The sequence below is a fragment of the Balaenoptera acutorostrata genome, chromosome 8 (assembly GCF_949987535.1).
Source record: "Balaenoptera acutorostrata chromosome 8, mBalAcu1.1, whole genome shotgun sequence".
Classification (NCBI taxonomy): Eukaryota; Metazoa; Chordata; class Mammalia; order Artiodactyla; family Balaenopteridae; genus Balaenoptera; species Balaenoptera acutorostrata.
In genome coordinates this window covers 103562905-103634709 of record NC_080071.1, presented here as the reverse complement: position 1 = coordinate 103634709, position 71805 = coordinate 103562905, and the positions used below count along the sequence as shown (strand labels likewise).

The 71805-nt window shown below is 48.0% G+C and overlaps 1 protein-coding gene across 1 annotated transcript; it reads left to right on the top strand.

The window, feature by feature from the left end:
• Window positions 1-23127: 23127 nt before the first annotated feature.
• On the top strand, window positions 23128-67323 carry GYPC (glycophorin C (Gerbich blood group)). Its single transcript, XM_007180938.2, has 3 exons — window positions 23128-23360; window positions 64399-64449; window positions 66561-67323. Exons 1-3 carry the CDS (start codon window positions 23312-23314, stop codon window positions 66755-66757), a joined length of 297 nt encoding a protein of 98 aa, XP_007181000.1. The 5' UTR covers window positions 23128-23311; the 3' UTR covers window positions 66758-67323.
• Window positions 67324-71805: the final 4482 nt, after the last annotated feature.

Sequence of the window (71805 nt, the reverse complement as noted above, 5' to 3'; positions counted from 1 at the left end):
AGGAAACCTCTGTATGACTTAGTTGTGTATTATGTTAATTGCAGCTGAGAGCATTTGAAGTGTATCCAGCCCTGAAAACAGAAAAATATGCGTGAAACCATGAGAAAACGATGTCCAAGTTTATTTATTTAGTTAGTTTATTTATTTGTCGAGGTTATCTTGTCTACTGTAACAATAATTCTGCCAGTGACTTCGTAAGAACAGTTTGTTGGCCCCTGGAGTCATAAGGAAAAACTTTACGAAGCGAGGAACCTGACTGAGGATCTGAGAAAGGAGGAGAATTTCACAGGATAGGGAAGGCAGAAATGAGGAAAGGCCCAAATAAGGGTCAAGATGTCAGGACTCAAAGCTCAAGTGGCCAGTTGAAATCCCTGCCCTTACCTTCTCTTCAAAGACAGCTCAAAGTGGTTTCTCAGGATAAAGGAAGTCTCCCCTCTAAATATCTGAAAGAAAAAATGCTTTTATTAAATAAAATGGTCACATAGAATGAAAACTACTCTCTTTGACTAGTATCAGTGATTATGCTATTGCTGCTAAGTAATGGGAAAACCCAATAAAATAGCTTATTGAGTAAAGAAACTTATTAGCTTATAAAACAGTAAGTCCATTGATAGGATAAGTTTCAGGATTAATTGGCCATCTCAGAGGTGTCTACAAGGTTCCAAATTTTTTCCATCTTTCTTATGTAGAAAATCCCCCAAATCAACCAAAAATTCCCAAAACTAAGGGAAGATAGTAAGTTTGCAGATACATGGTCAATATACAAAAGTCAATTTCTTTCCTATATATGGGTATCGAACAGTTGGAATTTGAAATTAAAAACACAATACCACTTATATTAGCCTCTGAAGGTAACATATTTATGTATACATGTAAAAAATGTACACAATCTTTATGAGGAAACTACAAAACTCTGAGGAAAGAAATCAAAGAAAATCTACATAAACGGAAAGATATTTTACGTCCATGGATAAGAAGACTTGATATTGTTAGAATGCTAATTCTTCCCAACTTGATCTATAAATTCAATGCGGTCCCAATAAAAATCCCAGCAAGTTATTTTGTAGATATTGACCAAATGATTCTAAAATTTATAAGGAGAGACAAAAGACCCAGAATAGCCAACACAATACTGAAGGAAAGAACAAACTGAAGAACTGACACTGCCCAACTTCAAGACTTAACAATAGCGATACAGTAAGCAAGACAGTGTGCATTGGTGAAAAATAAGGCAGGTTGATCAATGGAACAGAATAAAGAGCAGAGAAATAGAACCATGCAAATATAGTCATTGATCTTTGACAGAAGAGCAAAGACAATTAAGTGGAGAAAAGATAGTCTACTCAACAAGTGGTGCTGGAACCACTGGACATCCATATGCAAAAAAAAAAAAAAAAAAAAAAAACCCTCAAAATGGATCATAGACCTATTTAAAACATATCATGTATTTAAAACACAAAACCATAAAACTTCTAAAAAATAACATGGGAGAATTTCAGTTTCCTTGTTTTGGCAATGAGTTTTTAGATACAACAGCAAAGTTATGACTCATGAAAGAAAAAATTGCTAAGTTGGACTTTATTAAAATTAAAAACTTATGCTCTGTGAAAGACACTAGGAACAAAAAGATAAGCCACAGACTGGGAGAAAAATCTTTGCAAAACATGTCTGACAAAGGACTTGAATCCAAAATACAAAGAACTCTTAAAACTCAACAATAATAAAAGAAACAACTCAGTTAAAAACTGAGCAAACAAGCTGATGACATCTCATCAATGAAAATATAGAGGTAGCAAATATGCATATGAAAAGATGCTCCACATTATATGTCACTAGTGAATTATAAATTAAAACAACAGTGGAATATTACTACACACCTTTCAAGATTACTAAAATTAAAAAAAAATAATTGACAAGCACCAAATGCTGTTAAAAAAGTGGAGCAAAGGCATTCTCATCCACTGTTTCTGGGGATGCAAAATCATACAGGCAGTATGGAAGACAGTTTAGCAGTTTCTTACAGAACTAAATACAGTCTAACCATATCATCTAGCTCTGCTAGGTATTTGCCATTTGAGCTGAACACTCATAACCACACAAACTCTGCACACAAACGTTTATAGCAATTTTATTCTTAATTTCCGAAAACTGGAAGTAACTAAGATATTCTTCAATAGGTGAATGGATATTCTGGTACATCCACACAATAAAATATTATTCAACAACAAGAAGATATGATCTCTCAAGCCATGAAAAGACATGATGGAAGCTTAAATGCATATTGCTAAGAGAAATAAGCCAATCTGGAAAGGCTACCTGCTGTGTGATTCCAACCACATGACATTCTGTAAAAGGCAAAACTACTGAGACAAAAAAGATGAGTAGCTGTCAGGGGTTCATGGATGATGAATGGGTCGACAACAGGGGATTTTTAGAGAGGTGAAACTTTTCTGTATGATAATGTAATGATTGATAAGTCACATTATTCATTTGTCAAAACCCATAGAACTGTACAACACAAAGAGTGAACCCTTACTTAAACTATGGACTTTAGTTAATAAAAATGTATCAATATTCGTTTGATTGTAATAAATGTACCACACTAATGCAAGAGGTGAATAATAGGGGAAACTGTGTGTAGGGGGAAGTGTTTATAGAACTCTCTGTACTATCAGCTTAATTTTTCTGTAAATGTATAACTGCACTAAAAAACAGTCTATTAGTTTTTTAAAATAAGTTATCTCATGTTATAACATATATGTCCAAATAAGTTATTTTTTCCTTCAAAATAGTTACCTTTGAAGCTCAGCACTTATTCCCTTGAGCTGCTGTGTTCGTTTGAGCTGCTGTCAGACGTACAGGTGTCTTTCACTCTTCCTGGAAGAGGATCAGCCACCAGTTCTTCTGAATCAAAACCAGCATGGCTGATTAGATATATTTGCTTTTTAAAACAAAAAGGAGGCCTGATTTTCTTTTTTTTAATATTTTTTTGAAGTTTTGAATGTCCCTATTCAATGTAATGTCTTGGAGGCCATTTGGAACTTATTTTTAAATTAATTTTATTATTGAAGTATAGTTGATTTATAATGTGTTAATTTCTGCTGTACAGCAAAGTGATTCAGTTATACATATATATAAATATTCTTTTTCATATTCTTTTCCATTCTACTTTAATCCCAGGAGATTAAATATAGCTCCCTGTGCTACACAGTAGGACCTTGTTGTTTATCCATTATATATAAAGTAGTTTGCATCTGCTAACCCCAAACTCCCAATTCAACCCTCCACCACCACCCTCCTTCCTTGGCAACCATAAGTCTGCTCTCTATGTGAGTCTGTTTCTATTTCGTAGATATGTTCATTTGTGTCATATTTTTATTTTAACATCTTTATTGGAGTATATTTGCTTTACAGTGTTGTATTAGTTTCTGCTGTATAACAAAGTAAATCAGCTTTATGTATATATCTATATCTCCGTATCCTCTCCCTCTTGCCTCTCCCTCCCACCCTCCCTATCCTACCCCTCTAGGTGGTCACAAAGCACCAAGCAGATCTCCCTGTGCTATGCAGCTTCTTCCTACTAGCTATCTATTTTACATTTGGTAGTGTATATATGTCCATGTCACTCTCTCACTTCGTCCCAGTTTACCCTTCCCCCTCCCTGTGTCCTCAAGTCCATTCTCTACTTCTGCATCTTTATTACTGTCCGGCCCCTGTCCTGCTCCAAGGTTCATCAGAACCTTTTTTTTTTTTTTTTTCAGATTCCATATATATCTGTTACTGTACGATATTTGTTTTTCTCTTTCTGACTTACTTCACTCTGCATGACAGACTGTAGGTCCATACACCTCACTACCAATAGTCCAATTTCATTTCTTTTTTATGGCTGAGTAATATTCCATTGTATATATGTGCCACATCTTCTTTATCCATTCATCTGCTGATGGACCCTTAGGTTGCTTCCATGTCCTGGCTATTGTAAATAGTACTGCAATGAACATGGGGTGCATATATCATTTTGAATTATGGTTTTCTGAGGGTATATGCCCAGCAGTGAGATTGCTGGGTTATATGGTAGGTCTATTGTTAGTTTTCTAAGGAACCTTCATACTGTTCTCCATAGTGTGTGTATCAATTTACATTTCTACCAATAGTGCAAGAGGGTTCCCTTTTCTCCACACCCTCTCCAGCATTTATTGTTTGTAGATTTTTTGATGATGACCATTCTGACCGGTGTGAGGTGATACCTCATTGCAGTTTTGATTTGCATTTCTCTAATGATTAGTGATGTTGAGCATCCTTTCATGTGTTTGCTGGCAATCTGTATATCTTCTTTGGAGAAATGTCTACTTAGGTCTTCTACCCGTTTTTAGATTGGGTTGTTTGTTTTTTTAGATACTGAGCTGCATGAGCTGGTTATATATTTTGGAGATTAATCCTTTGTCAGTTGCTTCATTTGCAAATATTTTCTCCCATTCTGAGGGTTGTCTTTTCATCTTGTTTATGGTTTCCTGTGCTGTGCAAAAGCTTTTAAGTTTCATTAAGTCCCATTTGTTTATTTTTGTTTTTATTTCCATTTCTCTAGGAGGTGGGTCAAACAGGATCTTGCTGTGATTCATTTCATAGTGTGTTCTGCCTATGTTTTCCTCTAAGAGTTTTCCAGTGTCTGGACTTACATTTAGGTCTTTAATCCAATTTCAGTTTAATTTGTGTATGGTGTTAGGGAGTGTTCTAATTTCATTCTTTTACATGTAGCTGTCCAGTTTTCCCAGCACCTCTTACTGAAGAGGCTGTCTTTTCTCCATTGTATATTCTTGCCTCCTTTATCAAAGATAAGGTGACCATATGTGCGTGGCTTTATCTCTGGGCTTTCTAACCTGTTCCATTGATCTGTATTTCTGTTTTCTGCCAGTACCATACTGTCTTGATTACTGTATCTTTGTAGTATAGTCTGAAGTCAGGGAGCCTGATTCCTCCAGCTCCGTTTTTCTTTCTCAAGATTGCTTTGTCTATTTGGGGTCTTTTATGATTCCATACAAATTGTGAAATTTTTTGTTCTAGCTCTGTGAAAAATGCCCTTGGTAGTTTGATAGGGATTGCATTGAATATGTAGATTGCTTTGGGTAGTATAGTCATTTTCCCAGTGTTGATTTTTCCAACCCAAAAACATGGTATATATCTCCAACTGTTTGTATCATATTTAATTTCTTTCATCAGTGTCTTATAGTTTTCTGCATACAGGTCTTTTGTCTCCTTAGGTAGGTTTATTCCTAGGTATTTTATTCTTTTTGTTGCAGTGGTAAATGGGAATGTGTCCTTAATTTCTCTTTCAGATTTTTCTTCATTAGTGTATAGGAATGCAAGAGATTTCTGTGCATTAATTTTGTATCCTGCTACTTTACCAAATTCATTGATTAGCTCTAGTAGTTTTCTGGTAGCAGCTTTAGGATTCTCTATGTATAGTATCATGTCATCTGCAAACAGTGACAGTTTTACTTCTTCTTTTCCGATTTGGATTCCTTTTATTTCTTTTTCTTCTCAATTGCTATAGCTAAAACTTCCAAAATTATGTTGAATAATACTAGTGAGAGTGGGCAACCTTGTCGTGTTCCTGATCTTAGAGGAAATGGTTTCAGTTTTTCACCATTCAGAACGATGTTGGCTTTGGGTTTGTCATATATGGCCTTTATTATGTTGAAGTAATTTCCCTCTATGCCTACTTTCTGGAGGGTTTTCATCATAAATCAGTGATGAATTTTGCCAAAAGCTTTTTCTGCATCTATTGAGATGATCATATGGCTTTTCTCCTTCAATTTGTTAATATGGTGTATCACATTGATTGATTTGTGTTTATTGAAGAATCCTTGCATTTCTGGGATAAGTATCACTTGATCATGGTGCATGATCCTTTCAACGTGTTGTTGGATTCTGTTTGCTAGTATTTTGTTGAGGATTTTTGCATCTATGTTCATCAGTGACATTGGCCTGTAGTTTTCTTTTTTGTAGCATCTTTGTCAGGTTTTGGTATAAGGGTGATTGTGGTCTCATAGAATAAGTTGGAAGTGTTCCTCCCTCTGCTATGTTTTGGAAGAGTTTGAGAAGAATAGGTGTTACCTCTTCTCTAAATGTTTGATAGAATTCACCTGTGAAGCCATCTGGTCCTGGGCTTTTGTTTGTTGGAAGATTTTTTAATCACAGTCTCAATTTCAGTGCCTGTTTATATTTTCTGTTTCTTCCTGGTTCAGTCTTGAAAGGTTGTGCTTTTCTAAGAATTTGTCCATTTCTTCCAGGTTGTCCATTTTATTGGCATATAGTTGCTTGTAGTACTCTCTCATGATCCTTTGTATCTCTGTCAGTTGTTATTTCTCCTTTTTCATTTCTAATTCTATTGATTTGAGTCTTCTCCCTTTTTTTCTTCATGAGTCTGGCTAATGGTTTGTCAATTTTGTTTATCTTCTAAAAGAGCCAGCTTTTAGTTTTATTGATCTTTGCTATTGCTTCCTTCATTTCTTTTTCATTTATTTCTGATCTGATCTTTATGATTTCTTTCCTTCTGCTAACTTTGGGGGTTTTTTTTTTTTCTTCTTCTTTCTCTAATTGCTTTAGGTGTAAGGTTACATTGTTTATTTGAGATGTTTCTTGTTTCTCGAGGTAGAACTGTATTGCTATAAACTTCCCTCTTAGAACTGCTTTTGCTGCATCCCATAGGTTTTGGGTCATCGTGTTTTCATCGTCATTTGTTTCTAGGTATTTTTTTGATTTCCTTTTTGATTTCTTCAGTGATCTCTTGGTTATTAAGTAGTGCATTGTTTAGACTCCATGTGCTTGTATTTTTTACAAGTTTTTTTTTCTGTCATTGATATCTAGTCTCATAGCATTGTGGTCAGAAAACATACTTGATACAATATCAATTTTCTTAAATTTATCAAGGCTTGATTTGTGACCCAAGATATGAGCTATCCGTGAGAAGGTTCCATGAGCACTTGAGAAGAAAGTATAATCTGCTGCTTTTGTATGGAATGTCCTATAAATACCAATTAAGTCCATATTTTTTAATGTATCATTTAAAGCTTGTGTTTCCTTATTTACTTTCATTTTGGATGATCTGTCCATTGGTGAAAGTGGGGTGTTAAAATCCCCTACTATGATGTGTCACTGTTGATTTCCCCTTTTATGGCTGTTAACATTTGCCTTATGTATTGAGATGCTCCTATGTTGGGTGCATAAATATTTACAGTTGTTATATCTTCTTCTTGAATTGATCACTTGACCATTATGCAGTGTCCTTCTTTGTCTCTTGTAATAGTCTTTATTTTAAAGTCTATTTTGTCTGATATGAGAATTGCTACTCCAGCTTTCTTTTGATTTCCATTTGCGTGGAATATCTTTATCCATCCCCTCACTTTCAGTCTGTATGTGGCCCTAGGTCTGAAGTGGGTCTCTTGTAGATAGCATATGTACGGGTCTTGTTTTTGTATCCATTCAGCCAGTTTATGTCTTTTGGCTGGAGCATTTAATCCATTTACATTTAAGGTAGTTAATGATATGTATGTTCCTATTACCATTTTCTTAATTGTTTTGGGTTTGTTATTGTAAGCCTTTTCCTTCTCTTGTGTCTCCTGCCTAGAGAAGTTCCTTTAGCATTTCTTGTAGAGCTGGTTTGGTGGTGCTGCGTTCTCATAGCTTTTGCTTATCTGTAAAAGTTTTAATTTCTCAGTCGAATCTGAATGAGATCCTTGCTGGGTAGAGTAATCTTGATTGTAGGTTCTTCCCTTTTATCACTGTAAATATGTCCTGCCACTCCCTTCTGGCTTGCGGAGTTTCTGCTGAAAGATCAGCTGTTAACCTTATGGGGATTCCTTTGTATGTTATTTGTTGCTTTTCCCTTGCTGCTTTTAATATCTTTTCTTTGTATTTAATTTTTGATAGTTTGATTAATATGTGTCTTGGTGTATTTCTCCTGGATTTAACCTATATGGGACTCTCTGTGTTTCCTGGAATTGATTGACTATTTCCTTTCCGTTGTTAGGGAAATTTTCACCTATCATCTCTTCAAATATTTTCTCAGACCCTTTCTTTTCCTCTTCTTCTTCTGGGACCCCTATAACTCGAGTGTTGGTACATTTAATGTTGTCCCACACGTCTCTGAGACTGTCCTCAATTATTTTGATTCTTTTTTCTTTATTCTGCTCTGTGGTAGTTATTTCCACTATGTTATTTTCCAGGTCACTTATCCGTTCTTCTGCCTCAGTTATTCTGCTATTGATTCCTTCTAGAGAATTTTTAATTTCATTTATTGTGTCATTCATCTTTGTTTGTTTGCTCTTTAGTTTTTCTAGGTCCTTGTTAAACGTTTCTTGTGTTTTCTCCCTTCTATTTCCAAGATTTTGGATCATCTTTACTATCATTACTCTGAATTCTTTTTCAGGTAGACTGCCTATTTCCTCTTCATTTGTTTGGTCTGGTTGGTTTTTACTTTGCTCCTTCATCTGCTGCATATTTCTCTGTCTTCTTATTTTGTTTAACTGACTGTGTTTCGAGTCTCCTTTTCACAGGCTGCAGGTTCATAGTTCCCGTTGTTTTTGGTGTCTGCCCCCAGTGGGTGAGGTTGGTTCAGTGGCTTGTGTAGGTTTGCTGGTGGAGGGGACTGGTGTCTGTGTTCTGGTGCGTGGGGCTGGATATTGCCTTTCTGGTGGGCAGGGCCGCATCTGGTGATATGTTTTGGGGTGTCTGTGAACTTAGTATGATTTTAGGTAGCCTCTTTGCTAATGGGTGGTGTTGTGTTCCTGTCTTGCTAGTTGGTTGGCATGGGGTGTCCAGCACTGAAACTTGCTGGCTGTTGGGTGGAGCTGGGTCTTAGCATTGAGATGGAGATCTCTGGGAGAGCTCCCAGCAATTGATATTATGTGGGGCCAGGAGGACTCTGGTGGTCCAGTGTCCTGAACTCGGCTCTCACACCTCAGAGACTCAGGCCTGACACCAGGCCTCTCCAACCTGTCAGCCACATGGCTCAGAAGAAGAGGGAGAAAAACAGAAAGAAAAAAAAGAAAAATAATACATTTTAAAAGTTATTAAAATAGAAAATAATAATAATAATTAAAAAAGAAGAGAGCAACCAAACCAGTAAACAAACCAACAAATGATAACAAGTGCTAAAAACTATACTAAGACAAACATAAAAATCAGAAACAAATCAGTCGCAGACAGCAAACCCCATGCCTACAGTTGCTCCTAAAGTCCACCGCATCAATTTTGGGATGATTCATTGTCTATCCAGGTATTCCACAGATGCAGGGTACATCAAGTTGATTGTGGGGATTTAATCTGCTGCTCCTGAGGCTGCACAAAGAAATTTCCCTTTCTCTTCTTTGTTCCCATAGCTCCTGGGGTTCGGCTTTGGTTTTGGCCCCATCTCTGCTTGTAGGTTGCCCTCAAGCATCTGTTCCTACCCAGACAGTACAGGGTTAAATCATTAGCTTATTAGTGGGCTCTGGCTCATTCATTGCGGGGTCAGGGGGGGTACAGTAGTTATAATTGGAATGTGGGGCAAGCATGCGGTGGCAGAGGCCAGCGTGACATTGCAACAGCCTGAGGCACTCCGTGTGTTCTCCCAGGGAACTTGTCCCTGGATCATGGGACCCTGGCAGTGGAGGGCTGCACAGGCTCCCGCAGGGTGTGGATAGTGACCTGTGCTTGCACACAGGATTCTTGGTGGCTGCAGCAGCAGCGTTAGCATTTCATGCCTGTCTCTGTGATCTGAGCTGATAGCTGCAGCTCACGCCCATCTCTGGAGCTCATTTAGGTGGTGCTCTGAATCCCCTCTCCTCACACACCCCAAAACAATGGTCTCTTGCCTCTTAGGCAGGTCAAGACTTCTTCCCAGACTCTGTCCCAGCTAGCTGTGGTGCACTGGCCCCCTTCAGGCTGTGTTCATGCAGCCAACCCCAGTCCTCTCACTGGGATCTGAACTCCAAAGTCCAAGCCTCAGCTCCCAGCCCCACCTGCCCTGGCAGGTGAGCAGACAAGCCTCTCAGGCTGGTGAGTGCCTGTCAGCTCCGATCCTCTGTGCAGGAATCTCTCCACTTTGCCCTCTGCACCCCTGTTGCTGTGCTCTCCTCTGTGGCTCTGAAGCTTCCCCCCAACCCACCCCCTGTCTCTGCTAGTGAAAGGCTCCCTAGCATGTGGAAACTTTTCCTCCTTCACAGCTCCCTCCCAGAGGTGCAGGTCCCGTCCCTATTCTTTTGTCTCTGTTTTTTCTTTTTTCTTTTGCCCTACCCAGGTACGTGGGGATTTTCTTGCCTTTTGGGAAGTCTGAGGTTTTCTGCCAGCGTTCAGTAGGTGTTCTGTAGAAGTTGTTCCACATGTAGATGTATTTTTGACGTATTTTTGTGGAGGAAAGTGATTTCCACATCTTACTTCTCTACCATCTTGAAGGTCCTCCTGTGTCATATTTTAGATTCCACATATAAGTGATACCATAGGGTATTTGTCTTTCTCTTTCTGCCTTACTTCACTTAGTATGGTAACCTCTAAATCCATCCATGTTACTGCAAATGGCATTATTTCATTCTTTTTATGGCAGAGGAATATTCCATTATATATAGGTACCACATCTTCTTTATCCATTCATCTGTTGATGGACATTTAGATTGATTCCATGTCTTGGTGATTGTGAATAATGCTGCTATGAACACAGGGGTACATGCATCTTTTCAATGTGTGGTTTCCTTCGGATATTGCCCAGGAGTGGGATTGCTAAGTCATGTGGTAGTTCTATTTTTAGTTTTTTAAGGATCCTCCATACTGTTTCCATAGTGGCTGCACCAACTTACATCCCCACCAACAGTATAGGAGGGTTCCCTTTTCTCCACACCCTCTCCAGCATATGCTATTTGTAGACTTTTTAATGGTTTTTCTTATGTGGCATATAAATTAATCTACAGACAATTTGCAAAGTTGAGATGATGTGGAAAATCATTTCCATGAAGAGCCATATCACTGAAATAGAGTTCTAGCCTCTATACCTGGATTTTCCCCTAAATAGTAGCTTTATATTATTTTCTGCTGATATTTAAAATGTACACAGACAAAAAGAAAATCCAGTTTAATCCTACTGCCAAAAGAAAAAAAATGTCAGTTTTCAGTCTAATTGTTGCTCCTTTGAAGGTAACATGTCTTTTTCCTCTAGCTGCCTTTAGAATTCTCTGTCTTTTGTTCTTACCAGTCTTTCTGTGATAAGTTTAGACATAGGTTTATTTCTAGCACTTATTTTGCTTAAGGTTTATAGCACTTTTTGAAATTGTGACTTGATGTCTTTTGTCATTTGGGGAAAATTATCAGCCATGACTTTTCAAGCATATCTTCTTTACCATTTAATTTTCTTCTCCCTCTGGGACTTCAATTATAATTCTGTGCTCCATATTTTCACCATGCTCTACATAGCTCATATTCTTTTTCTGTATTTTGCATCTTTTTTTCTCTCCATGCTTCAGTCTCTTCATTTTCTACTGACCTGATTGCCAGCTTACTAATTCTGTTGTTTTTCCAGTTTGCTGTGAAACTCATCTGTTGAGTTCTTTAATATAGGTTGTTGTATTTTTATTTCTGTAATGTTCATATAATCTTCTTTATAGTTTCCTGATAAAAATCTCCACTTTAGCTGATTCTTTGAACATATAGTTATAGAGTTCATGTCTAATAAGCCCAATACTTGAATTTTCTGTGTTTCTGTTTCTATTGTCTGATTTCCTATCTTTAAAGTTTTAACTGGATTATAGCTAACATACAGTAAAGTGCACAAATCTTAAGAGTACATCCCTATGGGTGTTTACATGTGTATACCCTCATGTAATCCCCATTATATCAAGATATAATCATTATTAACAATATATAAAGAGTTCTAAGAAATCAATAATAGAGAGAATCACCACCAAGGAAAAATGGACAAAGGACCTAAAAGACAATTCACAAAGAGAACACAAATACGAGAATATATCTGGAGATGTGCAGGCTTGTTTTTAGTCAAGAAAATGCAAAATTAAAATAGCAATAAAATGCTATTTTTTATACATTGCATTAAGTTACAAATTAATACATCATTGATCTATGACGGCAAAAATGGGACTTTCATATCCTAAGGACTTGGGAATGAAAATTGTTAATTGGCAGGTCTCTCTCTGTGTTTCAGATTTATTTATTCTTTGATTCAGCAATTCCATGGTTAAGACTCTGTCATTCAGAAATTTTCATAAAAATACACAAAGATATATTAGCTAAGTTTCTGTTCTTAGTGCTATATGTGTATTAACTCATATAATTCTCCAAATGACATAGAAGCAATAGATATATCATATATCCCAGTATGAATGATAGTTGAAGTAGGAAATTAAAGCTTAAAAAAAAAAATGGAATATAGTGCTTGTTTTGCCTCACATGCTACATAGAAGAGGCAAAATTTTTTTTAAAAAAAAGAATGACTGAATGAAGGAGACGAGGTATAAATCAGAATGTGTTGCCCAGGTGGGTCAAGGGTCATAACATGGAACCAGGTGGCTAAAGCAACAGGGCTGTGCTAGTCACCTAAAATTTGATACCTATGGGAGAAGATTCCACTACATTCACACCAAGTATCTTCAATCACCTTCCATCTCTGTGGGATCCACAGTGCCAACTGCTGTGGGGCTTGAGGAAGAACTACAAGACTTAGTCTCAAAGAGTCTGGACATCGTGTAGAAATATTGTCCACTCTGCTCCAGCCTCCCAAAGAAAGAGCCCTGCCCAGATATCTAGACAGAATCTAGAGCACCACTTGGTAATTTCCGGTCAAGTGTTTCTCTCCACTGTTTGTCTCTGTTTTTCTTCGAGGCCCCTCTTTATCTGATTCATCTCTGTATCCTCCACACCTATCAGTGTCTGGCACACAATGGATAGTCAGTGAATGGCTGTTGAATACATGAATTGTTGGACCCGTGGATGGATAGATGAATAGGCGAGTAGATGGGTGGATGGCAGGGTCTAGTATTAACCCTTTCCTTATTATATGTATATGAGAAGGCGGCACTAGATGATGTCTAAAGTTTACTGTTCTACAAATACTTCTATATTCTCATCTTGCTTATTTCCACCCTTTAAGATTCCAGTTTTGTGGAATTTATTTCTACTCTTTAAGCTTCACCAGTACAGAGAAAACTACAACTAAAACGGTGCCATTTACTTTAGCTGCTTTTTCTCTTCTCAAAACAGACAGATCTTTTTTACCTATTATTTTGTGTTTCTGAGAAAACAAGCACTAACAGCTTCGAGGATAAATATACTTATCAAGGAACATTATTTGTCCACTGTCATATTAATTTCTATCTGTAAAGAAAATCTATTCTGTTTATTATTTTTTATTATCGCCATAGACAATGAAATCCTGATACATTTGAGACTGCCATCACTGCCAGCAAGTCTCAACAATCATACACAGCTGAATCAAGGCATCAAAACTGCATAGGAAGAGCCAGTGAGACTTCCAGAAGCATGGCTCAGACTGAAGAGGCAGCAGCTGCCTGGGGCATGCTCATCCATGGTTGGAGGGCTGGAGGACCAGAGGCCAAGTCAAACTATGTAGACACATTCCAAGCCTCTGCTGGGATTTGGCTGAGGTCATGTCCACTTACATTCCATTGGCCAAAACAAACCTCACAGCCAGCCCAATACCCATAGGGCAGGGCAGTACACTGGGTTCATGCTGGGGAAGGGAAAAGTAAATATTTGTTGGATAATAGTACAAGCTATCACAGGGGGTCATTCAAAACTTAACTCTCAAGGCTCCTGCTGCCTCCTCACAGTGCCCTGGAGCTCTGCCTCCTTTTTTATGTTTTGGTGGCTTTTACCACCCAATGAGTAAAGATAATAAGAAAAAGCATCCTTATTTATTGAGTACTTAGTATGTCCCTGCCACTTTATATATATGTATTGTTTTTAATTCTCACTACAGATATGTCAGGTAGGAGTTGTTATGCCCACATTACATATGAGAAAGCTACAGATCAAAGAGAGGAAGTATCTAATCCAATGTCATTAAGTCCATGCCAGAGACAGATGGCAAGCCCAGTTCCAGCAGCCCATCTAATTGCCCACGAGCCCTTTCCAGCTTCTTAGGATGCTCAGTTTTATTGATCATCTTATCTGATTGATTGATTGATTGATTGACTGATGCCAATGAAGACCACAATGAAACAGTCCTACATATCAAACTGGAAAACTAAATTTAAAAGATTCAAACTACCGAGTGTTAAAGATGTAGAGTGTCAAGAACTCCATACACTGCTAGTGACAATGGAAATGGGCACTTTGGAAAGCAATCTTCCCAAGTATAGATGCGATCTATAGAGATATAGATGTAGATGACATAGATACAGATATAGGCATAGACATACATGTAGATATATAAGCAAACAATATTAAAAAAAAAAATCTTGACTTGAGAGGACTAAAGAGGGAGAAATGTCCTTAAAGAAAGGCTGGATCCTAAAGGAGCAAGAACATAAAGATAACATTTAACAAAAATTTACAGAATACAGGGAAATTGGCTGGTAGGACTGTGACTTTTGGAGCACTGGTGGAAGGCTTTGGAGAATCAGGAGGAATGGGCAACAGAGTCACATTAAGCATTAAGAGCTGGATGGGATAAAGACACTGGGAAGCTTGAACTTTGGTTGATGACTCAAGTAAAGCAGGAAGGCACAATGGTATTCATCTGGATGGTCCATTTGGAGAAGGTGGGTTACCATTTCTACTTAGAGCCTCACCTGGAATTGCCTGGGGGGTGGGGATGCTCAGGACCAGTCCTTCAAGGAGATCACAGAGATTTAGACCCACCTCCATGGCACTCCCCCCTCCCCCAGTGACCCCCCGGTGACCCCTCCCCTTAAATCATGCAGAGGAGAAGCTGGGAGACTGAGCTAAGTTATGCCTCCTTGTGCATTTTATTGAAACAAGTTCAGAGACTCAGATTAATTGCTGCTAAATTTCATCTTGCTAAGTCAAACCCATTTTCTCAGCCAGCTGAAGTTTTTTTGATATTTTAGGTTTTCCCAAGTGTTCTTCAAAAATTAAAAAAAAATAAAATAATAATTCAAATACTACTACAGAGGGCTTTTGTTTGAAAAGCAGCCCTCTCCCACCACATACTCCCCCACCCACAGGCCTGCTCTCAAAAGGCTCTTTCACCATCACTAATAGGAGGTCTCCAGTGGGTTAGTTCATTTTCCTAGATAAAATACTAATTATCTCAGTTTTTAACTCGCCAACTTCAGACAACGCATATTGACTTTTCATGCCAGTTACTCTTCATTTACGCCCACCCCAGATCCATCCTCCCCTTACTCATGCCCAGAGGAAGGGCACTGCTTGTAAGGGCTTATCAGCAGAGTGTACATTTAGGTTCGGCCAAAGAAGACACCCACATGAGGCAGGTGGAGTGAGTCCCTTAACCCAGTCCACGCTCAAAATTCTCTGTGAGCCCATGCCTTTCATCACTGTCACTCCAGGGTCCTGAGAACAATGGTAGGTTAGCACTGTGGGACCACCCCCATTTCGTTTCCCTTCTTTCTCCAAAAATTGAGTAGTTGTATCATTATGTTTGGTTTTCTCTTGGTTGATTGTCTTTGCAACTTTTAAGGAAATGTGTAGGGTGCACTCCTGTGTCATCAAATGCCATCCACACCCCCATGCCCTCTGTGTCAATCAAAAATACCAGCATCATTCCCCTCTACCTCCATCACCGATTGACATGCACTTGCAAAATGTTATCAAAAAGTGCAGTCTGTGCCCTGACCCCAATTGTTTTCTATGTTTTTTTTTTTTTTTCCTATAGCCTTATTCTGAACCTGAATACCAATTAACAGTGCCTTCGTGCGGTAGCCACAGAATCATTTCCACTGCAGAGCCCTATGGTGTGGATGGTTTATGCCTCCTGTTCTTGGGGTCCAACATCTTGGTCCCAGCATTTTTCAAGAGAATGTCCCCAGCCTTGTGGCAAAATGAATGATCTTTTCTCATCTTCCATAAATGGCCCCAAATGATGACATATTTTAGTTGGCTTCATAGTTGGACCATGACTTATTTGTACAGATTTTTGTTTGTTTCCCTGGGGTTTCAGCCAACATTTGTTTTTCCTTGTGGAGAAGCTATGTGTGCATTTTCATGACATTTTCAGGTGTATCCAGCTATTCAGGCATCTTTCCTCCTACTGCGTTACCCCTCCTGAAGTTCATGAACCCCCAGAAGGAAAGGAAAGCCTGGAACCTCCCTGCCCTCCAGCCACACCCACTGTCGCCTGGATCCTAGGGCTCCTCTGTCGTGGCTTTCTCCTTTTTCTGGCAAATTTTATCTTCCAAGAGCTCTCTTCTGTTTTTAAGAACTAAATGTTTTGAGTCTGTACGTATCCAGAGATGCCTTTATTCTTCTCTCATAGTCAATTGCTCTTTCAGCCAGGAGTAAGATTAAAGGTTCAAGGGCATCTCCACCCCCTGAACTTTGAAAGCACTGCTTTGTTGTCTTTTAGCATCCTGTACTATTGATGTGAGTTCTGATGCCAGTATGATTTTACTCTTCTGTAGAAGGTGTCCCTGCTGCTAACCCCACATCCACTGGTCTCCGAAAGCTTTTAAAAATGTTCTCTTCATAACTGTTGATCTGAAATTATATAAAATAGAGATATATGAATTTTTTAAATTCAGCCCTTCCAGTCTGAAGGCCTATATTCCTTTTTTAGCTCTGGACTATTTCCTCCTTCTTTGTCTCCTTCATGTAATTTACATGTAATTTTCTCCCTTCCATCTTCCCTGTTCTCTCTTTGAGAAATTCACACTAGTGACTTTAGGACCTCATAAGCCATGGCTCATCTTTTCTCTCTTGTTTTGCCCTGAGTCTAGGAGAATTTCGTTAGCTTTAACTTTCAATTCTTTAATTGAATTTTCACTTCGGCCATTATACTATTAATTTTTGAGAATTCTTGCTTATTATTTGTTTTTCCTTTTCATAGCACACTACTCTTATTTTATGGTTTTAATATTTTCCCAAATCTCTGAACATATTAAGATTCTGCCTTGTTCCTTTGTTTCAAATTATTTTCTTATTTATTTCTGTTTCTTTAGCTGAGCTTAGTTTTTTCTTTTTTTCAACTTGGCCTTTTTCTTCCATGTTCTGGTTCTTTTATGTGACTTGGTTGTCATATACAGTTGTCTATCAACATCTAAAATTGAAAGACCAGGCTGATTATTCCAAAGGGGTGTTAAGAACTTCCTCTTCTATTGCCGAATCTATCTGCTTCCTGATCAGCTTTTCTTTGGGGAGGAAAAATCTGGCTCTGAGATCTGTGATTCTGAATTATGTGGTCTCTGTTTTAGGGTGTGTGGAAAAGGAGCTTCCTGACAGGCTATGGACCCCGAAATCCCAGAAAGAGGAGGGTTTTACTGAAAAAAACTCCTTCCCACACTAGCAGCCTTGGTTCACTTAACACGGTTTCTTAATATTCCTAAATGCATCCACATATTCTTTGTCCCTGGGCCAAAGTGCTGTGGGGGGATTGAGGTCAGGAGGGGGGAGGAGCTTCCTCTACCCCAAATAGAGGTGGACCTTCCACAAATCTCCTTGTCTCCACCCCCACTTCTAACTGCCACCCTCCAGCCTGCTGACTCTGAGCCTAAACCTCTGTGTCTCTGGAAGATTTAGACACACCCTCTCCATCCCACCCAGCCCACCATGGCCAACCCCCCAGCCTCCCCCTGAGCTTCTCTGGGCTGGAGCTTCCATCTCCCTATTTCCTCCCCTCAACATGCTTCACACCCCATCCAACTTCCCAGGATTCTTGAAATCTCATACATGCTGAAGGACCCCCTTAAAGCCTCTTCACTTTGGAAGCTAATTTCTTTTTTTTTTTTTTTGGAGTATAGTTGGTTTACAATGTTGTGTTAGTTTCTGCTGTGCAGTAAAGTGATTCAGTTATACATATACATATTCTTTTCCATATTCTTTTTACATTGTAGTTTATTACAGGATATTGCATATAGTTCCCTGTGCTACACAGTAGGGCCTTGTTGTTTATCCATGCTATATAGAATAGTTTGCAAGGAAGCTAATTTCCTTTATTATTCCTTTCACATAATTGTAACGGGCTATCAAAAGTGAGAGAGTATAAAATACGCTAAATTTGTTGTCTTGAGCCATCCACCTGAAGAAACTTATAAAGGGGAGAAATAGATAAATAGTCACCCATGTTTGCAGGGCCTTGCCATGGCCATTCCCATCTGGAGGTGGACCAATTATATCTAGCGGTGATCATGGGACATTTATGTCTATGTGTGTGTTTACTTCACATGATATTTAAAATGTTTTTCTACAGTCCTTTGTGCTTATTATCTTAACGAATGTGTGAGCTTCCAAAGGGGACCTGCACCAACTCCCTAGAAGCACACCAGATGTAACCATCACTAGCCCCATTTTGCACATGAGGAAATTTGGAGGCACAGACCCTTAGCAAAGTGGCAAGTGGTGAGCCACTAATGAGATGTCATGTCGCCACATTCCCAGTCCTGGTCCTTCCTTGCTCGTGAGATTGCTCTGGGGATTAAATGAGGTAAACTACACAGAGTTCACAGCAAACGCTTGCCAAATAGCGTCACCACTCCAGTTCCCTCTTCCCGGTCACAGAGCTCCATGCCCAGAATTCCTCCTTCCTCTTGGCCCAAGACAAGAAAAGCCACAACAAAAAGTCAAAGGAGGAAGCTGTCTCTTCCCTTATTGGGTCCACGAGCTCAACTGGGAGCAACTGGAGAAGCCATTTTTTAGTTCAGTTTCATACCAATAACTTATATCCAGAGGGAAAGGGCTGTGACCCAAACAGGGCTCCCTGGAAGTTTGTAATTCACTAAGTGCTGGAAGATTCTATTTCCCTATGTTCTGATGGGACCCACTGGAAACTTGTCCAGCAACTCTCTTCCTCTTTACTTGTGTCTTGGGGCCTCCGATATGAAGAGCCCCATCAAGCTGAGCAGGAGACCAGGGAGTCACCAGGACACAGGGTTGAGCAGGAGGGGTGCTGAGGAGGGTGACCTGGCAGCTCTTCCACCACAGCAGAGCCGTCCCTGAGTAGCTGTGTGAGCACGAGCAGTTTCTTCACCTCTCTGGTCTCCAGTTTCCTCTCCTGTAAAATGAAGAAGGTGGAAAAGGAAAAACAAACAAAAACAAAGCACCACCTGCCCTGTAAGGACACTGTGACATTAGCGATAATCACATGTGAGAGGTCCTCACGTAGCATCAGGACTGGCACTTTCTAGGTGCTCAGGAAATTGTCCCTATCTGCCCCTATGCCCGCTGGGATATGTTTCCCTGGAAATTCACACATTCCCTACAGTGTGGGAATCACCCAGGCTGACCTCCAGGCTGTGCCCTTTTCACAGACTCTTCTAAGATTCAAGCCAGCCCCTCACTCCCACATTTCTCTGTGCTTTTTCTTTCTGTCGGTTTTGTTTGTTTGTTTGTTTGCTTTTGTTCCCAGCCTGAAGCTTCCTAGCATCTCAATCCTAGCCCATAAAAGGTTGCCTTTAGATACGTCCCTGATGGATGAGATTTTGCCTAGGGTCACTTCAAACTATCCCAGACCACCTGGTATTCCTGCTGGGTTTCTATGCTGCCCCTCTTCTCTAGGTATGGTTTGGAAACTTCCAGAGACAGGCCATTATGGATGCGTAAAGATCTGCCCTTGCATGAGGTGCCCTGTAAGGTAGGGGCATGGGCTATAGCTCGGGGTCTTGCAGCCTCACCGACTTTGAACATGGGGCTCTGCCTGGCAAACTGAGAGCCAGCCTTTAGCAAGGTCTAGACCAAAGGGGGCTAGCAGCTCAGTGTTAGCGACCATCATTAGGTCTCCTCCCTCTCAGCCTTCACACTGTCTCACTGAAGGATTCTCCTCAGGAAGACCTGTGTGCTGCTGGGAAAGGGGAAAGTTTCCTGGGGGGCTGCGGATCCTGCCACCCTAGGTCTCTCTGTGCTTCTCTGCACCCCACCTTCTCCACTCCGCTCTCCACACTCATTACTCACAGTTTGTGAACGCATTACTGAACCAAATCCCTGTTTCTTCTCTCCACTCCTCTTAAAATATACAGAGCCGCAGTCTAGTTTTCTTAAAAGCTGCCAACTTGCCAATCAGATAAGTCAAACTATTTCTGTGCCAGTGAGAAAGAACCAGAAAAAGACCCAAAGGGAAAAAATACTTACTGTATTTGCAATACAGTAAGTCCCCTACATAGGAACCTTCAAGTCGCGAACTTTCAAAGATGCGAACGTGCCCAGAGAAAGGATGAAGAGAGACAAGAGGAAGAAGTAACTGAAGAATCAAAGAGATTCACGACACAGGAAATGGCAAGGGGATTTTCTTTACTTGAGGAGGCACTGTTAGTTTTTCAGGCACAGGACCCGAACCTAGAATGGTACACGAAGGTTGCAGCAGCTGTTCAAAAGGCAATCCATTGCTACCGTGTCATCTATGATGAGAAGAAAAGAGCTGCTACCCAGACATCACTGGATCATTTTTTCAAGAGGGTAGATAGAATTGAATCCAGCAAGGAACCAGAACCTGTGCCATCAACGTCAGACGTGAGTGAAATTGCAGCTTGCCCTCCGTCTCCTATTGCTGACGACCCTTCAGCTCTACCATCTCCCACCTCCTCTCCCTCCTCCAGTCAGTAACTCTTCCTGCCTGTTCACTCGATGCCAGCCCCTGTATGCCAGCTGTTGTGCTGTACTACTGTACTTTTCAAGGTACTATACTGTCTCAATCCTGGCTCCACTGCCTTGGACAAGTTCTTGTCACTGCTCCCAACCTCAGTTTTCTCACCTTAAAAGTGGGCTCTTGGCAATATCCTCTTTGAAGGTATTTATGGGAATTAAGTGAGATAAGAACTGTCTAATTTTTATAAGATATAGCTGAGTTCTTTACTCCATTAATAAACATCCTACACATGAAGAAACACTAGTAATGTGTTTCTGCGATGTAATGTCAGACTCTTGCCATATAATCTAATGTTTCATATAATTATTTTACCTTTTTAAAATAGCCCTCATTTCTTTAAAATTAGACACTTCCATGGTTAAATCTTCTAAAATATACCAAGCGTGTCCCTGCTAGCTGAACTACTCACTATTAAATACTACTTACCTTCTTTTCAGAATGGCCTGGGGTCCTTAACATAAACCAAGTGTTCCTGTGAAGGGGATGGGGACCGATATCTTTAACTTCTATGTGCTGAGTAAGACATCGTACTATCCCATTAATGGTTAATTGTCTAATGTATCACTCACAACAACTTTGCAGATTGCTTCAGTTTCATAGACGAGAAAAGTGAGACTCAGAGAAGTTAAGTAAAATGCTGATGGCTACTCAGTTGGAAGGCAGTAAAGACTCAAACCCAGATGGAGTCCCAAAGCCTTAGCTCCTTGGTACCCCACGGTGAAGTCACATCCTCCACTTAAGGATGGAGCAAAGATGTTTTAGTTGTATAACAAATGCTACTTTGTTCTTGTATCTGAACTCTTTAGTTTGTCTGGATTTCTACCTTTGTTGTTCAGTCGTTTAGTTAGTTACTTAGTTTTTGGCTTCCTGTCTATAAGGAATTCTTGTTACTTTTTGGTGCTTTTAACCTGTCCTACCCCAAGAAATTAATTAAACAAACCTCTTATGCTTATGTCTAAAGGCCAGTTAACTGTAAGTGAGCCTCTGAGAAGTTCTCCCATAAGTGAGGTGGGATGACCTAGGGACTCATTCTTCAGTTACCTGGCGGGTCTTTGGCTTCCTTTCAGCTCCCCAGCTGCATTTCAGATAATTGAAGTTGTTTTATTTATGAACTCTGAACACAGCGGATACTATTATCCAACATGGACCTATATCTATTACAAAACAAAATGTTACATGGTTACAGTAATCACTGCCAGCTTCTACTAAATGCCTCTTCTGCCCCACTGTTATTTTATAGACATTGTCTCTCTAAAACTCTGGAATGTAGGTGTTCTTGTCTCCATTTTACAGATGAGGAAACTGAGACTCAAACTTTCCACACCTGGCCAAAGACATTCTGTGAATAGTTCACTTCACGTCAACATGGACATGTTGAGCATGGAAGTCTGATTAAAGATCTATAAGCAATATCTAACTTAAGAGAATTAGGAACAGTTTCCCACTGTGTCAAACAGGCAGCTCTAATAAAGATGCCTGGAGTGGTCCAGCCTGGGAGGAACTGGGCAGAGCACCTGCATCGCACACCTCCAGGGGGCAGCCTTGAGTTGTGTTCAATCGGGAGGGTACTCCCAACAGCATACACATTGTACAGACAGCTGGAATGGTGCCCTGGGATTGCAGCAGAGGTGAGGACTGTCAGGTAAACAGCAATGAAAAGCACCGCGGGAAAGATCAGACATGAGACAGGAGAAGGACAGGGTGTTTCCTGGGACTGGGATTTAAAACAAGGATGACACGTTCTCAAGCTCCCTGCCTTTCTCTCTGCGGGGTGAGGAGAACTTAATGCTGCATATCACACACCATTCTTTTTGGTTGAGATGGGTAGACTGCATTTAACTAACCAGAGTGTCAAAATCCATGTCGAGTTTTTAATTGCCTAACAAAGTGAATTCTCCACAAACTCCACTCTGTCTGGAAGCCTCAAACAAAGGTGATCCAAATAAGTCACAGGCCTTTGTCCAGCAATCCTTTTTCCCTAAGACTCTTTCTCAGACATTAGCCCATGGATTGGGACGGTGGGCCGGAAGGGGCCAGCCAGCCAGGAACTCTTCCCAGGCCACAAAAGCCCCGCGGATCTGAGAGGCCTCATAAGGACCAGCCAAGACTGAAACGCAGGTCTGGCCGTATTTGGTCACCGTCCCGGATGGTGGCGGGGCAGGCCATCATGTCACATCTGGGAGTTTTTCAGCCCACACGTGGGGGGTAATTCTCAACCACAACCTCTGTGTGTAGTAGCTGCAGATGGAAACAGAAACTAGTTAGAAAAAATGTGATTCTTGCGCAGGGAAGTCGGAGCACAGAAGAGTTCAGAAGTGGGCGGGTGTCTGTGTTAAAAAAAAAAAAAAAAAAAAAAAAAAGGGTGGAAACCCCACCAGCCAAGTCTGCAGAAAAAACTAAATGAAGTCTGCCTATCTCGGGGCCGGAGCCCCTCCCCTCGGGCCGCCCCGAGGAGTGTGACACAGGTGCCGCTTCCTCCCGGCTGCTGAGGGCCAACCACCGTCCCCCGGGCCGCGCCCCGCACCGGTCGGCATGAGCAGCCCCCAGGTCACACCGCCGCCCCCGTCCCCGCCCCGCCAAGGTGAGTACTCGCCGGGGGACGGGTCCGCGGGGGCCGAGCCGGGTTGGGGGTGGTGGGCAAGGAGCCCCGGGGTTCCGGCCGCGCCCGGCCTCCTGGGGGACTAGGGGCCCGCCCGGCCGCGTCCCCGGGCATCGCGGGGTCCCGGGCATCACAGCGCCCCGGGCATCGCGGGGTCCCGGTCCGGAGCCCCGAGCCTGGTAAGCGGGCTCCGCGCGCCCTGGGCCTGGAGAGGCCACCACCGCCCCCGCGGCCATCCGCTGGCTTTCTGTTTCTTTGTGTGCTGTTGGGGACGCGCCTGTGGCCAGAACTTTTCCCCTAAGAGAATAAAGGGGGGAGAGGCAGATCGGTAAGCAGCGCAGAGAGAAAGCAAAAGTTGTTTGCCGGAGCTGCCCGGGCAGGACGGTGGAGGCGCGTCCGCAGAAACTCTGAGTTAACTCCGCCAACTTCCCGACTCTCTCCCGGGGCGGGAACCAGCCGCACGCCCACGCCCATGTTGCAGGGATCCGCTCGCCTTGACCGTTCGGGCGGTTGCGGTTCTTCAGAGGCTGTTTTCTCTCTTTCTAAAACCATCACATGCTTTCTTGCGGAAAGGAAATCGCCGTGAGATTCTCTGTGAATCTCAAAAGCAATGTTCCGAAACACTGCTGGGCCTCCCCCCCGCCACTGGGCTTTTGCAATAAAGAAGTAAAATTTTATTTTAAAAAAAAGAATGTTGATCCCTCCCTGGTTAGGTCTGATCGTATGAAACTGTCAGAGAGGAGACATTCTGAGTGTAGAATGTAATCACGTTACGTAATTAACACGATCATGATATGGGTTTATACGTCTTTAAAAAAAAAACAAGGTTGTGTGGCCTTAGGCGGCAAACTTGAGCCTGGGTGAGCGCGGCTGGGTCTGTATCTGCATGCCCTTCGCCTCTGCGTGTACATGGCCACGTGTGTGAGGGTGGGTGAGGGCCCTCGGCGTCATCTGGGTGTGCACAGAGCACCTTGTGGAGTCAGGGCCTTGCTGCCTGCATCGGGACCTCTTGCTACAAGGACCTGAGGCGAGCCCACCTCTCTTAGCTACAGTTTCCTCATCCGCAAAGTGGGAATAGCAGGATAGTGTGCCTCTTTGGTTGTGAGAATTAAGTGCATGTCAGCGGCTCAGCGCAGAGATGAACACGTGTTAAGTGCTTGATAAGTGTCGGGCATCCTTATTTTCATCTTACATCATACTGCGGATCCATGAGCTTGTGTGAGTTAGTGTTTACGTGTGTGTGTCTGTGAGGGTGAGTCAGACACTAGTGAGCGAGTGTGTGTGTGTGTGTCGGGACCAGGGTTAAGGGGACAAGGCACTGTAATTATTCCAGTTCAGGCACCGAGGAAGTGCAGGCCTACAGCCATTCCTGTCTGGAGAGGACAGGCTTGCTCCGGGAGCCTTGTCCTGCCCCCACCACACGCCCCCGCCCCCTCCTCCCCCTGCGGCAATTCTCCAGGATTCAAGTTTCAGACCTTGACCAATGACTGCAGACACTTCCCTTCCGGAACTGGTGGGGATGCAGCCCTTACTTGCATACCATTCCAGATTACCCTTAGGATTGACTTTCTGGCAGGATCTCTGCCGTGGGAGAACCACGGGGCCCTATTTCGCGCTGCTGACTCAGGCAGGATGTGTCTATATCCTGTCTCAGTTTACATCACTACCCCTCAGAACCAGACGTTAGAACAGAGAGGACCCTCTGCTCCCTCCCGGCCAGGCCTCCCCTAGCCTAGCCTTTGGGCTCATGGGTTCAGCCAACTCCCATAAGCCCAAAGGCCACATTATTGCGGAGGAGTCCTGTGCAGAAATCCATTGCCTTGCCCTTGGAGGGAAGGGGTCAGGCTCAGCAAGGAGATGGCCAGGTCTGGCAGCTTTATATAGAATGTGCCACCTCTGGGAAAAGCAGGGAGGGTTTTGTTCAGTGCCAGATGACATTCCATCACAGCCATTGCGCAACCCCTCCAGATATCCGTGGCTTTGGGAGTCACATGGCCTCGGCACAGCCAGCAGCTGGACCTTCCAAGGGTGCCCAGAGTTGCGCAGTTATTTCTGGGAACTTGCAGTGCCCTCTGGGAAACAGGAGTGAGGGGTAAGAGGTGTTCTGTGTTTGCAGTGGGAGCGCATCCGCCCATCCACTATGGGGAGAGAGAGAGAGGCCCTTCACTAGCACAGAGAGGCTGGCAAGTAAAATCAGTTTGCCTCTTTGGGTGGCAGATATATAGTCCATCAAATGCGCTTCGGAGACCCCAACCAAAACACCTTTCAAAGAGTGAGCAAATACAACAGGCCCAGTAAGCACAGCTACAAACCAAACAAAGTTAAACAATGCGTGAAGAGTTCATAATAGAAAAGAATAACTTTCTTCCCACCTCCAGGGCAGTAACTTTATTCATTTATGAGACTGCTTCTAGAAGTATTATATGTATATACAATTAATTTTTCGTTGGCAAAATGAAACACGTATTCGACTTCATCTTTTTTGTTCATAAGACTATATCCTACAGATTATACCTTATCACCATATATAGACTCATCCTTCTGGGGCTGCACAACATGAATATTATAAATGAATTGGTTATTTTATTTAACCAATTCCTCCACAAATGGACATTTGGGTTGTGTACAGTCTTTGATTTCTTTTTTTAACCACAGTGCTGCCATGACAACCCTTGTAAGTAGGGTTTTGCATGCATGTGTTTGTATACCTTTAGGATAAATTCCCCCAGAATTTAATTTCTGGAACCAAGAGTATGTACATTTACAATGTTAGTAGATACTGAAAAATTACCCTCCAAAAGGTCACATGAATTTCTAACACTTACCAGTAGCCAATGAAAATCGTTATTTCCCCACATCCTCATTCACACTGTGTGGTTTTTATCTTGGCCAATCTGATGAGTACACCATGTTGTCACCTTTGAGTGCGCCTCTGTAATTACACATGTTTTTGTACCTCTGTAAGACATTGTATTTGTTTTGCTGGGAAATACCTTGTGTGGCCTTTGCCCACTTCCTACCAGGTCCCTAACCAGTGAGGAAACACGCCCCAGAAGTTAAATGATGTGTCCCTTCTCTTATGGTGAGTAAGAGGGTGGACCAGAGCCCACACTGGGCTGTGCTGTGGAGTCAGACCAGATGTGATCTCATCCCCGACACTTACTGGCTTTGGGGAGGTGCACAATACCTCGGAGCCTCGGTTTTCTCATCAGTAAGTGGGAAGGATAACAGCGGCTTGGCAGGAGTCACGTGATGAACCAGAGACTAAGGACCTGGCACCGCACCCAGTGTTAGCGTTATTTGCGGCTCTTGTTAACAGAACTAATCAAAGCAATCCTGGCCTGCAGGTGCTAGTCATCTCCAGAGTCTCCCTAGCAGACGGCAGCTGGGTTTGCTTTTGATAATGTAAGAACAACGTCAGTACCTCTATGCCAAGGCCTGTGGTCCAGCCTTGCATGGGTCACTCCTCTACAGCCTGGTCTCACAGGCATATTCTCCCCTGTTTTGCAGATGAAGCCCTGGAGGCTGGAGGGTGATGACCTTCCCCAGGGCTCCCAGGTCCCGAGAGCACAGCCAGCCTGTGGACACAGGCTGTGAGACCCCAGAGCCAACAGAGGCCAACCTAAGGGGGGCGTTAGGGTGCATGTGGGCCTGCTGGCCCTGTGTGCCAGGCGGGGCCTTCTGCTGCCCACACACCGTGAGAACTGTGCCAAGGAAATCATGGCTATGGCTTTGCACAGACACTCAGAACCCGCTAACCACTCCACAGATTTTCAGCCAGGCCTGTGGTCTAACCTCGGCCCATGGCTGCCCACCATCACTCCCATCTCTGTGGTCGGGCCTGACCCACACTGGGCCAGCTGCTGCCCTCCACCCTGCCTTCCACAGCCTGCTTAGGTTGACATCCCTAGAGCCCCTCTCTGTGCCTGGATGGTCCTGTCCCTCCAGCTTCACCCTCACGCCTGCCTGCTTCAGGCCCCTGGGTGCTCTGGGTACCGCCCCCTGCACACATACACCTACTGGTCAGTTAAGGCCTCCCTGGGCCCTCCTGACACTAGAAAACCACCCACCCTGGCCCTGGGGACACTTTGCAGCCCCGACAGATTTCTGAGTCTGTCACCTTCCAGGAATTCTGACTTCCAAGAAGCTCTGTGACCCCACCTGTCCCCCCGGCACCGGGGCCTAGCTCAGAGAGGAGCTCAGCCAGCAACTTGGACACGAACAGGTGGCCGCACAGACAACCCAAAGGCCAACACTTCCAGGCCCACATCCGCTGCAGAGGCCAACACTTCCAGGCCCACGTCCGCTCCAGAGGCCAACACTTCCAGGCCCACGTCTGCTCCAGAGGCCAAAGGCCCCTTTTAAAAATCATCTGCTCAATAGCTCCTAATCCAGAACTTGGAGGGCAGCATAAAATAAATTGAAATGGGCCAAAGAGTCAAACCAATACAGATTCTCAGAACATGCTGATGGGCCCCAGCCATCACCGCCTAGCTCCCCTTCCCGCTCAGCACTGATTGGGTATTTCATCTTCTCCCTCCTTACCCCCCATCCCCTCCCCCTCCTGCCCTCCCCCATCTTTGCTTAGGGCTTCCTTCAGATCATTATGTAATCTGAACCTCTGCAGGAACACCACTTCCTGCCCTTAGTCATTATAAATTTTAATTTGGGTACCTCCTTTCAGAACGAACATTAGCGTGCAGCATCTTAGCCAACGGCAGATACTGTCAGGGGCCAGTTCTCTCTCACCCCAGCGAGAGCCTGAGCCCAAGATGCTAGGTTCCTTCACAGACCCAGCCTCACACAGCTCCCCCCGACCCTCCCTCCAGCCACCAGAGAGCCTGTGTTCTGGTTCCCTGCACTCACAGACAGGCACCCACCTGCCTGGCCCAGTGATGGGTGTCAGAGCATCATTGGCTGCCCACCTGCCTGACTCTGCAGCCCTGCCCTTCCTCCTGGCCCGACATCTTCTGCAGCTCTCATTCATGACTCTTTAGGACTGACGAATTGCTGGAGGCTCAGCGTGGACTCCTCTGAGAGTTAAAAACTCCAGGGGGACCTAGTCATTAGGGGCCCCCCGCAATACTGTGAGATCCACCTCCTGGAGTTTGAGCAGGTGCCCACGGTAAATATCGGAGTAAAGTCTTCTTGAGTTTCCGGCAGGAAGGAGGGGACCAGCGCACCTGTTCTTAACAAAGCCTGGCCTCAGGGAAGCTAGTTAACCAGAGCCGAACCCGATGGGATACTATCAGAGCATAACTGACCTGGGGGAAGGAAAATACCCAACTCCAGTTCACTGTAGCCATCTGGGCCCACCTGCAAGGAGAGAAAAACACGGAGGAACACTTGTGAAGTTCACGCTCCAGAGGGATGGGCTACAGATCTCATCCTAGGACCATAGGGTGCTTCCCCTCCCCCACACCTCGCCACCCCATTACAATAGGTCCTTTTACCCAGTATATGACATCTGGCTGCCAAGAAAAATTACAAGACATACTAGAAGGCAAAACACACAGTTTGAAGAGACAGAGTCAGAACCAGAACCAGACATGGCAGAGATGTGGGAATTATCAGACTGGGAGTTTAAAACAACTGGAATGAATAACTGTTTATGATGCTTTATTATAGCCCCTGTCTTGTGTCTGCCACATATCCCTTCTCTTTTTGCCAAAACATTGTGGTCGGCATACTGTCTGGGGCTCAGCGGACACACCTGTGACCCCTGCCAGGTCTCTGAGGGAAGGAGACTCGCATTTGGGGGCCCTTGGGAGGGACACGCTCTCGGCAAAGTTGCCCCGTCATCTCACTGCACCCACCACACCTGATGGAGGCATTTTATCTCCACTGTGATGGACGGACTGGCATGCCACTTGCAGGGAGCACAGCTGGGACCTCCTACCCTCCTTCTCCTTCATACAACGCCCACTTTTATGAGGGTTCAAGTGTGCGGCTGCCAGCTGACCCTGGGCCCCAGCACTCCCCCCTTGGACCCTGGAATGGAGAGTCATCCTATTTTACCCATAGCTATGGGCACACGTATTCTCAGCAGTGTCTTAAAGTGAAGGCAATTGTGGTTCGCCAGATCAAAACCAGGTAAACAATCCTGCCTGCCTGCCTTCTGTGTTGGATTCCGGTCTGTGACCTCTGTGTTCACCAGGCAGCAAAGTCCACTGGCTATGAAAGGCCCTTTCGCTGGAGATGCTCACCAAGCACTCTCACTGGAACCGTACACAATACACACAGCCTTTAGCAAGCGGGGGCTTCGAGCTCAGTTCCCCCTGCTGTACTTTTTGAAGACCTTTAGTACAGCTACACTTGGCCTCAATTGGCTAGTGATGAGGAGGTTAGAATACCAGCTTTAGAGCTCAGGATTTGGGTTTGAATGTGGAACAGCTCTGACCTGGCCGTGGCCTTGAACATGGCGCCCGCCCCTTGGCATCTCAGCTCACAGATAAAACTCCTAGTATAGTGCCTGGTCCGAGTTCACCACTGCCCCTGCCTGAGTGCTTGAGGGTGTCCTCAGTGAGTTCTGGCTCACTCCCCACTGCCCAGCTCCCTCCACATGCCCTGCTCCTGTCCCTGTTTGCTCATTTGCCACTGAAAATAATACCAAGGAGAGGAGGCACAGTCTGCCCTGGTCCTTGGGTTCCAGGTGGGCAAGGCCCTCAGACCCAGCAGGGAGCTGCCTTTGCAATAGCCCTGGGATGCTATTCCCTTCTGAGCTAGGACAGCTGCCTCCAAGGCATCTGCTCCTTCCTGCATTTATCAGAGTGGGCAAGGTGGTCGGAGAGCAGCGGAGAGCATGTGTCCTCTCCCACCAGCTATGTGACTTTGAGCAAACCTTTTACCCTCTGCAGTTCAGTCTCCTTACCTAGTACCCGAGGAGGACCACACTTGCTCCCCCAGCCTCACCTGAATGCCAGCCCCTTAACAATAGGGGTCTCAGCTGTCTTGGGGAAGAGTAGCCTCCTTAAAAACACTCATAGATCAGCTCGGTGCTTTGTGACCACCTAGAGGGGTGGGATAGGGAGGGTGGGAGGGAGATGCAAGAGGGAGGGGATATGGAGATATATGTATATGTATAGCTGATTCACTTTGTTATAAAGCAGAAACAAACACACAATTGTAAAGCAATTATACGGCAATAAAGATGTTAAAAAAAACACTCAATGAATGGATGGATAGATGGAGGGATGAATGGATGGAGGGACAGAGGGAGGGAGGGAGGGAGGGATGGATGGATGTATGGATGGAAGGATGGATGGATGGATGGAGGGAGGGAGGGATGGAGGGATGTGAAGGTCCAACCAGTGTAGACAAACCTGGTCTACACAGAGAGTGCTGTCGGTCCCATATTCACCTGCGTCCTCTCCCAATCCTGTGTAAGCCCTGCCCCCTCGAGGGCCCACAGCGGCCTCTGGCTCAGCCCACTGACCTTTCCCCACCTGGCGTGCCTTGTGCACCCCAACCTGTGTGCACATGGGACCCCTTCCCTCCCATCTGGCCCGCAGCCGCTCCATCTTTCAGTGTCTTCTCTCACCAGCGTTTTTCTCTTTCCCTTGGTGCTGCCATTGGATGGGTGCAGAGCTGGGCCTCCCCTCTCTCCTGGGAGGGGCCCCTTCTCTCCCTTTCCAGCCTCTTCCCCGTGCTTGAACTCCTGCGAGGAAGCTGGGCCTTCTCTCCTTTGATCGTGCCGTGGGACTGACTTGTCATTTGAATGGCCCTCTTTCAGTTTCTGCCAAAGTTCTCATTTTAATGAATTCATTTCAGCTTTGGCTGAAAATCCCAAGCTGTCATTTTTTTTTAATTTTACAGTCTCTTTTTTTTTTCTTTTCTACAAATTCTGTAAAGTATCCTGACCGACTGTCTCCCTGACTCAAAGCGTAGAAAGTCGGCTGCGCTCTGCTTAAGTTATCTCATTTCACCCTCTAGCAGCCCTACGGCAAGTATTTTTATCTCCATTTTGCATGTGATGATACAGAAACTCAAGAGGCAACGCGCGTTGCCGACAGCCGAGACCCCTCACTCGTGCACAGCAGGTGTTTCTAGGAGGGGCTTAGCCAGGGCCACCTCACACATCAGGCACAACACTTAGAGCTTTTAGAGAACCACAAAAAAGCTTTGGTTCTTTTAAAATCAAACGGGAAAAATGAACTTTTAAGACTAAACCTTGCATTTGTCTTTATATCAATGCCCCTCTAAAATACAATTGTTAATATCTGGGGGGAGAAGGGACCAGGAAGGCAGAGCACCTAGGCCCACGAAGGCCATCCTGTGGCCCTGACTCAGCCCATCCAGGCCCCGGGGCTGGGTGCCCACTGGTCCCTGCATGGCCCGGCCGCTCTCCCTGCCCAGCGCCCAGAGCCCTGACCCTCCTCTGCGTGGCTTCCATCTCGAGTCCTCACACCCCCCCACCCCCAGCAGTGCTGCCCTGCCCGACCACGGCAGGGCCCCTGAGCTGGGCAGCTGCAGTGTCTGCCCCGTGCCTGTTCTTTGCCTTTACCCGCAGGAGCTTGCGAGAATCCAAAGGAAATGCTTGAGGATACCCAGGACTCTCTCTCTCTCTCTCTCTCTCTTTTTCTCTTGGCCACGCAGCAGGCAGGATCTTAGTTCTCCAACCAGGGATCGAACCTGTGCCCCCTGCATTGGAAGTGCAGAGTCTTAACCACTGGACCACCAGAGATTCCTATCTCTATTTCTATCTCTATCTATCTCTATCTCTATCTATCTCTGTCTCTATCTCTATCTATCTCTGTCTCTATCTCTATGTCTATCTCTGTATTTCTCTTATCCTCTTGCTTTTTTAAGCAGGAAGTTAGGCTATTCTTTACTTCAAAGTTTAAAAGTAAGTTTCCTTTGCCCTGTTTCATTATGAAAGAAGCAATTCCTGTTCACTGTACAAGTATATATACAAGACCAAGAAGAGGGATATAGGAAGATTCTCGCTAGAGCAGAGGTGACTTTCAGGTACTCGTGGGATAGCCAGGTGACACCTGGAAGGCAGTTCAGAAAGAGACCCAGGCAGAGATAAAGACGGAGGACCTCAGTGTACAGAGGCCACACAGCGAGGGGCCCGGGGGGAACCACGAAGTGCCTGCTGAGGCCGCATGGATCTCTCTGGATGGTGGGTCTCAGCACAGGTGCAGAGGCGGTGTGGGGAGTGCTCTAGGCCACGCCCGGGGAGGATACACATGGTACCTTGTTCAACCGGAAGATGTTACCTGGATGTAGCTATTATTAACTCCAGAAATAGATATTATTAGCTCCATGGAAATACGAAAACTGGGGTTCAAAGAGGTTATTCCCCCCAGGGCCTCACTGGGCATTACTGGCACTGTCCAGCCTCGAGCCAGGTGTGTCCTTCTGCCTCTGGGATGTGTCAGCCCACCGGGCTGGGAGGGGTTTGCCCACGACCCCCTGCCCGTCTGCTCAGCTCCACGCGGCCCTCAGGTCACTCTCCTGCCTCAGAAGAAAAAGCCGTTCTTTATCCACCCCACCCCGGGCCACTTGTGCCGGCTCCCCTCTCCTCTGCTGGCCCCCACCTGGCGGCCCAGCAGCTGCTGATGAGATGCTCCTCGTGGCCCACAAGGGCTGGGCTGTGACCGGGCAAGTGCAGCCAGCTGAGGCCAACCCACACGCAGTTCCCACCCTTCCCCGGGGAGGCAGCAGGCAGCTGCATCTCAGGGTCGCTGCCAGGGCACCAGGAGAGAATAACGCCTCCACCAATTCCTGGCCAATTTCTGGGCTGCCTCCACCCCAGACCCACCCCTGGGCCGGCAGCGCTGTCTTTTGTTGAAGTATCACCAGTCACGGGACCGTTCCTGCACTGTGTGTTCTCCTCTGCTAGGCACTTTCAAATCTAGTTCCTTTCTTCATTCAAGAGTCACTACTGGCTCTTTATCCATTCTGTATATACAAGCTTTCATCGGCTCACCCCAACCCCCAGTCCATCCCTCCCTCAACCCCCTCCCCCTTGGCAACCCCCAGTCTGTTCTCCTACTGTATACCACAGAGAACTATATTCAATATCCTATGGTAAACCATAATGGAAAAGAATATTAGAAAAGGAATATATATATATATATATATATATATATATATATATATATATATAACTAATTCACTTTGCTCTACAGCAGTAATTAACACAACATTGTAAATCAACTATACTTCAATAAAAAATAAAATGAAAAAAAAGAGGCACTACTCGCCTTCTCTGATAGGTGAATAAAGAGAAGCTCAGAGAAGTTAGGAGAGTTTACACAGCCAGCTGTAGTACATGGAGTGCGGGTCTCTGCTTCCCTTGGGGGTGCACTGTTTCTGCCATGGAAACTCACTCATCAGGTTCTTAAGTGGGGACAGGATGGGGTGATGTGGAGGAGCTAGTGCTGGGACTTCAGAGTCACCAAAAAGAATGAAAGCCACCCATCCCTGAATCTCCAAAATCAGTGGCTTCCCGCCTGGGGTCCCCACCCCGAAAAACACACACATTAAAAAACGATGTCACAGCTACAAATCTCCACTGCAATTCTTTTCAGGAGAAATGACATTTCTACAACATGAATTCTTAGATGAAGTCTGGAAATATGAAAGCAATAAAAACCCATCTGTTACGGTGGAGTGGAGGAGAAGAGGCCTGGTGACCTCACTCCAGGGCCCCCTTGTGATGGTCACTCTCGAGTCATCGCTGGACACTGAGGGCTTCACGTAACCCAGTCTGCAGCCTCCTATCCGGTGCCTCCCAGGACAGTCACCTGATGTCCAGTCACTATTCGTCATCAGTGATGACGCTTTGGGGCTTGCATCTCAGAGGATCCTTCCGTATTAGACATTTCCATCACATGAAGCCGTAAAATGCCTTCACTGGTTCAATTATTTGCCTACAGCCAGACTGCAGTGTACACCTAGCTGTCAATCACTTTACCAATTAATTCCCTGAGAAAGGTTCTTATCAAACTTCAAGAGTCCATGAAGAAAATCTGAAAAGTTAGAAACTAGATGGATAATTCCATTAGGGAAACAATTTATCCACAGATGTTTACTAACCACCATGTACATCCGTGATTCATCAACAGAAACTCATAGGCTTATGATGTGTCTGTCCTGTCATCTGCCCTAGGGATGCAGGAGGAGACAAAGAAAGTCTAAAAGACAAGATCCCTGCCCTCAAAGCATCGTTGGGCTTCTTGGGGCAGCAAGACACACATCATGACAGGAATAAAAAGCATCCCATCCTCCTAGTGAGAAATTTCTTATCACAGGAATTCAGGTTTCAGATCGAATTGCCTGTGTCTTCTTGATATTTAAAGAAGATATCTAGATATTTAAAGAATAACTTAAAGTAAGGTAACTTCTCAAATATAAATTGCTATCTAAAATTAGCTAATATTGACAGCTGATATTAAATTATGGTTAATTTCTCCTTAACCAGATATAGGTTTATCTTATTGAATTAAGACTTTGTGCTTGAAGAAGTTGTCAGTGACCTGTCAACCGAAAAAAATGCACAACCGGGACTTCCCTGGCAGCACAGTGGTTAAGAATCCGCCTGCTAATGCAGGGGACATGGGTTCAAGCCCTGGTCCAGGAAGATCCCACATGCCGTGGAGCAACTAAGCCCGTGCACCACAACTACTGAGCCTGTGCTCTAGAGCCTGCGAGCCACAGCTACTGAGCCCACAAGCCACAACTACTGAAGCCCACAGGCCTAGAGCCTGTGCTCTGCAACAAGAGAGGCCACCATGATGAGAAGCCCATGCACCACAACAAAGAGTAACCCCTGCTCGCCATAACTAGAGAAAGCCCATGCGTAGCAACGAAGACCCAATGCAGCCAAAAAAATTAATAAAATAAAATTTAAAAAATTATTTAAAAAATAAAATTAAAAAAAATGCACAACCTAAAAGTTGAGAGTTATGTTTTATTCAGTGGACAAATCTGAGGACTTAAGCCCAGGACACAGCATTCCAGATAATTCTGAGAAACTTTTCCAAAGAGGCAAGGTGGGGAGCCAAGATATATAGGAGTTTTCGCAACAAAAGACCAGGTAGTCAAAACATCCAAAGATTACTCTTAATCAAAGAAAACCAGACATCTCATGTTAATGAATTTAGTGCTTTTCTATGTATGGGAAGATGCAAGAGTCTGGGCTCATTGAAATCATTCCTTTGATATGTACCTCAGCTATCTGGGGCCAGTGTCCTGTGCTTTCTCATCCTGAATCTCCTCAGGGTGCTTCACTGAGGGGGGACTGCAGCGGCTGACTGCTGGATGGGGGGCTTCCTGTTCCATCCTGAGTTCTCTCAGGGCTCACCATCTGGGAGGTTGTAATGCGATGGCTTGATGGCTGCAGCATCCTCTGTTTACTGATACGACAGGCAATATTTAGTTCACAGACCGATGCTGATTGTGGAGAACGTTCTAACTCTGGGGAATGACTTAAGTCAAGACAAGTTGCAAGGATGTAAAAATACAAAAAGTACTGCAAGTATACGGGGTACCTGCTGTGAGCTTGGATGGGCTGGTGTGTCTTACACACTGAGCAAATGTTGGTTCGAAGTGTTCGTCCCTTGTCACCCTCATCCCTCGCTGTGAGTTGGGTCTGTGGAGGGCACCTCCATCTTCCAGATGCGGGACAGGCTGTGAGTGGCAGGGCTGTTATGTGAACCCAGATGCTCCAGCCCTGAGGCTGTCTTTTAAGCCCTGCCCACCGCCACCATTTGTATGTGTTGGAAATGCGGAGTTTCAAAGGGGAACAAAATTCTCTTTCACAGGAGTGAAAGAAAGTTGGTTCCAACGCAATTTTAAACGACATTTATTCATATCAGGCTTTGGTCACCACCCCTGGGTCATTTCCTATTTAAGAATCTTGGAGTTTCTGAAAAGATCTTCTGGAACATGCTATTTTTAAAGAACTCAATTGAGTGAAATGATGTTTGTTCACTCACTGAAAAAGCAAACAATGCTAGAGAAAGTCAGAATACATCTTTGAGGACAATGCAGTCAAAGGCAGATGAAATCCATGGTTTTCCGTCCAAGTTCAGACACCCTGGAAGGCTGTGTTTCCCACACAGGGGCACTTCCGGGCTGTTTATTTCCTGAGGCTCTGGCCTGTGGCCAAATCTTCACCATCCTCTGTGCTTTTGGTAAAAGCCACGGGGTCACACTGCCCTGAAGGCACAATTATCTGAGTTCCTGCCCTCCTTGCCCTGGGGCTCTGGGAACAGAGGCCTGACTGTCTGCACAGATAAAAGGCTGACCTCTCACTGCCCTGCCTCCTGCCCAGGGGCCCCATGGTTCTCCTTTGAGCTCCCTTGAGTGGGGCCCTCCCTGAGGAGAAAGGAGCAGAGGGTGGGAGTTCTCCTCTGACTCGGTTTCTGACGTCTCCTGAGCCAACTAGCTCCACTCAGGGACCCTTGTACCGCAGCAGGACGCTGCCCAGACCTCCTCTGGCCTCCCTGGAGCAAGCCCTTGATGTAGCCAGGATGTGACCACTTGGATAGGCCATTTGTCTTGTTCTGGGACCTGACATCTCAGGGCTCAGGATTCCCTGGAGAGACTCTCTATGACGGGGCCTTGCCAGTCAGTGCAGCCAGCCGGGGGAGGTACCCAGGGCCCAGTCGGAGAGGCCCGGGCCACAGCCCTCACCAGCAGAGATGGCCTCAACCCCGTGCAAGGTTTAAAGGCCATGCCACCTCGCCAATCACTGTCTTAACCCCACCACTAACCAGTGCAGGTGAACTTGGGATGGTGACTTCACCCTCTTTGGCTTCCACTACCCTTGTGCCTGCATCCTCTCAAACGCATGGGGTGTTCAAGATGCAATGAGCCCTGGGCGTGGCCAGACTCTGGAATCTATATAACGTGGCCTCAGTAGTGGAGAGTGGCCTGCATTCTAACAGCTAATGATCACACAGGTTGAAAGTATAGGCTGCGAGTGTGACAGACCTGGGTTCAAGGTGCAGGTCGGCCACTCAACGGCTCCATCCCCGTGGGCACCTTAAATGAGAAGATGTAGGTAAAGGCCCAGGCCTAGCAGGGGGCAAGCACAATGCAAATGTTAGCCTGAAAGGGAAGAAAGAGACTCAGTGACACAGAGACTTAAGCCCAGGGTCTGCAAACAAAGGCCCACAGGCCAAATCCACTTGCCACCTGTTTTTATAGGTAAAGTTGTATTGCAACACAGCTGCACCCATTTGTTTGCACGTGTCCATGACTGCTTTCATGGGACAATGGCAGAGTTGTAGCAGAGACCACATGGCCCACAAAGCCTAAACTATTTACTATGTGGCCCTTTATTTAAAAAGTTTTCTGACCACTGTCTTGAACCAATAGGAGCATCTCCAATGGCTCGACTTCTAGGCCTAGAGCCTACCTGGCCCCACTGCACCTCTCTCCGGGGAAACCATAGCCTCATGGGTGGATGAGAAGCCACGGTAGAAAGACCTGCAGCCGAGGCCAGGGACCAGGCAGCAGCCAGAGAGGCCCATCAGGCCAGGCCCAGCTCTCCCCTGGGTGCAGACGGAGTGTCTCATTCCCCTGACCTGATCCGCCCAGGCTGCCAAAGGGAGGACCCCTCTGCTGGCCTTCACCTTCTCTTGCCCTCTTGTCACCCCCTCTGTAGACACAGGCAGCCAGGACCCTCCTGCTGCCCTGCAGAAAATCCTCACCCCAACTAGGCAGGTGTAGGAAAGAGGGCCACACACCAGACAGGCTCTCCCGGGACCAGCCAGCTCTCCCCCCTCATTCAGAAAACAGGGCTTCTCACTAGGACCCAGACTGGTGTTGGGCCAGGAGCATTGTCCTGAACTTTTTTTTTTTTTAACTTTTTATTTTTTATTGGAGTATAGTTGATTAACAAGGTTGTGTTAGTTTTAGGTGTACAGCAGAGTGCTTCAGTTATACATGTATCTCTTCTTTTTCAAATTCTTTTCCCATTTAGGTTGTTACATAATATTGAGCAAAGTTCCCTGTACTATACAGTAGGCCCCTGTTGGTTATCCATTTTAAATATAGCAGTGTGTACCTGTCAATCCAAAACTCCCTAACTATCCCTCCCCCAGCCCTTCCCTCCTGGTAACCGTAAGTTCATTCTCTAAGTCTGTGAGTCTGTTTCTGCTTCGTAAATAAGTTCATTTGTATCATTTTTTTTTATATTCCTCATATAAGCGATATCATATGATATTTGTCTTTCTCTGACTTACTTCGCTCAGTGTAATAATCTCCATGTCCATCCATGTTGCTGCAAATGAAATTATTTCATTCTTTTTATGGCTGAGTAGTATTCAATTGTGTGTGTGTGTGTGTATCACATCTTCTTTATCCATTCCTCTGTCGATGGACATTTAGGTTGTTTCCATGTCTTGGCTATTGTGCAAAGTGCTGCTATGAACATTGGGGTGCATGTATCTTTTCAAGTTAGAGATTTTGTCTTTTCTGGGTATATGCCTTGGAGTGGGATTGCTGCAAATGGCATTATTTCATTCTTTTTTATGGCTAATATTCCATTGTATATATGTACCACATCTTCTTTATCAAACTTACTGACATCGCTCCACATCTCAGGAGGTTATTATCCCTCTTTTCAGACTGTATATGGCGTCTCAGGGGGGAAAAGTGTGTCCACACCTCACCAGTTATAAAGCAGTGGCTCCTGAGTTCAACCACAGTCTCCCTGAGTCTACACCCACACTCTTTGCCTCTGCCACCAACACCAGCAAGCTCTTAGCCCAGAACTCACAGTGCATGAGCCTGTTTTGAGCACCAACTGTGTGTCAGGCCCTGGGGATGTGACAGTGGACAAACCAACAGTCATCCCAAAAGGGAGTTTATGTCCTAGTGCGGATGGACAGACGGACGCGAGACACGTGGGTAGAATGCTCAGGAGGTCAGATGGTGCTGAGTGCAGGGAGGATGATCAAGCCAGGAGAGGAGAGAGGGCGGAGGGACGAGAGAGGGTGCTATTTTAGAGAGAATCTTCACTGGGGAAGGTGATGTTTAGGAAAGACCTAAAGGAAGCCAGGGAGCCAAACACGGGAATATCTGAGAGGAGGCACGAGAGGCAGAGAGCACAACACATGCAAAGGCCCTGTGGTAGGAGCAGGCTTGGCCTGATCAAGGAACTGACGGAGGCCAGTGCCCTGAGGAGAGGAGAGTGGAAAGTGGTAACTAGGAGATGAAGTCAGACAGGTAAGGCGGCAGAGGGACGATGGGACTGTGTCCCAGTACCCGCTGGAGCACCTTCCTGGGTCTCCCCTGCCAGAAGGCTTCTAACCCCGAGAGAGGAGCCCTTCAGCATCTCCGCTAACACTCTAGCAAGTCCCTGAGTGAGCTGTGACACAGGGTAGGAGCTGAGAGGGAGGGAAGAGGATGGCAGAGAACTCCCAAGCGGTACCTGAGATGCAGGGGGAGACGGGGGGGACTTCACCAAGTGCCCCGTTTGCTCTCAGCTGCCCTGAAAGATGCCTCAGATGCAGGCACACATGTGCACACACGCACATACACACACACAGAGGCCGGCTTTCAGAGCCTCTCTGAAACTGCTAGTTGCATCTTTTATGTAGAGCTTTTCCGCAGGACCGTGCCGGGCTCTACAGAGAATGAGTGTGGATGTGCGGTCCCCAGTACCTGCCATCACAGGCACTCCGGACCCTTGGGGACCAGCTGGGAGCGTGAAGAGATGGGACAGAGCCCCACCCAGGGCCAGAGTGGGGGTGCGTTGGTCCCTCCCCTGCAGCTCTGCGTCCACGCAAGCCCCGGGGACGCAGCCCAGCAGAGGGCCCGGAGCAGCCCCCAGGGGTGGAGGGTCTGGCCCAGCAGGGGTGGAGAAGAGAGCCAGGAAAGGGTGTGGACAAGGGTGGTCTAGAGCCCAAGGCTCCTGGGGCCCATGCTGCCACCTGCCTGGGGAAGGAGGTCCCCACAGACCCCTCAGCCTCACCCAGAAGACACAACCGGCAATCCCAGAGAGGCTTCTGAAAGCCGGCCTTTGTCCGTGTGTGCACGCGTGTGCCTGCATCCCCAGCGGGATGAAAGAACAGCCTAGAAACACAGGCTCCTTCTCCCTGGGATCGGAGAGGTGGCCAGCACAGGCTCCTACAGCTCAGGTTGGAAGCCGGGACTCTACCACCTCAGTCTCTCTGCAACCCCCATGTCAGAGGCACAAATTAATACAACTCTCTGCAGAGGCAGGTCCCTCCAGCAGCCAGGTTCATAAGGCAGGAACGGAGGTTGAGAGGTTAGTCTCATCTGCTTTATATTTACACACTGCTGTGTTTAGTCTGCTGAGCTGCCCGGGAGCCGTCCAGATAAGTGACCAGGGCCGCGTAAACACGACCCAGGAGCTCATCCAGGACGCTTCCTGTCCTCGGATAACGTGATCCCAGCACGAGACTCCAGGTGCTACTCAAGCGACTGGCTTCTCACCTCCACCAACAGCCCTGCTGGAAGTCGGGCCACCGGGCACCCGTCTGTACTCGGAACTGCTCGCACATACCAAGGCATGAGCACATTTCTTATCTCGCCAGGTCCTCACCGCAGCCTGACACAGGCCGGAGGGCGTGGAGAGGGCGTCAGCATCTCCTGAGTCTCTCTAAGCCAAGGTGCCAGGGCGGGCTGTCCATGTGCCCACTCGGGAGGGGAGTGCTCTTATACACCGCTTAAAAGAGGGGTCGGGGTATCACACAACTCAGTGTCCTGAGTGTTCCTGGAAAGGGGATAAAGTGACTGTGCCGAGGCCACACCGACAGCAAATGGCAGAGGCAGGCCCACATCCAGGTGTCATTCGATTCCAAACTCTGCACCTGGCAGGCTCACCTACAGGCAGGCCGTAGCCTCCCCACGTGATGTCGTGCACTTTATGTGCTACAAACCTAAGGGGCTTTTGTACCCAGCCCTAAAAAGGAATGAAACACTGCCATTTGCAGCACCACGGACGGACCTAGAGATTATCACACTAAGTGAAGTCAGACAGAGAAAGACAAATATCATATGATACTGCTTATATGTGGAATCTAAAAAAAAAAAAAAAAGATGCAAGTGAACTTATTTACAAAACAGAAATAGACCCACAGACAGAAAACAAACTTTTGGTTACCAAATGGGAAAGGGGGGAGGGATAAATTAGGAGTCTGGGATTAACATATATACACTCCTATATATAAAATAGATAATCAACAAGGACCTACTGTATAGCACAGGGAACTCTACTCAACATTTTGTAATAACCTATAAGGGAAAAGAATCTGGAAAAGAATTTATATATATACATACATATAATAACTAAATCGCTGTTCTATACACCTGAAACCAACCCAACATTGTAAATCAACTCTGCTTCAATAAAAAAATAAAATCTAAGGGGATAAATGCTTCACGCTTAAGCATGACCTGCCCCCCTGCAACACACACAGGTGGGGAGACCTGGCCGGCAGCACCCTCAGGGAGCCCACCTCTTTGCTTTCAGCTCAGGTCCCGCCTCGCTCCTGAGCGGGGTCGCCCGTGGCGCTGCCCTGTACCAGCAGCGCACATAGCTTGGCTGTGTCTGCGTGCAAAGGCGTTGTATTTCTTCCGGCTTTTTTTTTTTCCTTCCCTTTCTTCACGCTGATGGAAATGGCTCCTTCACCCAAGGTCTGCCTCTGATAAGGCTCCAGGCGGTTTCAAGAAAGCAGAGCTGAGCTTCTTATCAGGCAGCAGCAGGGGATCGGGTGTCAGCACTGGGCGGGCCTGGAGCTGATAAAGTGGTCCTGGGCCCAGCGCTCACCAGATGCTTTCTCAACCTGCCCCCAGGGCCCAACCCATCAGAAGTGGGGGCAGTGAGACCCAGGAAGCTTCTTTGCTTTCTTAGACATGAGAGCTGACTTCCAGTGACCACAGGCCACAGGACCTGATGGGGAGCAAATAGGGACAAAGTTTTGGCGTGCAGGCTGATGGGGGGAAAGGGCCTCAGGAGGCCTTAGGGCTCCGGACAAGGCGGTGGGAGCCGGGTCCTCCCAGGGGCGTATTGGGATCAAGTGCGTGGTTTGAGCCCTTCCCTGTGAGGCACTACTGCTCCCAATTCCTGGATAAGGCACTGAGACTAGGAAAGGGTGGGGGGGCCGGGGGGTGTTAAGGCATTTGGTCTAATGGGGTGTGATCGGGTTTGAAGCAGGTTTGCAGCCCCCAAAGCTCAGGCTGCCCACCCTGCTCCTGGAAACCCTGATTTGAAGGAGATCAAGGAGCTCATCCCTCCCCCGACCCTCCACACACACCGCTGGAAGACAGAAATTCTACCTTCAAACGTTAACTTCTTTTCCTTTAAGCTTGGGTCCCTGTTAAGCTTCCTTGTCCTTAGGGTAGGACAGACAGGGCTAGCTGACTGTTTTGTGAAAAGTGACTTGGCCTTTCTGACCTTAGTTGTCCCATCTACAAAATGGGCTGGTCATCCCCATGTCCAGTGCCCTGCTGGGAGCACTCAGGATTTCACAGGTGGAGGGCATCTCGCCACGAATGGCCACCAGGGTCCGCCCTACATTGGAAGGCAGGGCCAGGGCCTGGCAGCAGGGTCAGCAGTAGAGCCTTAGTCTGGGTTTGAATCCTCCTGGCTCTGTCCTTGGCTGCTGTCTCTGAGCTTCAGTCTTTTCCTATTTAAAGCAAGGATGGAAATGCCCGGCTAGCAAGGTTGTTCGGGGGAGTTCAGCTCATGAGAGGTACTTGTGATGTGTGGCTGTCCCACGAGAGCGGGTTTTGAGTGAGAAGCATCTTGAGTGTGAGATGACGTGAGTGAAGCCCCAGCACAGAGCAGACCCATAAAACAGCGGCAGGAGCCCAGCCGATCTCCTGGCTGCCCTCTGCTCCAGGCCGTTATGCACACGGATGATTACAGAACTAAAGGTCCCTCCAAGACCCCGTGGAGACAGTAGCCTTCCATGCAGGGTGGTCAGGCAGGGCCACCTGGCACCACGGGCCAGCGACCAGAGGTGCAGCCACCGAAGGGGCCCGCAGGATGGGTGCAGAGGGGCGCGGCTGCCTTCAGATGAATTGCAGGAGTGCTGTCAGAGCAAACGTCACGGAAAGGATTGGCGGCATTGCTGGGAGGAGCAGCTCCTGCCTTTTTAGTCCCTAAAGCAGGACCGTGCGGGTGGTCGGCCCTGAGATGCACACTGAGCTGGAGGCCTGAGAGCTTAGAGCTGAAGTATCGAAAAACCAGCCTTCCCAGACAGCAGGGCTGACAAACGCTGAAGGCCGGAGAAAGGGCAGGCTGAGGAGCAGGGCAGGAGGGCCAGCCAGGTTGGCTGCTCACGTGAGCTGGTGTCTGGGGAAGAAGCAGTGGGGCCCCTCAAATATCTCTCCTGAAATCAGTCAAAGCATCAATGGGTAATCGTGAGAACCAGAGGACCAGCCTGTGTAAATGTTCTCTGCAGGGTGGGGAGATAAAAGCAAGAGATGGTCTTAGCACCTGACACCTAGTAGGTGCTCAGTTCAGTTTGGTTGGTTTAGCAATCAGTGCACACTCCTGCTTTTGTAACTACTCGTCTGGATGACTTTTACTACTGCATTTCACTGGACTGCTGGGAGGAGCTTTTACTTAGTAAACTTTTGATGACCACCTTCTATGTGCCGATCACCTTGCAAAATGCCAGACACCAATAGGAAGATGCCACAGCCCTCCCTGTACCCCAGAGTTATTTTGATGTGTTTGATGAGTTTGTCCATAGAAGCAGGAGGTCACTTCCTCCTGGAAGGTCAGAACAGACACCCTCCGTGGGTGGAGTTGGACCGGAGTGGATTGACGTGTGGACATTCCCCAGATAAGCCAGGTGGAGTGGACATTCCAGGGAGAAGGCACAGCGTGAGCCAGTGCCCGGGGGTGTAAACTAGAATTGGAGTCCGTGTGACCTCCAGGGGGCTGACAAGGGACAGGCAGGTTGTGAACGTGTGAGATGACAATGTGGGAATTCCGACTGCTTGAGGCTGTGGCTCTGGGCTCAGGCCCGGGAGCTCCCAGGGCTCTCCTCTGGGTGAATCCCTGTTAGGAAACTCACAGTACATCTGTTACATTGACAAAAGAACTGAATAGTCTGTGGAGGTGGCATGCAATATTTGGGACATACTTACACTAAAAATTGTGTTGTTATTTATCCATAACTCAAATTGAACTGGCATCCTGTGTTTTTTCTGGCAACCCTAGGAGGACAGGGCCTGGACATGGGTGTTTTGTAAAGGGTCCCGTGAGATGCTGATGTCCAGCCAGAGCTGAGGACCATCAGTCAGAGGCTCCTACTGCCGTGAGCAAGCCCACCATCTCGAGCCCCTGGCCAGGTCCCTAACTACAAGGACTTGTAGTAGATGGAGCATTTCCAGTCTTAAAAACATCTTCGGGGAACCTTTTGAGATTTCCTCTTTATTTATCCTTTCCGTCTATCTCATGGATGCCACCCACAGTAGTGAAAAACTTATTTTTTGTGTAAATGTGAAAATCTGAAACCCATCTTAATTTTTTAATGCTTTAAATGATGTAATTGTAGAAACGATTCAATAATTGGATATATTTAAATACAAAACAATAAATCCTTATTCATAATGCTTCAACACACTGATGTCTCCTTCATTAACTGCTAACCATGCTCCTTCCAGAACCTCAAACTCTCTAACCCTCAAGACTCCCAGTCTTGTCACATGTGCCTTCCTGGAGCCCCCACCTCATACCCATACCACCTTCTCCATGTCCACTACTGTCAGCCCTGTTGATCTCCCATTGTGTCATGCTGATCCTTTCTTGATAGCGCCCAATGACTCTTCTAAACTTAGAAGAGAGAAAGCTCTCCTCCTCTCCATCCCTGTGCTACAAAATTTCTAGAGATTCCCTTTTTCTATTATCTCTCACCTGCTCATTGCCTACAAGAGAAGACTCAGCTTCTCTAACCTGACCTTTAAGACTGTTCATTGCTCATTACTCACCAAGCAGATGAATGATAAAGTTTATTAATGATATTGAATGGGATAGTGATGGTAGAAGAAGTAATAAGACAAGGAAAAGGAGGAGAGGAAAATAAACTCAAGACATGTACTGAATTTAGTCATTCATATTTTTCCTTCCTTCTTCTATTCCAAATAGTTACTTGAAAGGTGTAAAATTAAAAATCACATTTGTTTCAATGTAAAATCACCCATAGTAATAAGGATAAAGTTATCTGAAATCTATATTGTCTTAGACCATCTGGCTTATCTTGGAGTCCCTCCCTAGTCCTGATCACTGAAATAGATCCAACCCTGTAACTGGCTAATGTCTTTTCTGGTAATTGTTTTTGCTCTCTTACTTGGTTTTTTTAAGAAATTAGTACACCAGTCCAATAGAATAGTAAATTGTGTTTGTACTTACCCTTCTTCCCATAATATGTGTTAGATTTCAAACCCAATTTTGAGGTGCCAAGATCCCTGATGGGGCAAGATGGGCAATGCATCCTGTTTATATTGGCTGCATTAAAACAGCAGGAGGCTGCAACTCACCATTCCCATCAGTCATTAGACGTTAACCAGTTGTCGGACTTTATAAACAAACCACCTACAAAATTCTGAAGTGAAACAAACTCTAAGTTTGTTGGCTTTCTTTGATTAGTCTCCAGGGCATTTATCACTTTCTATGAAAGAAACATTTAATTTAGATGGCATTGCATTTGTGTCATGGGATTTCAACTGACAGGAGGAAGAGTTATGTGTGTGTTTATGACTTCTTTGCTTTTAAAAGATTAATGTAGGCAAAACGTAAATCACAAGTCCTTTAGGGGAGGGAGATGCTGGGGAAATGGAGCAGGAGTGTTCCAGGGTGATGGATTGAGACATATTATAGAGTATCTTCATCAGCCAGGGAAACACTGGGAGGATGGGACAGAGGGGTGGTGGGGCAGGAGCAGTGAAGAGAAATGGCTTTTCCTCCCCGAGCACCGAGACAGCACAGGGGCTTGAGCCAGGGGTGAGCAACTTCCTAGCTCCATTGCCTGATGCAAAATGAGGAGGTGAACTGGTGACTTCCTGAAGCCCATTTCCTGCCCTGATAGCCAGAGGACAGAAGAGGGCTAACAGCACAGAGGAAGTACTCGGGAAGCCTAACTCTTCCAGGAGATAAACAAGCACTCCCTGACCCCCAAGCCACAGGAACTGGTCCCCTGTGCTTCCCCCCTAGGGACCCTGCATCCAGAGGCCAAGTGTGTGTGTACGTGTATTTGTGTGAGTGTGTGTGAGAAGGAGCTATTCTCAAATAAATGTGGATAATAAGAAGAACTGTCATGTGTTGGGTACCAACCCCCTGGGAGCCAGGCATGTGTGTCCTTCTCTACAGATCAGTGACCTGAGGGTTGGAGAGGGTCACATGCAACAGGGTCACACATCATAGTGGAGGAGCCTGGACTCACAGCCATATCTCTCTGCCATTGCAACCCATGTTCCCTTCACCCACAACAAGATGCCCCCTTGAAGCACTTTCAGATGATTTTTATAAAGAGCAGTTTGCTGATGTACATTTGCCCTTCTCTTTACCACCACCCCAAGCAACATGCTCCCAGTATTTAGATCAGAATGCACCCTCTCTTTCCTAGCACCCTTTTCAAACACAATTTCAGCAGAAAAAACAAATCACAGTGGCATCACTCAGTATCAGCTAATGTGTATTGCTCACAGACTCATCCCACACCATCATACACATCATCTCACGTCATCCTCACAACCGCCCCCAGAGGCAGGCTCACTCATGGCCCCACTGCACACGTAGGAACGGTGAGGCTCAGGACCCTTCCACCCAGAGTGGGGAGAAGGCAGCAACTCTTAGTGCAGCCCCTACCCTGGCTTGAGGGGAGGAGAAGCATTCCAGGGAGTGGAGGAGGAACACGCTTTCCTTCCGTTGAGGATCCTTTGCTCCATCTTCACCTTTTGGGCCCATGAACTGAAGGTCCTGTGTCTCTAGGTCGCTCTGGCCTCCCGTTAGCACATCCTGGAGGGGAGTGGTAGTGTCTGTCTGTAGACCGCGAGCACTGCATGCCCTCATCTGACAGGCTCTCCCGAGGCTTTAACCGAGATCCCAGGGCAGCACAAGTCCCCAGCCACCTCCCACCACCCTCACTGTCCCGCTCGTTCTCCTTCCCCACGAAGGGAAGAGAAAAACATTTTCTGCCTCCTGTTCACTAACTGATGAGCCTCCTGGAACCCTAATAACACAACGTGGCTAACTACGTCCTCATTCTTTACACATGCAGCCTGATTGAGGACATTTAGTCATGTAATTAGGTACCTAATTATGCTGAAAATGCAATTATATGATTTTTTAAGTGAATTAAGTGCTTGGAGAAGTGGTAAGGATTAGCGTACTTGATGCAGCTGGAGAGCTGGGACCGGGGAGGGTACGTCAGCGTGACCATGGGATGCACAGAGGCCGAGTGGTCTGTACTTGAATCACATGGGTGAGCACGTGTGCGTATGCACACATGCACAGGCACGCACGCTCGCGCGCGTGCACACACACACACACACAATGTTGGCTTCACCTCTGCAACAGTCTGCTGCCAACAAAGAACTTAATAAATGACAGCCATTAATATCACTGGGAGCTTTGGGTACATCTGTAGAGTGACTGTTTAATAGCTGACTTGGAGACTCTTAGGGAGGTTATTTATTTAACATGTGAGAGGCAGGTATGTAGAAAAAATAATGATAAAAGAGTCAGTTGGGAAATGTCAGAAGATATTTTATGCAACATCACTTATTCATTCACCTAGCATTGTGTCAGATGGTGAGGGGTCGAATACAATCCTCGCCCTCTAGTAGCTCAAAAATTAGTGCAGAGACACATGACCGCAAAGCACTTTAATGATGATTTGAATGAGTTGTTCGGCAAACTACAGCCTGGGGGCTAAACCCAGCCTGTGGCCTATTTCAGTACAGTCAACTAGCTAAGAAGGGTTTGTACATTTTTAAAGGGTTGTAAAAAAATACCAGACAAACAAACGAACCGATAAAACAAAGAAGGATGTGGAACAGAGACCATATGTGAGCTGCAAAGCCTAAAACATATACGAGAAAGATTGCTGCCCCTGCAGGAATAGAGGAAGGAGCACACAAGCCCCATGCAGAAATCCGGAAAGGCTTCTCAGAGGAGGTGACGTGACCGGAACTCCATGACTGAGCAGGAACATCTATAGCACGGTGCAGCATCTCCACCTCTCAGGAGCTTCCTTCTGGCCAGCTGGCTCACCACACACAAGAAACAACAATAAAAGACAAATTCAGAGGATTTTTACCTGAAATGAGGGCTGGGAGAGTCCAGAGATTCTGAAATGTTGGGCAGTGGGACGTGGACTCGATGTGGCTGGCTGGTCCCCAACACCGAGGCAATGGGAAGGGACAGACAACTCAGATTCTCAGGCCCCATGGACTTGACGCCAGTGATATTAGCCCTTGAATCCCCAGAGGGTCCGTCCTGGGGACTGAATGATGTGGAAGAGAAAAGCTACAGGGAAGGGAGAAGGGCACACAGATGCCAAGGACGCCTGGACCCCCCAGGCCTTTCGGTCACCCCCATCCCCAGACCTGCCATCTCCCTGACATCTCAGCCCACGGGGACCACAGGCTGCACCACCCAGCCTCCCACCCCAGCCCCACTGAGCACAGCTTCCCTCTCCTGCAGCAGACGCCTGGCTCCTCAGGACACTGCTGACCCTCTCAGGTGGTGACCATTTCCCTCCCGCTCTTTACCACCAGGCGCAGCGTGGAGATGGGCCACTTGGAGACAACTGTTATTCCTTTCTCCCTGATGCACATATCATGCTCTCCACCTCCAGGCAATCATCCGCCATCTCTCTCAGATACCACCTGCAGCATCCCAACCACCCCAACACACACACTACTTACCTCAATTCCCCGCTTTTGGCATCAGTTTCTGCTCCTGCAGTCGTGACCAGAACGAGACATGCCCAGAGACTTCCCAAGTCTTCATTTCAACCATCCTGCTCCCCGACAGCTCCTGGCATTTCTAGCTCGGGCCCCTGCTGACTTCACATCTCCACTCTGGCAATTCCTCAGCCACGTGGGCACCGCGAATCCAGTACCTGACCACTTCCTGCCGTCCACCACCCTCCATCGCCTCACTTCTTCCCCTGAGCATCTTAGACCCCACAGCCCATCATCAGAGTCCCTAGGAAAGACATTCCAAACCCACCGCCTCTCGCCTCTCCCACGGAAGTCTGAGCCATCATCCTCTCTCCTCTGGATGGTACCATGGTCCCCAGCTGCACAGAGGCCAGAGCACCTGACAGCATGACGGTCACATCATGTCACTCTTCTGCTCAAAATCCTTCCATGGCCCCCGTCTATTTTAGAATAAGAGCTGAAGCTCATGCAGTGATCTCAAGGCCCATCATCCAGCCACTTTTAAGTCTCTGACTGCATCTTCTACAGCTCACCCCGGGCTCACTTCACTCCGGCCACACTGGCCTGCTGGCTGGTCCTTAAACACACTGGGGCTGCTCCCACCCCAGGGCCTTTGCACCTGCTGTTCTCGCTGTGGGAGACACTCTTCTCCAGATATTCCCTCCCTCACCCCCTTCAGGGCTAAGTCAAATGCCACCTTCCCTGGCCACAGTATTTAAATTTGTGACTCCCACTCACAGCCCCCTCCTCTCTTCTGCTTTGTTTTCTGTCTTTGCACTATCTAGTGTACTCCATAGCTTGTTTATTTCTCCTTTTTCTTGTCTGTATCCTTTTCCTTGAATGTAAACTCCAGAGAGACAAGAACGTTCAGCTATTTTGTTTACTGCTGTATCCCCAGATGGTTTCTGTTGAATGCCCAATGAACTCTTAACCTTTTCTCCTACTGGCCCAGGCTTGGATCAATAAATACAGCTCTTCCCCCTCCTGTGTACCTGAATTCAAACAGCTGACCATGGCTGGGAGCACACCCCGCTCTCTCACACACACACACATGCACACACACGCATACTCACACATCCTCACACTGACTGGTCCCACCTGTTGGTGTGATCCCAAACCTGAATTCTCTGTCCAATTGCTTCCCCCGCTCACCCCTCCAAGCACCAACATTATCAAGGCAGCTTATTTCACTGAAAAAATAAGTACCTGAAACATGGAAAGAAGGTATAGAAATCCTTTTGAGGAGCTTTGCTATACAGGAGGGCAGAGAAAGGGGCCAGGAGTGGGAGAGAGACAGGGTGTGAAGAAGGGAGGTTTGTCTTAAGTTTGGAGAACAGAGTGCTGTCAGGGGGGATCTGCTGGGGGGGTGCGATTTGATGGTGCAGGAGAGAGGGGGGAGGTCTCAGCGGTGATGTTTATAGTGTGTGAGGAGGTGGAGTCTGGTACACACACAGGCCCCGGGGAGCACGGGGCAGCTGTAGACAGAGCAGGAGGAGAGCTGTGATGGGGGCCGCCCAGCCGCTGCAGGGGTGGGTAGCCCTGTTTCCCAGGTACCGCTCCCCCTGGGCTCCTCCTGGCTCACTGCCTGCTTCGTCCTGGGCTCCACGTGTCCAAGCGCCAGGGCTCAGCTCTGGGTCCTCTCCTTCATTCACACTCGCGGGGGTCTGTGAGTACCATCAAGATGCTGGAGACCGCCTCCCCCCAGCCCCTCCCTCAGCCCTCACCTCTCCCCGAGCTCTCCCCAAGCAAGGGAGGAAATGTGCCTTGATTTACAAAGCCTCAGTCATTCATACACATTAGGGGGATCCACAGTGTTCAAGGAACTTAACTATAATGTATCATACCAACCCAAGTAAACCAAGCACAAAAAATATTCATATATAAAGTTGTTCACACGTGGGTCCTAGATTACCAGCTTCTGTGCAAAAAAAAAAAGAAAATAGATTTATTAACTAGTCTTCGAAACTAACCTTTGTGCATTTCACATCTAACAGGCTCCCTGAGCATAACACATCCTCAGCCAGCACTGATGTCGCCCCCCACCAGACCTTGCCCCTGGGCCCCCCTCCTAGTGAACCACAACTCCATCTTTCCTGCTCAGGCCCAAACTTTGACTCTTCTATTTTTTTTTTTCTTTATTTGCACACTCCACATCTAATCCGTCAGTGAGCCCAGGTTGCCCCACAGTCCCGACATATCCAAAATCTCCCTGTCCCTCATCACCTGTACCACCATGGCTCTGGTCCAAGCACTTGCCTGGACCATGGCCGTAACCTCTCCCATCCTTACCCAGGGTCTGTCCTCAGCACAGCAGCCAGATGACGGACCTCAAGCACACACAGTTCATACGGCTCCCGCCGGACCCCCTGCCCTGGCCTCCCATCCCTCGCAGAGGCCCGTAGGGTCCAGCCTGTCATGCCATCACCGCCCCTTCTACACTCTGCCCCTTCTCACTCACTCTGCAGCAGGCACACGGTCCCTGGGTCACCCAGGAACACATCGCCTGGCTGGTGTCTGCTTGGGACACTCATTCCGACGTCTGCAAGGCTCCCTTATTTCAGCCCATATTAGTCCTTTCTGGCTGATGTAATGAATACCACAGACTGGGGGCTAAAACAAGAGATGTGTATTTCTCACAGTTCTGGAGGCTCGGAAGTCCAAGATCAAAGCACCAGCAGATGTGGGGACTGGTGGGGGGCCCACCTCCTGGTTCATAGCTGGCCGTCTTCTCTCTGGGTCCTCACGTGGCAGAAGGGCTGAGGGAGCTGTCTGGGGTCTTTTTTACAAGGACACTCACTAATCCCATTCATGAGGACTCCACCCTCATGACATAGTCACCCCCAGTGGCCGCCTAACTCCATCACATTGAGGGTTAGGTTTCAACATGTGAATCTGGGGGGGGACACAAGCATTCAGTCTAGCACAGCCCCAAAGCCGCCCCCTCTGGGTGGCCTCCCTGATCACACTTCTGTTCACACTCTCTCCCCTTCTCCCTTCTTTATTTCTTCAGGATTTATCGCCCCCTGGCCTTATAGCATGGATCCTTTTTTTTTTCTTTTTTAAAGAAATTCACGTTCTTTTATTTATTTGTTTATTTATTTATTTTTGGCTGTGTTGGGTCTTCGTTTCTGTGCGAGGGCTTTCTCTAGTTGTGGCAAGCGGGGGCCACTCTTCATCGCGGTGCGCGGGCCTCTCACTGTCGCGGCCTCTCTTGTTGCGGAGCACAGGCTCCAGACGCGCAGGCTCAGTAGTTGTGGCTCACGGGCTTAGTTGCTCCGCGGCATGTGGGATCTTCCCAGACCAGGGCTCGAACCCGTGTCCCCTGCATTGGCAGGCGGATTCTTAACCACTGCGCCACCAGGGAAGCCCCATGGATCCATATTTTTAACTCCCTATTGTCTGCTTCCGCCCCAGAATGGAAGCCCCCTGAGGGTGGGTCTTTGCATTGTTCACTGTTAGACCCTCAGGATCTAAAACAGGGAACATTAATATAATAAAAAAATTGTACTTTAAAAAAAAATAAAAAATAAAACAGGGAACATGTCGGACCCTCAGTGAACCTTCTCTGAAGGGATGATTCTAGAATGAGTTTTGGAATCAGACAGACCCCATCGCAGTCCCTCCTGTCACCACTGTGTGACCTCGGGCAAGTTCCAGTTTCCTCCACTGTAAAGTGATAGGCATTATAGCATCCACCTCGGAGGCTCTTGTAAGAAATTGCACCAATACATGCACTTATAAAGCAAGCCCCCAAATGGTGGCAATTACATCATTATCCATATCCAGAAAGGAGGGTTTCCAGTGGGAAGAGAGCCCCAGGCAATATAGTCCCTGGAGAAGTGGAGGCCAGGAGAGCGGCTGAGCCTTGGGGTGTGAATGGGAGAACAAACAAAGGCACAAACACAGATCTAGCAGGGGGCTGGTCCTGCTTTCACAGGGGTGTGGAGGAGGTGACATTCTCTTCAGACAAAGCGTCACAGCAGCCAGATGTCCAAGGTGCCCCCAGGGAGAAGCTTTATAACCCTGGCCTCTGCTCTCCCCTAAGCTGGAGAGGTCAAGTTCTTGGTCCCCACGCTGGTCCCCCAGCCTGAAATCAGGACTGGGAAGGGCATTGCTGGCCCATTTCCTGGGCTTCCGAATCTCACTGGGAGGCACAGCTTCTCCTTACAGAACTGTCTTCTCCATCATACCTGGATCCTACCCACCAGCCACATCCTTGGCCCTGGCTGGGACATAACTGTCACCAACCTGAGATGCTCATGGTCCCGCCAGTGAAGGCTGGGGACCGTGCCTTAGAGGAGCCCCTGCGTCAGCCCAGGGGGGTCACTGGCGGGGCTGCGGGTCACGGGAGGCCATGTGTGTGCATGAATGTATATGTGGGTGTGGATGTGTGTGAAAACTATATATCAGAAGAAAACAATATCCCCGTATCCTAGCCCCCACCCATAACCACCCAAAAGCCAGCATCTCAGGAAAGTATATTTCCTTTCATTCCTTTTACTAAGACTTTTTTTTTCATATTTAACATAGTTTATATTTAGAGTCCTGTTCCTTTCCATTAAATCATACTGTAAGCATTTCCTCCTGTCGCTCAGAATTCCCACCCATGCCTTCAGTAACTGCAGAACATTCTATCCTGTGGGTGTATCGTAATTGACAGAACGAGTTTCTCGACGTGGAGCGTTTAGATTGTCCTCTTTTATTTTCCAGTTTAAACCCAATGGCAATACACTTTGCCAAGCATGAATTTTTGTTCCTGTTTCGGATGATTTCTCTAGATCAATGACTAGAAATGGAGTGTTTGATGCTCAGGGTGATACATTGGCCATAGAGCATATGAGAGAATGAAAGTTGCTCATTTGTGAGAATCCCACTTTGACCGAAGCTGTGTCAACACTGTGGGCAAGGATAATAAGTGACAGTCAAGTGGCCAGTCTACGCCAGGCGCTGTCCTAGGTGCTCACCACGTACTAGCTCACAAGGAGCCTACAGAGGAGAGCCATCACATCGGACACACGAGGAGACTGGGGTTGCCAATTCCCAAGGTGGTCTAGGTGTGGGGCGGGGGATTCAGTCGCCCTGCAGGACCGCCCCTCGTGCTGCCCCCGTCCACTCTGTGCCTGGCCGCCATGCTCAGCTCACCAGTATGCAGGGGAGCTTTCTGGGTACTCTCGGTCTTCCCACATCTAGATGGAGCTGGGGCTGGAAAACGCATGCCCAGAGCCTTCTGAGCTTCTGCCGGTTCTGGTGGAGCTGGGATCTGGGAAGCCAAGCAATGCTGATTGAGATACACAGTGCCTTTTCTGGTGCCTCAAACTATTGGGCTGGCCAAAAAGGTCGTTCGGGTTTTTTCCGTACCATCTTATGGGAAAACCCGGACAAACTTTTTGGCCAGCCCCATATCTCCAAGAATCCACTTCCTTCCTCTGCCATTTTGGTGCCCCAGACACCTTCCTTTGGGGAAGCGCTTTCCTGCCTCATCGTGGGAGCCCAGGTGTACTTCGCTGAGTCAGCAGTGGCTCTTTTTCCTTCCCTGGGTCTCAGCGCGGTCAGCGCACACGTGGACATCCAGGGCAGCTGAAGGCCCTTTCAGAACTTCCAGAGACCAAGGCTGCAGTCTCCTGATGGGTCATTGATGAGAGGGCACGGGCAGCTACCAGACCCTGCCACAGGGCCCCTGTTCCCTCGCCCAGCCGGGCAGGGGAGCCGGCAGAGGTGACAAATTCTCAGAGTGTGTTACTGTGCCAGGTCTCCAGTCGCATCACCTGGTCCTGAAAGAAAGGGTGCTGAGCTCAGGCCGTGGCCAGATCAGCTGTGACGGTGCCTGCTTGTCTGCGTTGCTGAGGGGCTACCAGGCGCCCCCAGTTCTAGTTGCTGAAGCCTCACATCACTCCCTTGCAAAGGGGGGTGTGTGACAGTGTTTGAAAGGAGCCTCGTGCCCTGTAAGCAGCACTTACGGTCGTGAGCTCAGCGGTTCTCAAAGGGAGGCTCCTGGACCAGCAGCATCGCCTGGGAACATGTGAGAAATGCAGAATCTCGGGTGCAACCCAGACCTGCTGACTCAGAACCTGGGCGGCGGGGGCAGTGACCCAGGGAGCTGGGACGTAACAGATCCCGTCCCCCAGGCACTTCTGATGCACAGTCAAGTTTGAGAACCAGGGCCTCAGCTGTCAGTCCTGTTAGGCTGGGGTTTTACTATCTCTGTGTAACAGAGACAGGAAAGGAGGCTCCAAGACGTGGGGTAACTTGCCTGTGAAAGTCTGCCCTATGCCATAGGTGTCATCCTACCTCAAGATGGGAAGGATGGGTAACATGCCATTTGAGAAGACTGGTAAGACTCCTAAGGGTGTTTAATTCCTTCCCTCCTTAGGGCCTTGCGTCTTGTACTCAGTGGATGGTGAGTAATTTAGCTGTTCCCTCTTTATCCATAATTCAGCAAATTCCTCCCAGATGCTGCCAGGCTCCCAGTGTCCCTTTAGCCCTGAAAGAGAAACAGAGGCGTGAAGGAAGGATGTTGTTTCCCTGGAGGACCCGCCATACTGAACCCTCGTTCCCTGCCAGGCTTGCCACGTGTGTCCGCCCTGGGAATCAGGCATTCTTTTCCTCTAGGGATCAGAAGTCAGAGGTCAGAGAGTCACCCCTGTGTGAGCTGCTGAAGCACGTGTAAGAGTCCAGAGGGGAGTCGAGGAGTGAGCTCTGAGTAGGCAGAGCCCCTCTCGGGAGGATGGAGAAAGATGGGACCTTGGGAATGGACTGTGTCTGGGGACCTCTGAGCCCAGCCAAGCCTGGGGAGCCTGAGGCTGAGAAAATGGGCTGGATCTGGGTAGGGATCGGGAACAGAGCTGCAGAACTAGAACTACCCGTGAGGACAAATCCCACCTCCGAGGTGCTGCTCGACCTAGCCGGACAGAGTAAGATGAAGGAGGGGGCCGTCAGCTGGGAACGGCCACAGCATAAGAGGCCTTGACACCAGCTCTACACACTGGCCCGGAAAACACACAAACCCCAGAGGCTGAGCGCGGTCCTGTGCACCCACGGAGAGGAGGGCTCCAGTGCGCCCCTCTCCCGGAGGGGTGTGAGCGCCTCCGGAGCCTGGACCCTGACCTTGGTCAGAGCAGGGACGCTATCCCACTCTCGGGTGACATCCGCCTCCTCTCCTCCTCAGCTTCCGTTTCCTCTTAAACTTGTGCTCCTTTCACCGTGAAGATCAGTGGGCTTGATAAAGAGACAGACAGGTGCAAATCAGAAGTTAAATAGTTGGGTCTCCTCTCCCAGTGAGCTAAAGCCACACCAGCTGTCTCCAGGGCAGGCTTTCTCCTCCTCCCAGGAAGAGAAAACCTGCCGAGCTCCTTTCGGTGGTCTCAAGTCGGAGCCTCTGTTGATGCCTGCTGAACCAGACCCCTCTCCAGCGCCCCTGACCCCAGCCTGCGCAGCGGACGGAGACCAAGCTCCAGCATCCTCCCCAGCACCAGGCACAGCCGCCGACTGGGATCTTCTCCTCCCCTTCTTCCTGCCTCTTTTGAATTCCATTTTCTTAGAAACCCTCAGATCCTCAGGAGGCGGTGGGCTCAGGGTGTGGGGAGGGAACGGTGATTGCCTTTCCTCACTCTGTGCCCCGGGGAATATTTGCTGCCTCCTGAACAAACCCCAAACCCCACACAGCCCAAGCTGACAAGGTCCCCTCTCTCAGAGGAGCGTCCGCAGGTGGACAGTGGCGAATTCATCTTGCTCAGCAGACCCTTGTCTCCCCAGATGCGCCGTCCCCCCCGCCTTTAGGGCTTCTTGCTGACTCCCACTGCTGCCACCATCCTGGGCTGGGAAGACAGGGGCTCCATTTTTTATACTCTGGCCCCAGGAACAGAGACAAAGCAGAGACAAAATTTCCTTTTACTTAGACCCTGTAGCTCAACTGAGGCAGACTGGTCGTTGTATTGGAATAAGGCTCAATTTAAAAAAACCAAAAAGTTCAGGGATAATAGCAGGGAAATATAGGTGGAGGAAAGCCTGGACACTCTGGGCTGTGAGTTACAGCATCCTCAGCTTTCAGTTCCCCTCCCCGAGCACATCCCCCAAACGACACTGCCTGAGTATGAAAACTCCCTGAGCAAGGATCCAGAGGCAGGAAGACCCCCTTTCCTGCCTCTGCCGCCAGGCTGCATCTTCCCCAGTTTACTGATGCCGGGAATGGCTCTGTTCCCCAGAGCAGGGAGTCTACCTCTCCTTGCCCCCTCGCAGGCCCCAGTGCTTCACCCACCAGTGTTTTGACGTGGCCGGCATGTTGCAGCCTGCAAGGCTTCGGTACCCGCCAGACATCTGTGCGTTTTTGTATAGCAGCATCAGGCACCAGGGCAACAGGGAAGGCAGGATCACAGCCAGGTGGAGGAAAGCGTGGCTGGATCATTGGATGGGGTTTCAGAGCAGTGTAATCACATTGCACAGCACTCTGGCAGCCCTGGGGTTGGGGAGATTGTTTATAAGGTGACACACAGGGATCATGAGGGCAATAGTTTTGACCTTGAGAATGGCAGGCACATTCTGACAAAAGGCAGGTCAAATCCACATTGGCCTCGCCTGACCAGGTACTTTGTCAGGAGAATTTGGTCTGCAAGCCCGGGGAAGGGGACACAGGTTCTCTGCACAGGTAGGAAGGGTGACCTGCTGGAGGCTGCAGGCAGGTAACCCCCCTCCCCAGCATACAACCTGCAGCTGCCAGGACCCCAGACCCCGACACCCGATGACCAGGATCCCAGGAGGCAGGCCCACGTGGAGGTCCTCCTGCTTCACCTCCCCACCGTGAGCTTTCCCTCCACATCCTTCTGTCACCACTGCTGCTGGCATCACCCACTCAGCATCTCAGCAGGCCAGCCTTGGGGACCACCTCCTCCAGGAAGCCTTCGTGAGAACCCAGAAACCTACCCTTTCCAAAGTTACCCACAGACGTCCTTGTCTCTGCTATATGGTCTGCTCCTTGAAGGCAGGGGCCTTGCCTTAACTATCCACCACGTTGCTGGGATGTAGTAGGTGCTAAAGAAAGTTTATTTTTAGTTAATTTTTATTGGAGTATAGTTGAGTTACAGTGTTGTGTTAGTTTCATGTGTACGGCAAAGTGAATTTGTTATGCATATACATGTATCCACTCTTTTTTAGATTATTTTCCCATATACACCATTACAGAGTATTGAGTAGAGTTCCCTGTGCTACACAGTAGGTCTTTATCAGTTACCTATTTTACATATAGTGGTGTGTATATGTCAATCCCAATCTCCCATTTATCCCTCCCCCTGTTCCCCCTTGGTAACCATAAGTTTGGTTTCTCCATCTGTGACTCTATTTCCCAGGCATATCTTTACTGCTCATTTTGACACTTAAACACACAGAATCTAACTTTTCATGTAAATGTGTCGTGTCTCCTCAATCAAGTCCTAAACCTTCTGGGGACAGACCTCATCCTCTCTGCATCCGGTGAAGCCTGGGGCTGGGCAAATGCTGACTGCTCAGCCAACCTTGGCTGGCTTGCAAGAGAGATGGACAGCGGATAGTGAGCTATCCGTTTCTTTCCTTGGGGCTCTTATATTCTGAGACCAATTCTTCCCCTGTTGTAGCTTGAATGCTACACCCTTTCAGTGCGAGATAACAACAGACCATCAAAGAAAAGTAAATGTCTTTGACCTTTTTCTTACCACAAAGGAAAGTCAGTTAGTAAACGTCAATGGTCAGCTGATTTCTACTTCACTTGCATCAGGCCTTTGAGGCCAGAATCTAGAAAAGGAAGGAGAAACTCCAGTGTGAGCCAAGGAGAACTATCTAGGGTCACAAACGTTCCTGTCCTTCCCCTGAACCCAAGCCAGCCTCACGCAAAGCCATCACCCCCCAAGCCCCCTGAAAAAGAAGGCTCTCAGTGTAAGTAGCACAGAGCAAACCATCAAGCAGCAGATATGGTTGCCGCGTCTGCCAATTGCTGGCATTGACACCGTTGTCATGGCATGAATTCTTCAAGGACTTGATGACAAACCTTTTGGTCAACAAGCGTTTCCCTTCGTGCTACTAAGGCTCAAATAATCTTACTCTTCCCAGAGTCTTCTGCCCCGTGCCTGAATTCTTCCTCTTGGCTGGACCAGGTGGGCGATGGGAAACAGGAATGGGGTGCTTCCTGCAGGACCCCTGAGGCAATAGGAAAAACCATTAGAGGTGGGTCAGGAGGTGCTGAAGACAAACCCTTGCAGGAAAAAGCACTTCCCAGCACAGCTTCATCGGAAAACACAAGAGAAGCAAGGCTCTTGGTGGCAACAGGAGGGTCGACTTGTGTCCCTGGAGCCAGTGCCTGAGCACTGCTCTCTGTTGACGTCTGAAAAGCACCCCTGGAGCCCTGAGGATCCAGCTGCTGCTAAAGTGCTGCACCCTGTTAGCTGTGCCCAAGCTGCCAGCTGGAGCGGAGAATCACCTCTGCACCCTGCTACCTCCCAGGGGGGCTGCCTTTGACCAGGAAACACGCGGCTGACCACCCTGCAGACCTAGAGAATCAGCAGGGCTCTGGCTGCAGCCACGTTGCAGATGGCACAGGAGAGAAGCCATTCCCAGCCGTGGCAGCTTGCGCTCTGGAGAGAGCACACATTTTAGAGCCGGGGATCCCAGGTTACAACACAGACTCTGCCTCTTTTGGCTGTGAGATGTCGACCCCTTGCTCAAGCTCTCTGGGGACAAACACTTCCCTTTTACTCGCTTGCTATGAGGAACATAAGTGGCAACTTCACCCAGAGCCTGCTGCCTAGTAAGTCCCCCTCCCCCTCCTGCTCCCCCTGAGGCTGAGCCCCCAGGACTTGTGTCAGAGCTTCCCTAGTCCTGGAACATTCTTCCCACCCCCGAAATTTCCCAAGGCCTCTAGGAAAGCATCAGTCTCCCTCCCTGATCCCTGCCCTCACTCCCCACCACGCTCCATGGGAGGTGGTGACTTCCCTGCCTGTGAGCTGGGGGCAGGAACAACCCTTCCCTTCCTCTCCCTCTCTGGATCCACAGCTACGGGAAACATCTGTTGTCCCTGCCCTTGGCCCTGGCCTTGTGGCAAGGCCTGCAGCTGAGTGGCCACACGGGGGTGTTCAGAAGCCCAGAGGTATCAGGCTGTTTGGCCATTCCGCCGCCATCACCCACATCAACCTTCACTGGTATGAGGCTGTGCTTTGTTCTCCATCTGCCTGCTCCTTGCTTGATCTCTTAGACGGGCTACCCTTGAACCCGACACTGTAGGACACAAAGGGTTTCGTGTATTCCCTCTTGTGTTGTCTAAATCACGGTCTCCGAAAGTCGTGGTAAATGCCGCCCTCAGTAAGAAACCCCCTTTACACTGTGACTCAGATGCATATGCTTGTGGTGTGTGTGCACAAAAGAAATCAGAGCTCCCCAAACAGTATCCCGACTGCCGATGATGGATCTGGTGGTTTCTAAGCTATTTTCTCTGTCTCTTCTCTCTTTTCCTGTTTCGGTTTCTTTCTTCATTTCTCCCTCCCTTTCTCTCTCTTTGCCTCTTTCTCTCTCTAGCTGGTTGTGACCCACCAGTGACTTGGGGCTTCCTGTGTGACAAACACTGCCCTAAATAATTCATCCATCACAATCACACCACCCAGGGAAACTGTAAGCCCCCTGAGGTCAGAGATTCACGTTTTGTTTCCTGGAAGCTCTCCTGGTCCCTGCAGTGATACGGGAAAGAGAGACACTGAGCATCCGGTGCTGTCTGACTGTCAGCCGGACGATGCTGGGAATTCACGACCAGCATCCAGCGTCTGCCTGGACCCACAGCATCTGGGAACTGGTCCCTTAGGCGAATGGCATTGAATTCCATGCAGACCAGAGTAATAATAAGACTCACAATCAAAACAGTGGCTACAACTGAAAAACACCTATTCTGAGCTACGTACCACATAGTAACTGTCTATATAACACATATACAATACTTATCACGTGTGTGTGTATCATTTCTAACACTTACCACAAAGTGGGTTTTTATCCCTGTTTACACACACAGAAACTAAAGCCAGTCGGTATTAAGCATTTCACTGAATACGCTGCCATTGAGTCAGTCAAGCCAGGATTTGAACCTAAGGGCCATCAGAGTGATGGGGACAGTGCAGGGCGCAGTTTCATCCTCTGTTCCCCAGACAGGACTAGGCTTTCAAATAACTCTCAACAACAGTTACTCTGTGCCAGGCACGCAGGACTATGAGTAAGACAGATGTGGTTCTGGGACTCGAAGAGCTTTCTCTCCGGTGGGGACGTTGCAACCTTGAGGAGAGCTAGGAAGGAAACGCGCAGGGCACTTTGGGTCTCTACAGAAAGGGTGGAGGCCGCTCATGCTTGTCCAATCTCAGGAGTAGACCGTTGTCTGTTCTGATCTCAGATGCACACTTGGCCGTAAATAACACCTTTCTTTGCCATAAAATCCACCCCCCTCAAGCTACTCATCGGCCCCCACCCCAGTTCCTGAGCTCAGAGTGATTCTAATCCCAAGCTCCTACTTACCCTTGAAACTCAGCAAGGGCTGGACTCTCATTCCAGGCTCGTAATCCAGTTGCACAGCAACCCATCAACTTCCTGGGAGGGATCCAAGCTCACTCCAACTAGCCTTCTGCAAATATCCCATACCATTGCTGCTGGCTGAAACAGCATGAGGTGGTGTAGCCAGTGAGGACTCTCACTGCAGCATCTCCAGAAGCAAGAGATCAAAGCCCAGGTTTCAGGACCCTAGGTACCATGTATGGCAAGCAGTCATTTGGGGAGAAAACTGAGAACTAGAGAGAGGTGAGGGGCTGTTGTAGGGGCTAAGCTCTCTGCCTGAAATGCTTATACTCTTGTTTGTACCACAAACTCCTATTCATCCTTCAAGGGCCCATCCTGATAAACCCTCTCTGGGAAGGCTTCTCTTACACCAGCAGTTCTCAACCCTGAGCATGCATCAGAATCACCTGCAGGCCTGTTACCACAGATTACTGGGCCCCAGCCCCAGCGTTTCTGGTACAGTAGGTCTGGGGTGGAGCCCAGGAATGTGCATTTCTAACAGGCTCCCAGGAAATGCCGCTGTTCCAGAGACCACACTTTGACAACCACTGTCTTATACCATCCCCACCTTCCCAGACATGCCCAAGCTTCCTCCTCTGTGCCAGTTCTGACCTAGGTGGCCGGTCTGGCCAGGCTGAAGTGTCACTACCCTGGAGTCCAGTCACATGGTGCAACTTGAACAAATTCAGCTCTGGTCCCTACGCCCAAGCCAAGAAATTCACTCCAAGTGATCCAAGCCGAATACCTCTGGTCCTCACCCAGCTTACCCAGGCTCACCACTGAGCAGGGCCCTGCAGGGTTAGGCATGTCATCTTGAGGCTGCTCAGGCTCAAACAGGAGAGATTCTGACCCAGAGAAATCAATTACACTTTTCTGGAACTCAGCTTCCAAATCTGTAGAAAGGGGACAATAAAAACTGCTACTGAATGGCATTGTCACAGGGACTATTTGAGTTAAAACACATTAAGTGCTAAGAACAGTACCTGGCACATGGTAAGCAATTGCTAATTGTTTTTAAAAGAAGAAATAGCAGTCCTTTCTAATCCTGGCTGCCTTGGACAAACTGACTTAAGGAAGGCTTGCTTTCACCTGGAAAATTCCTAACAGCAATCCTGGGTATTTGAGCTTCTACAACCACCCATGCCAACTTAAGGAAGGGGCTATTCTTTCTTGCTGAAATGGGAGGTGCTCAGTGATGGAGTAAGTTCTAGAGCTCTGGCCTCTGCATGCATTCATTTATTGTGTGCATTTATCCCCTCGATCATGCATTCAGTAAATGTTTAGAGTACCTACTATGTGCTAGATACTAAGTCACAGGCTGCACTTGACCACCCTGGATTGCAAAGTCCAGCATCCATTTGACCTTCTCCTGTCTGTACTTCCCTCCCCCTGCCCTGATACCTGCTCTGTCTCTTTGCTGACTTGAGGGCTTGTTTTCTCCTCTTCCCCACCTCTAGGCTCTGTGCTGGCCTCAGAGTTCCCAGCCTGGCTCTCCTCCTCCGGGCCTCAAGCCTGGACCCCCCCCACTTCCCTCCACCACCACCAGCCAGCTTCTTATCAGAAAGAGGCATCTGGCAGCTGCGCTGGGGAGAATGACCTCATCACGCTATAATTAAAGTGATTATCTGAGCGGAAATGACTATTGTGAAGCAGCCTTCTCTGCTTTAATACGTGGAGCCCTTGTAACGGGAACATGGGATTTCCATGTGAACACTGATATTTCCGTGCTCTAATAAATCCTTCCTCTCACACATATCCCAGAGGAGAGGTCCCTGCTCTCCTGGACATCGTAGCCTTCTGGCTAGACCACTGAGCTTCTGAAGAACCCACTTAGTAACTTGGATAGCACCACAGAGTGGCCCTTCCCTCAGAAGAAGGATGCAGAGGCCTGCGGAGGGTCTTAGGGAGGGATCTCTGGATAGGAGCCCCCCTGGGAGGGGCGTCTTCAAGTGAGAAGAGAGAAAGTGCCCCCCAGAGAGCACAGCCTTAAGTCCCGGCCTCAAGCTCGCCCACCAGACCAGCTGTGTGACGGTGGGCATGTCACTTTCTGAGCCTCAGTGTCCCACCTGTGAAATGGGTTAATAATACCACGTACCTGGTATACTAGATGGATGGCAACTAAACCAACACCTGACATGTGTAGACACCCCACAGGTGGCCTGTTTTTACCATCATCATGAGAAAAGCTGAGGGCTGAAGAGGCAGGTGACACTGCACTAAACACAGTCGTGCCTGCCCTCACACCCCCGCAGGTGTCTGGTGAGCATCTGCAGGTGCAGGCAGGGCTCTGGGTCAGGGATGCAGCAGAGGTCCCTCACATATGGCTGGCGCGGTCCTGGAGATGCCATAATGGGGTCTGATAGCCCTGGGAGTGACGCGATGCTCTCCAGCAACGGTCAGCGGACATGGAGAGCCTGCGCCCGGCTCTGTGCGCCCCCGGCCGGAGGCCTGTCTGTGTGCCACGCAGTTTCCCATGCACCCTGGGCCAGTGCACCTGCGAGCAGAGGCTGCAAGCTCGGCGGAGACACTGCAGGGCATGGGCAGCCGTCCTCTCTCACCTCAGGCTCTTCTGTTCTGTCCACAGAGCCCGACCCCGGGATGGCCTCGAGTGAGATAGACATCGCCGTCATTGCAGGTACGCCGTCCGGGGGCCCCTCAAACAGCCAGGAGGGCCAGAGGAAACACTCAGGGGAGGACCTGCCATGGCCCTGCTTTTCTTCCCTCAAGGGTGGTTTGAAGGTGGACGGGGGACTCTGGCTCTGTAAGAAAATGTCCAACACAGCATCCTGGTGGGTGAGGTGCCAAGGCACCTACATCAGGGCCTGTCAGGACCCTAGATCCACAGGGAAGGGGGGGCTGGAGGGAGAGCCGCTCTGGTGAGGGAGGGGTGGGGTTGGAGGGCTGACCAGGGTTCCCTGACTTCTCTCCCGGCTCCCTCAAGCCACATTGCTCCTTGTCCTAGGTCTCACGCCCCTGTCTCTCCATCCTAACCCTGCCCTAGCTTTGCTCTGAACCCCACACTGGCCCCCACTGGTCACAGCTGTGACCCCAGACTGTGTTTCAGGACAGACTAAGTCTGTGAGCTATAGCTTGCGGTGTCCTTCTGAGCTTCACACTTCTCCCTAGCTCATTGCTAGCTCAGGGAACTTCACGTTTCAACATAAACAAATAAAAGCAGGCAATCACCCTGATGTTCTCCTACTCACTGAACGGCTGGACCTTCTTTTCCTTAGACAATACCATTAACATCATGCAGACAGAAGTGTCCCCTAAAGGCAGCGGGGAGTTGAGGAAATTGTCTCACAAAGCTGGGACTTGGGAAAGGTTGTAGCCTCCACATATTCTCCAAAGGCCCCTCCCCCAGTAAACTCACCTTCTAAGTCAAGGCAGAGGGTTTGTTCTGGGGTTTCAAAGCAAACACCTGAACTTGAACCTCCCCACGTGAGAGTGCCACCCGTTAGTCCTACCCAAACTCTTTTGTCCTGCCCTCTCACCCCATCACTCCAAGGGCCTGAGTGACCTGCTCCTTCTGACCAGCCCTCTAGCCACACCTCCCAACCCCTCCTGCAGACCCGCCTCCCAGGAGCGCAGGGGAGCCGTGGGCTGAGGAGCACACATCACACTTCACCAGGGGCAGTCCTCACCCCCGCCCGCTCCTGGTGCCCAGAGGGCAGCCGGCTCAGCTCAGTCTTCCCGGCACTTTCCCGGTTCTAGCACTTCAATCCCATGCCTAGGAAACCCCTCAGCTGGGATTGTCCTGCTTTTAAAACTCAGAGTTATCAGATTTACAAAGTATAGCAGAAATGCTAAGGGATGGAGTGATTTGCTCTGCAGGGTCAGGAGAGTAGGGCAAAGGAGTCTTCTTAGAGGAGGTGGTAGAGGCTGGATTCTGAAGGCAGCATCCAAGTTTACCAGGAAGACAAGGGGAGGGGAAAATATTTTCAGCAGAGAGAACATGTGCAAAGACATGGAAGAATGGTCAAATAAAAAGTGTTTGGAGAATCGTAAATCGGCCAGAGGGACTCCAGTAAGAAGAGTTTGAAAATGATTGCAAGTTCTAAATACTGAAGTGTTACAAAGGTTTAGAGAGGGCCATTCATTTGAAGATTGAAGGAGAACTTCGATTAAACATGAATGCTTCTTGGGAGGGAAAGATATCAAATTGTTAACTGCAGTGATTTCTGAGCCGAAGGATTAAGGACATGGTAACGTCCATTTATGTTTCTCTGTATTTGCCAGGTTTTAAAAAATGATTGTGTCTTTATAAAATAATTTTTCCACCCTTTTAATAACTACATATAAAATACCTAATTCTTTGAATTAAACTTATCTCTAAAAAAAAAAAAAAAAAAACATCCCTGAAAGTTCCAAGTCCCGTGAACCTATCAGTTTTAGGCACACCCGCGAGTTGCGTGCGTTCTGTGGCTGGTGCGCTTAGGTCTGCCTTCCTCAGTGGAATGGGAGCGCCTCGGAGCAGGGTCAGTTCTGGGATAAGATTCCAGCCTCAGTCTGAGGATGCTGAACGGAGGGAGAGGGGAGGTCAGGGGTAGCTTAGATGGGCACAGGTGAGGGGCAAGTGCCCTGGGCAGGGCAAGAGTGAGGCAGGAAGGAGCCAGCCTGTCTGGGCGTGGTGTCTGTCCAGCAGTGTGTCTGTCCCAGCAAACCCTGTGGGTCCTGCCTGCGTCCTCCCCCATCCCGGCCCGGCCTCTCCCCCCGACACAGAGCCCTGTGCTTCCGCTCCTGCAGGCGTGATCGCGGCCGTGGCCTTCGTGCTGGTCTGCCTCCTCCTCCTCATGCTGCACTACATGTACCGGCACAAGGGCACCTACCACACCAACGAGGCCAAGGGCACGGAGTTTGCCGAGAGCGCCGACGCGGCCCTGCAGGACGACCCGTCCCTCCAGGACAACGGTGACAGCAGCAGAAAGGAGTACTTTATCTGAAGGACTTTACCAGGACTCACCTCCCCCCCAGCGCCTCCCCGTCCAGGAGAGAAAGCCCCACCCCCCCCACGTGCAGCACCAGGCAGCCCGCGAGCGCCCCCCCCCCGCACCCCAAGACACGCACCTCGCCTGGGACACTGGGTGGCGCCCAGTGGGGGAGGGAGCGAAGGAGGACACCAGCTGGAGAGGCCTCTCCCGGGGACCCAGGCAAGCTCTGCCAGAGGGAAGAGCGAGAGGAGGTCGGCTCCTCCTGGGCCGTGCACGTTGCCACCGGCGGCGTGCGGGGCATGGAAGTCCACGCTGGGTGTGAATGGGGCTGTGGGCCTAGGAGCTGGGGAGCAAGGGGTGAGTCATCATTACGCCGACTGCGGATAAAGACATCAAATGTCAGCCCTTGACATTTGGGGGGAACAGCAGGTGCCGGAGCTCAAAGGCACCTTTGTCTCCCATGGATGCAGCTCTGAATGATTGGAAATAAATCTGAAACGTAATGGAGCATTCAGAGTCAGATGACATGACTGTGATTGTTTAGGCAAAGATAAAGGCTGTCCAGGGCTTACTTGTTATCCATGCAATTTTGTGTTCTCTGATCGACTCCGCCAGCTGATACTGGGACGGCCACTTCGGGCTCCACGGGGCGGTTGTCAGGGAACACAGTGTGTACAGATGGCTCCTGGGCCCCACCAGGGAGGGAGAGAGGGAGGGCCCAGTGACCAGCATGCGTCTTCCCCACCTGGGCACAGCTTCAGGAAACAAATGCACGAGTGCAGTGTCCCTCTAGAAATAGGTTGCCCCAGCCCCCAGGGCACTAGCTGAAGCACTGGTTCCCAAATGCCTGGTATTAGAAAGAATGGACCTGTTAAAAATACGAGTGAACCCCATCGGAAAAGGGTTCCCAAGCCCAATTCTAACGTGTGGAGGAGGCTTCCCTACAGCAACAAGCAGTTCAACTCAATGCTGACACTGTCTCCCCGGAGACAGAATCAGATTCCATAGGTAAGGGGCTCAGTCCTACAGGACCACCCTCACCACAGACGTCAGTGACAGACCCACCAACTACAGACTGGAGGTTCCAACGACGCCCTCTGGGGGTTCGATTGATTTGCTAGAAGGGCTTGCAGAACTCAGGAAAACCAGTTTACTCACAGATTACCGATTTACTATCAAAAGTTATTGAACCCCAAACTGCAAACTATTATGTATACAATGGATAAACAACAAGGTCCTACTGTATAGCACAGGGAACTATATTCAGTATCCTGCAATAAATCATAACGTAAAAGCATACAAAAAAGCATGTGTGTGTGTAACTGAGGAAAAGAATATATGTGTGTAACTGAGTCACTTCGCTGTACAACAGAAATGAACACATTTTAAATCAACTATACTTCAATTAAAAATATATATATATATGTAAGGTTATTAAAGGTTAAGAATCTACAACCAGGTAAAGTGATAGCGTAGGATGAGGTCCTGAACAGGGCCCCAGCACAGTGGCACAGAAACATTCTGGCTCCCCCAACAAGAAGCTCTCTGAAAAAGGGCCAAAAAGCTGTCCTTTGGGGTTTTTATGGAGGCTTCATTACATAATCATAATTAACTAAATCACTGGTCAATGATGATTGACCATCAACCTCCAGCCCTACTCCCGCCTGGAAATCAGGGGAGTGAGACTGAAAGTTACAAACCTCTAGTCAGGTGGTTGGTTCCCCGGACAACCAGCCCCCAACCTTAGGGGCTTCCAAAAATCACCTCATTCAAATAACAAAAGACACCTTTATCACTCTCAGCACTTAGGAAATTCCAAGGGTTTTGGAAGCTGTGAGCCAGGAACAGTAGACAAAGACCAAATAAATATATATGAGAAATGTATTTTGGACATCTGAATGACCAAATATATATTTCTTATGAATCACAGCATCACCCCATCCTTCCCATGATAACATTAGTGATAATGGCTCCCAGAGGCTGGAGTGCAGACTGCAGGGCCCTGCTCCCTAGGTTTGGGCCCTGGCTCCCCCTGTCCTGGTCCTGGAATCTTGGGCAACTCGTTTGACCTCCCTGGCCAGCTCCCACGGTTGATGGCAGGAACAAATGTGTCGTGTGCTCAGCACTAATTGTCTTCGGATGTCAGTAACTGGTGCTGGATGTAGAGTGGGTATGTATCAGTCAATGAAATTTCCTCAGTGCATCACTTTTAAACGCTTCCTCAAGAGTAGCCATGAGTTAAAGTGAACTTACTAACCATCCTCTTGCATGAGAGTCTTTCTAAGACTCCCAGCAGCTCAGCAATCCCTCACCTGGAGACCAGCAGTTCCAAGATTAAAGACTGCAGCCCAGGCGACCAGGAACTTCTCAGGGCTCAGGTTTCTTGAGGCTGAGCCATCTATACAAGGAGGCAGCAAAAAGGTCTCCTATGACTCTCCTTAGAGAACTAATGGGATCCAAGCTCAGGCAGGGATGGCCGCCAACTAAGGGAGCTGGAAGTCACAGGGAGAGAAGCAGAGGGAAGGAAAGAAGGAGAAATGGAAGAGACGTGGTCAGAAGCTGAGGCCTTTCCCTGGGGTGGGGGTGAGGGGACCAAGCTCGCTGGCCCTCCACTTTCTCATCTATAAAATAAAAGGTTTGGCTGTATCCATGTCCCAAAATGCTATAGAACACCAGCTTGGCAAAGTGGCGATAAACAGCCCAAACCAAAAGGGTGTTCCATGTGCAAATAAGTTTGGAAAATGGCCTATTAAGGGAAGTTAAACTAATGCCAAGTCTCCTCAGCGTCTCCGGTATCCCAGTGTGTGTTACGGCAGGGCAGGGAGAGTCAGGCAGCGCTACCCAAATGTATTTGGCCAGAGACCCCATTTCTACCCAGAATACCTGTTGCCAGCTGTGGGCCAAGAGTTCCCCACATTTAGGAAACACTAAATGACTTCTAGCATTCCTTTCTGTTGTGACGTCACTTTAGGTTTTTGAGAATACGTGGGCACATGGCCTCGTCTGCAAGGAGTTTGAACACAGATCACTGTCCCGTGGGCACAGAGGGACACACAGAGCCCACACACAGAAGTGATGCTGGAAACTCGGCCTCTGTGCACCAGTGCCAAATCAAATCTCGGAGACAGAGTTTTGGGTGAAGTAGAAAAGAATAGCTTTATTGCTTTGCCAGGCAGAGGTCTCATGCCCTCAAAAATTGTGTGCTCCAACCTGGGGGGGTGGGCAGGATTTGGTGAGGAGTTTTATAGCAATGGTTCAAGGCCGGGGTTGCTGATAAAGATCAGGGTGAGTACAGAACCTGTGCTCCTTTCATCTGGCCTCAGGTGGTCTCCTGATGAGCTTCTGTGGTTCTCAAGGATATCGAACTGTGCCCTTCTCTCTGGAATGAAGAATGCTTCATCAAGTTGTTAACATCTTCCATTTGTTGGGGGGTTTAGTTCCGCAGAAGAGCTCAAAGATATTGTTATGTGCATCCCACGAGGCGGAACCAGGACCCTGCCCCAAGGCTGCACTGTTGTTTCTTGACTGTTCCTCCCTTGTCTCTGCCTCCCCTCCCTTCCCTGATTAGCAACTGTTTGAACCTGCCCACTGGAACTCAGGGAAGGTCATGGTGGCTGGAGTCTATTCCCTACAAACAAGAAATGGGGGACACAGAAAGGCTTCCATGCCCAGGTGCCCCACAGGGTCCTGCTCAGTTTCAGAAGTGCCTTCCTTTAAAAAGGCTCCAGGGAGAGGATGAGCCCCTGGGCCTCCCTGAGGGCTGGTGCCTGTGTGGGAGGAGGAACACTGGTCACCCCCCCCTCCCTCCCTCCACAGCCCCAGGTCCGTCTGCGCTGACTGCAGTCTGAGAACTGGCCCACGGGAGCTGCGCTCCCTGGCACCTCACTGCTCCCCTCCCCTCCCCTCAGCCTCATCCCCCTGGCCTACCCAGTGTCCTGGAAAACTTTACGGAAGCACAGCCTGCTCCCCAGCGCACCGGGCCCCAGGCCCAGCCAGAATAAGATGCAGAGGTGGTGAAACTGCACAGCTCAGATTGGGACTTACACCCACTGTCTTTTCATTGAAATCACACAGCTGGTCTCAGGACTTAATGAAGCTCAGGTTCTTGATGTCTCATCACAGAAAGAATTCAGTGAGAGACAAAATGATAGGTAAGAAGTGGATTTATTTAGAGAGATATACATTCCGCCTACAGGATGTGGTTCATCTCAAAAGGCGAGAACAGCCTTGGAAGAAACACATTCCACAGACAGAGTGCGGTCTGTCTCAGAAGGCAAGAGGCCCCAAAATATGGGGTGGTTAGTTTTTATAGGCTGGGTAATTTCATAGGCTAATGAGTGGGAGGATTATTCCAACAATTTTGGAGAAGGGGCAGAGGTTTTCAGGAACTGGGCCACCACCCACTTTTTGGCCTTTTATGGCCGGCATCAGAACTGTCATGGCTCCTGTGGGTGTGTCATTTAGATGCTAATGTATTACAATGAGCGTAGAGTGAGGCTCAAGGTCCACTGGAAGTCGGATCTTCTGCCATCTTGGACCTTATTGGTTCTAACCAGTTTATGTCGTGTCCTCAAGGGCTATGTCATTCTTTTAGAGGTTGTGCCCTGCCCCCTTCCCTCCTGTTTCAGTGACATGGAAGCTACAAGGCTGGGTTGGCCAAGGAGGCTCAGTGCAGACACCACCCAGGAGGGAGAGGTCACAGGCTGACTGCATAGGCGAGGCTGCCATACCAAGGAGCTGAGCAACTTAGTGAGAGAATGGACACGGACACGTGCACGCAGCAACCATTACACATGGGTGTGCAAATAAATAATGTCCCCACTGGGCAGGGAGAATGCTTACTTTATCTTTGATCCACCCCCCAACGACGCACTGGAGCTTCCATGCAGCGGGCCTGCAACAGATGATAATCGGGACACATAAGAGCAAGTATGCACACCCCAAGTCTCCAAGGGCTGCTCAGGAAGAAGGAGGGAAGTAGAGGGGGAAGGAAGAGAGGGGTGATGGAAGGGGGGAAGGCTGGAAGAAGAGGGGACACTCTATGTGAACCCCAGCTTCTT

Coding starts and splice junctions, on each gene's coding strand:
- GYPC (XM_007180938.2), top strand. CDS start 23,312: ATGAGCAGCCCCCAGGTCACACCGCCGCCCCCGTCCCCGCCCCGCCAA. Junction 23,361..64,398: donor CCCGTCCCCGCCCCGCCAAG/GTGAGTACTCGC, acceptor TTCTGTCCACAG/AGCCCGACCCCGGGATGGCC. Junction 64,450..66,560: donor AGACATCGCCGTCATTGCAG/GTACGCCGTCCG, acceptor CCGCTCCTGCAG/GCGTGATCGCGGCCGTGGCC.